Source organism: Lepidochelys kempii, chromosome 2 (genome assembly GCF_965140265.1).
Source record: "Lepidochelys kempii isolate rLepKem1 chromosome 2, rLepKem1.hap2, whole genome shotgun sequence".
Classification (NCBI taxonomy): domain Eukaryota; kingdom Metazoa; phylum Chordata; order Testudines; family Cheloniidae; genus Lepidochelys; species Lepidochelys kempii.
The window spans coordinates 164,935,614-165,007,702 of record NC_133257.1 but is presented as its reverse complement, the minus strand read 5'-3'; positions in this window follow the sequence as shown (position 1 = coordinate 165,007,702).

Here is a 72,089-nt window from a genome sequence, read left to right as displayed (position 1 = left end):
TGCATTTCAGATATAATTATGCCTGCTTAAGGAGTGGGGTGGATGGGACACAAGTCTCTGTGGCATCAGAGTTATGGATATGCTTGCTGGAAACTAACCCGGATAAACATCACATTGCCTGCACTTTGGACGTTTGGTCTCCTGCTTTTTGTCTGTGTGACAATTACCAGGGGAGGGAGTGAAGGGACAGCCCTCTAATACCACATGTGTTTATAGTTAGCAATAACTCAACCATTAGGAATTTTTTTAGTTCACAAGCGGTTGGTTACCTGGAGTCTAGCTAATTTCTAGGGTTTTAGAGACACTATGCTCAGGGAGAGGTGGGATCTGTGGCTGCTAGCAGGAAGAGATGGTTAAAGGTTTTTTCTTTGTCATGACTTTTTCAAGGATTCATAAGCTTCCTTCTTGCAGCCTATCTTTGCAGGATGCAATTCTTTGTTCTCTCTCTAATCAATTTGATGATGCTTTCATGATTGTGACTCCTGCTTCCATGGCACTTGTGGCACAGATGGCCGAGTCCCCACTCACAAGACGTCCTAAGGTTTTATAGGCAGTTCCAAAAGACTAAAAAATCTCCTAAAAACTCCAAATACTCAGACCAAGCTCCTGCGTTCAGCCGATCAGCAGAAACACCTCATTGCCAGAGGGGAAGGAGACAGAAAATGAATGGGATGTGGGTGATAGGAAGGTCTCAGAGACCTTCAAGATGCCCATGAGCAGCAATTACATTCATCCTCATTATCTCAGTATCATTTACTGAGGGTGAGAATATGCATCTTAAGCATCCTGAGGGTTAAAACACATAACATGTTTTTGAGTCCAAATAAGGTTTACTACACCACAACTCTACAATATCATGCCCAAAACTGAGCTCAACAAATGCAAACAATACTCCCCAAAGGACTATTCTTTCTTTTAGCTCATCTGCTCCTGCTCTTGGATATTCCAAATCTAGCACAGTAGTTTACACCCTAGTGGGGAGTATATTTGATGTGTGGCTTCTCTGGGATCCAACACTGCTTCTAGTGAGTAGTAGCATGTCTAAATGTGCAAGAATTGGATTATATGTTTATTTTCTTTGAAAAGAACTGTATTTTGAATCCCTGAACATCCAAGGTCACCCCTACGCCAGCTGTTTGAAATTTACTTATAAAAAGAATACCTGACTATTGGAGTAGCACTCCTACCCGATTATACTACTTTCAGACACCGCATCTGGACACCACTGCTGAATATTTGTAAAGGGTAGAGGAAGGATGGTCTAGTGGACAGAGCACCAGACTGGGTGCAACTCAGGAGGCCTGCATACACCATCCAATTCAGTCCCAGACTTCCTGCGTAACAGACCCTTAGGCTCTGTCTGCACAGCAATCCGAGGGGTGCTTGCAGCTTGGGTAGGCTCGCTAGATTTAATAGCGGCCGACACGTCTGAAAACAGCCATGAAGACGCTGCAGCACAGACCCTGATGTGGGTTAGCAATATAAGTATTTACCCAGGGCTCTGGGTAGGATTGTACAGCCTGTGCTGCCGAGCCTTCACTGTCATTTGTGAGTCATGCTAGAGCTAGCTACATCAGATCCAGTGCAGGCGTGGCTATGGGAGCTGCACCGCAGATATAGCCTTGATCTAGCCTGCGTCTCACTGATCTTTGAAAACTCATGGCGATCGGGGGAGGTCCCGGACGACTGGAAAAAGGCTAATGTTGTGCCCACCTTTAAAAAAGGGAAGGAGGAGGATCCTGAGAACTACAGGCCAGTCAGCCTCACCTCAGTCCCTGGAAAAATCATGGAGCAGGTCCTCAAGGAATCAACTCTGAAGCACTTCGAGGAGAGGAAAGTGATCAGGAACAGTCAGCGTGGATTCACCACGGGCAAGTCATGCCTGACTAATCTAATTGCCTTCTATGACGAGATAACTGGCTCTGTGGATGAGGGGAAAGCAGTGGACGTGTTGTTCCTTGGCTTTAGCAAAGCTTTTGACACGGTCTCCCACAGTATGCTTGCTAGCAAGTTAAAGAAGTATGGGCTGGATGAATGGACGATAAGGTGGATAGAAAGCTGGCTAGATTGTTGGGCTCAAGGGGTAGTGATCAATGGATCTATGTCTAGTTGGCAGCCTATATCAAGCGGAACGCCCCCAGGGTCGATCCTGGGGCCGGTATTGTTCAATATCTTCATTTGTTATACCAATAAAATAAAAACCAGCAGGACCTTATTAAAGGGGAAAAGGCAAAATGTCACATTTATTGTGAATACAGAAAGAATCGTAGTAAGCAGTTAGTTATCACTATAACATTCCATTCAATTACATATTTATTAACACATTCATTCATACACACACACATACAGAGGTTCTGCAAGGTTGTTATCATAGTTACCAGCCTTAGAGTTGCTCATGCCAAGCCACTGGCCAGGTGGCCTGGACATGAGGAGGGAGCAGGACCTTGTCAGATGCTCATCTGATGCTTCTGGAAGTTGGTTTGCAGAATCAGACCCCAAAGTTCTCACTTTCTAGAGTCGATTTTTATAGGAATTTCTTCCTATGGCAGTCTATGGGAATTGCTTCATCATGCTGTTGCTGAATCCATCAGCAGATGGCAATTCCTGACAGCTCCGTGCTGCCAGATGTTATCTTGTTCTTTGGTTCTCCCATTCTTGAGGCTGTTGGGTGTATTCCAGTCTGCCCTCCGGGGGTCCTCTGGTTATTTCCACTTGACGCCTTCTTCAGCCGATGGACACTGCATTCTTAGGCTGGCACCTCCCTGATCATTCAGTTATTATCCACACCAAGCATCCATCCACATACATCCTCTATCTCTATTTTAATCACAATTGTTAACAAAGCGAGATGAATACAACAAAAGGGCGGGGAGTCTCTGGGTGCTGTTTCTGTTGTTACAGAGTATTGCTTTGAGAACAGACTCTCTCTTAGAATGTACTAACACAATTAGCAGCTTGCAAGTTTCACACATAGAGGGAGAGAAACAGTACCAAAAACCAAGAGACCTCCTGGAATTTAAACTATGGGGAATCAAACTCATTTGTGATTTTAATACAGGACTTCTTTAATATGACCCAACACATTAATGATCTGGAGGATGGCAGGGACTGCACCCTCAGCAAGTTTGCAGATGACATTAAACTGGAAGGAGTGGTAGATACACTGGAGGGGAGGGATAGGATACAGAGGGACCTAGACAAATTAGAGGATTGGGCCAAAAGAAATCTGATGAAGTTCAACAAGGAGAAGTGCAGAGTCCTGCACTTAGGACAGAAGAATCCTATACACCTCTACAGACTAGGGACTGAATGGCTAAGCAGCAGTTCTGCAGAAAAGGACCTAGGGGTTACAGTGGACGAGAAGCTGGATCTGAGTCAACAGTGTGCCCTTGTTGCCAAGAAGGCTAACGGCATTTTGGGCTTTACAAGTAGGAGCATTGCCAGCAGATTGAGGGACGTGATCGTTCCCCTCTATCCAACATTGGTGAGGCCTCATCTGGAGTACTGTGTCCAGTTTTGGGCCCCACACTACAAGAAGGATGTGGAAAAACTGGAAGGCGTCCAGTGAATGGCAACAAAAATGATTAGGGGACTAGAACACATGACTTATGAGGAGAGGCTGAGGGAACTGGGATTATTTAGTCTGCAGAAGAGAAGAATGAGGGGGGATTTATTTGATAGCTGAATTCAACTATCTGAAAGGGGGTTCCAGAGGGAATGGATTTAGACTGTTATCAGTGGTAGCAGATGACAGAACAAGGAGTAATGGTCTCAAGTTGCAGTGGGGGAGGTTTAGGTTGGATGTTAGGGAAAACTTTTTCACTAGGAGGATGGTGAAGCACTGGAACGTGTTACCTAGGGAGGTGGTGGAATCTCCTTCCTTTGAGGTTTTTAAGGTCAGGCTTGACAAAGCCCTGGCTGGGATGATGTAGTTGGGGATTGGTCCTGCTTTGAGCAGGGCATTGGACGAGATGACCTCCTGAGGTCTCTTCCAACCCTGATATTCTATGATTCCCCATCTGTATAATGGGGATTATACTTCCCTATATCACAGAGGAGTTGCAAATATAAAATCCATTCATTGCAAGACTCTCAGATACTATGGTAATGCATCCCATGTACTTAGGTACATAGTATCTAAACCTGAAGACCTGACTAAGATGAAATTCCCAATAACAATATATGTGAGTTTCAGCTGAGTGAGCTCCACAGAATTTGGCCCAGAGACTGTTTTGTTGTTTAGCAGCATAAATTGATACAAACATATATTGGTTAGTAGATTGTTATAGCATGTACCAAACTCATCCTCTATGACAGTTGAAATTTTCTGTTTTGTGTAAATCATAAGCAGCTTTGAAAGTGATCAATGTTTATTTACCAGAATATATCTAGAGTGTTGCAAGAAGCAGTCAGTAGAAGTATATTTCTTATCCTCCTTCAAGTTTGAGATTCACATAGACAGTGATGAATTGTTTTCATGCTTGTCACAGACTTCATTGAAAGAGTTAAACTGGCCTTTTCCTGTGAGTACCATGAAGTCTTGAGTAAGGGTCTGGGTCTGTCACAGAGGTCACCGAAGTCATGGATTCTGTGGCTTCTGCAGTGGCCAGTGCGGCTGGTTCTGGGGCTCCCCGAGCAGATCAGGCAGCCCCTGGGCCTGTTGTGCCAGCCACTGCTGGGACAGTTTGGGTGTGGGAGGGGGCTCAGGGCCAGGGGTTGGGGTGTGGGACAGTGCTTACCTGTGGGCGAGCTCCCCAGAAGCATCCAGCATGAACCTGCAGCTCACAGGTAGAGGGGCCAAGCTGCTCTGCACGCTGTCCCATCTGGAGGCACTGCCCCTGCGGCTCCCATTAGCTGCAGTTCCTGCCATTGGAAGCTGCAGAGCACAAACTCATGGCGGGAGCAGGGCATGGAGCCCCCCCTGGCCTTCCCTCCCCCTAGGAGCTGCAGGAATATGCCAGCCACTTCTGGGAGGCTGCGCAGAGCTCGGTAGGGAGCCTGCCAGCCCTGCCAACCCTCCCTCACACAGCACCAGCAGAGATCCCAGGCTGCGTGCCACTGCCCGGTTTACACCCCACCCCCCCAGCACCAGTGGAGGTCCCTGGCCGAGTGGTTCTCCCCCCCCACAGCACTGGAGGTGCCCCCCGACACCCGCTCCAGAGCACCCGCAGCCCTCTGGACCAAATTTTAGTTAGGGCTACATAGTACAAGTCATGGACAGGTCACGTGATGTGAATTTTTGTTAACTGCCCATGACCTGTCCATGATTTTTACTAAAAATACCTGTGACTAAAACACAGAGTTAGTCTTGAGCAATGTGAATTTCAAGCTTTCTGCAAGTTTCTCACTGATTACCTACAGAAAAGCTTGAGGATGAGGATGAGGACTGAGCGATTAGTCTCTCTCAGGTGGTAATGCCAGTGCAGGACACAGGTTGGGATAAGCCATTGCCTGTAGTCAGGTTGGTCTGCTCTTGGGCTCTCTCACACTGAGCCTGCATACCAGACTACTGAGAGCAGCAGTGGGAAAAGTGAAAGAAAACCCACATGCTTAGAAGAAAGAGTTGCTGACTCTCTCAATGAAGGTAAATCTGTGTCGCCTTTCTTTTATATTCTTCTCTTCTTTTCTCCCCCATAACTCTAATTGGTCTGCTCTATAGGCATGTGTCTTGTATCAGAGTCCTCATGGGATTACCCTAACTGAAGGGGTGAGTTTTTTACCCCCAGTATGCCACTGTGGCACCATACATGTGCCATAAAAGCTCTAGAGCCAGCTGGGAGGAAGTCCCCTGTTAAAGGGATGGTAAAAGAGAGACTGCCTTGCACAGTTCACCTTGCAAGCCTGGCACAGTGTCTCTAGCATGAAGCATTATGAGTTTTCTTGGCTGTGCTGCCTCCCAAAGCCCCCCATGCTGCTGGAGCAACCCAGAATCAGCAGGATATAAAGGTGATCCAAAGCTATCTTTGCCTTCCCAGAGGGGATCCCATTCTCCCAAGTTCTTGATGTATTTTCCTGTACTCCACTTCTGAATAGTTTAGTCTCCAGCAGGGCAAGCAGATTCTTCTTCCTATTGAAGAATTTGTTCCTTTAGACAAGCCTAACAGACTTTACAGAAAGATATTGCACACAAAGTATGAAATATTGAGCAGATTGTAAGCGGAAAACACTTCCACCAAATGTCTGCAGTATGAATGTTGATAAGTGCAAAGTAATGCACATTGGAAAACATAATCCAAACTATAGATATAAAATGATGGGATCTAAATTAGCTGTTACCACTCAAGAAAGAGATCTTGGAGTCATTGTGGATAGTTCTCTGAAAACATCTGTTCAACATGCGGCAGCAGTCAAAAAAGCAAACAGAATGTTGGAAATCGTTAAGAAAGGGTTAGATCAGGGGTCAGCAGGGGACGTGCTGGATGCCGCTTCTTACAGCTCTCATTGGCCGGGAACAGCAAACCGTGGCCACTGGGAGCTGTGGGCGGCCGCACCTGCAGACAGTCAACATAAATAAAATGTCTCGCAGCCCGCCAGCGGATTACCCTGATGCCCTTTGTCCCTAAGGTTTCTGACCCCTAGGATAGATAATAAGACAGACAATATCATATTGCCTCTATATAAATCCATGGTATGCCCACATCTTGAATATTGCATGCAGATATGGTCACCCCATCTCAAAAAATATATATATTGGAATTGGAAAAGCTTCAGAAAATGGCAACCAAAATTATTAGGGGTACGGAACAGCTTCAGTATGAGGAGAGATAATAGGATTGGGACTTTTCAGCTTGGAAAAGAGATGATTGAGGGGGGCTATGATTGAGGTCTATAAAATCATGACTGGTGTGGAGAAAGTAAATAAAGTGTTAATTACTCCTTCTCATAACGCAAGAAATAGGGGTCACCAAATGAAATTAATAGGCAGCAGGTTGAAAACAAACAAAAGAAAGTATTTCTTCACACAACGCATAGTCAACCTGTGGAACTCTTTGCCAGAGGATGTTGTGAAGGCCAAGATTATAACAGGGTTCATAAAAGAACTAGATAAGTTCATGGAGGATAGGTCCATCAATGGCTATTAGCCAGGATGGGCAGGGATGGTGTCCCTGGCCTCTGCTTGCCAGAAGCTGGGAATGGGCAACAGGAGATGGATCAACTGATGTTTACCTGTTCTGTTCATTCCCTCTGGGGCACCTGTCAGTGGCCACTGTCAGAAGATGGGGTATTGGCTAGATGGACCTTTGTTCTGAGCCAGTATGGCTATTCTTATGTTCTTATGTTTTCATAGTATTTTTTTGCACTTTGTGCAATATTGCAGTTTATCAGAAACTAAAAGAGAAGTAATGTTTGATCACTACCTAGACACAAGAAGAACAGAACCTGATTTTGTTGTACCATGCTCTGCATGAAATCAGATGACTGTGCAAAGGTTCTTTGGCACAAAACCAATTGCACCAGAAAGAAGAAATGTAGTTTTTTTCAATTATGGAGGAAGAATTTATTGTGCTCGTGTTTCTTTCAGTGCTCTGAATAACCCAGTTCTGATTTCTCATAGAAACCTGAAAACAAATTAAAAAAAAAAATCTTACTTTTCCTGCAGTAAAATTTCCAAAAAAAATTGATGAAGTTGATTTAATTGGAAATTGTTGTGATTTTTGTTTGTAATACACAATGAACCTTTGATTATTGGAAAGTAAATTAACAAGGTAAAAAGTAAGTCTGCCTGTTTCTTTGGCTATGGAACTGAAATGTTTCTCACATCATATGAAGATTGCTATGGATATTGACCATTAAAGTATTTCTTTAGGAACTACATTGTAACATGATATTTGCCATTCTGTTCCATGAAAAATGGTGTCTGCCTTAATGTGCAGGGAAAGTCCGGCCTTACATCTGACAATAATTATATGATCAAAAGCTGTAAATGGATGCACCTCTACCCCAAAATGCTCATACAAATAGTGTGCCTGTAAAGCCACACTTCTGCATGTGCAATTCAAGTATTTGTGAAAACATATTATTTAGATAGCCTCTCAGTTAGCTAATACCCAGATACAAATGCTGATTTACATGTGCAAGCAAGAGGTTTTGCATCTATCTATATATTATATCTATATTTCCTGCACTAATCACCTGCTGCTTTTGAGATTCTATTCAGAAGCACTAATATATTATGTTTATATTAATAAAGCAGTGATATATATTTACAGTAAAGTATGAATAATATTTTTCACAGATATTGAAATTTGATAATTATCATTAAAGGAATTATAATTAATCTCCCTCTTTCCCCCAAATGTTCACTTATGGAAATATTTATTCATTAGTTGAAATTACAGAATTGGACAAAGCTAAAATCCTTGATCCAAACACCCCCAAACTTTGGGAAAATTCAGATCCAGGTCTAGAGATTCATCTAAACTTTGCATCTATGTCTCTATTATGGATCCAAACCAAAACAAAGCCTGGATCTGCATCATCCTGAACTTTGGGAAAGTCTTGATCCAAATCTGGATCTGCATCCAAACATTGTGGCTGAGGCTTATCTCCAGTTCAAATCTTTTAAAAAAAGCCAAAAAACTGCAATTTCTTTTATTATGCCATGCCAACACTGTGGGCTCAATCCAGTTCCAAGTAAGGAAATGACAGAGTTTTGGCATGCAACAGTGGCAAAGAATCACAGAAATAGTCTTTCTTTTACCACTGAACAAGAGACTTTATTCAGATTGAGAAAACAGTATTGTTCATAAAGTTACTTTCTCTTTCTGTGCTTCATTGTGGATCTTTTGCTTAAGACCTTTTCTAGACCCCCCCCCCCCCCCGCCACACACACACACCTCTGGTTCCTGCTACACATGGAAAGAAACAGGACACACATCATCACACCATATACTTCAATGAAAGCAGACCCTACATCCCCACATTTCTCCTCCTCTCTCTTGCTGAACTACTTTGCCTTCCTTGTTTTTTTTAATTCTAATTAAACATACTTCAGTATCTACTAAAGTAATCTTGATGAAGTAGCTGGAGGCAATGTCTTCATTTGCTTCTTGGCAAAAGCTTAGTCACAAACACTATTTTTCATTCTCCAGTCAAATTGAGATCAGACACTTATTTAGGAATGAATAGTGGTTGTCATGCCTGAAAATAACTGCTCTCTTTTAAATGTACAAATCCCACCCTGATATAATTTCATTTGCATGTCCTATTATATTTGCTCTGACATTTTACCATTCTAATTAAGATACAGTAGCTGTAAGTGGTATCAGTTTTACTCTTTTTTTCTCTTGATGGCCCTACCACCAGAGACAGAGGTTTTGTTATGCTCTGCGCTGCAGATATTTATTGACACGTTACTATACTTAGCACTCCTTTTTAATTGTATATTTGCATTGACTTTGCTCAAAAAGTAGTTCCTCATAAAATCTGACACCCTTAAATCTGAGTAGTACCTTATTCTGGGCTAGAATTTCCCAGCCCATACTGAGCCATTTCGGGGAGCAAGGCCGCCCTAACAGCCCTGCTTAGTCCTGCTCAGATTGTGACCCTATCCATAAAGAGAAAAAGGGACTAAACACTTGCTATTCCCTGCTGTGAGGGGGCACAGAAGAACAGGAAGTGGAAGGACCTCTGGCTCCACTCCTCTACTCATCAGTCAGAATAACTGGCAAGGTGAAGATGGGTGTAAGCTGTTCCATAAAAGGAGGTAAGGCAATGTACTTCTATCCCAGAAAAAGAGTGGAGCTGTCTGAGTTGCAATTCATTCTTTGGTAAAGTTGGTCAGAATTTTCTTTTTAAGAATGGTTCTTTGATCAACCTTTGATCAAAGGAAATTTGGAATTTTTTGTTCTCATTTGATCTTGGAACAGAAAAAAAAACAAAAACAAAAACAAAGTAGCTGATTTTCCTGCAACATTGAAAATCCAGTTACAGTTCAGCTCTATGCTCAAGTCCACACCCTTGACAATCTAGCCTTCTATGAGTAGTTCCACTGCAATCAATGGGACTACTTGAAAAGTAAGGTACAATTCACCATTAGTGAGAGAAGCAGGGGCTAACCTAAAATAAACTATTATTTCTTTCTGTTCTTCTTAAATATTAGAGAATGTTAATACCCTCTAATTAAAATACAGCTAATTAAAATACAAGGGTTTTTTCAGACATAAGATTGAAGGATAATAATTAGAGATAAGCCTGCTTTGTTGTCATTTTGAAGTATAAGCTGACTCCAAAATCACAAATATGTACACAAACAGCAGAACTACAGCCGGATTTAAATTTGTTTCAGATAAGCATCCAAAACAGTAATCCAACCTACCCCATCCACATGGGTCTCCAGCTAATTCCTATTCTTGACTTGTGACCCAATAGGCTGATACACTGAATCATAGAGTACGAATGTGTGCAGTGGTTTAGATAAAAATAAGAGCCAGTTTCTTCCCACAACTTGAAACGTCCCCAAAGTTCATGTATTTAATATACAGAAAAATTCAGTCAGCTTTTAGATTTTTGATTTGTGTCATGATTATCTGAAATCGCAGTCTGTCTTAAACCGAAAGTGTTTTATTAAAGGAAACAGCTACAAACTACAGCAGGAAACAAACAGGCTTCCATAGCAGCTTAGTTTACTTTCTTTATGGAAACATCCCCTTGGCCCCATTGAAATTTTTCACTACACACAGGCATCTAATGGCTAACTGTTACTTGTAGATGTGAATACTACAGCCATGCGTAAGATGGAAGTTCCATTTCATGAAGGATTGTGAGATTTCAAAATTGGGCTTCATTCCAGTAAGCAATGCAACTAACGTTCATCACACGTGATTCCCTTTTCTGTCTTGTCCTTTCCCCAGGGAGAGAATTGTGTGTACCATGGAGTGTTTTGTTTTGGTAGGGCTTTTGTTTTTATATAAATATGTACATGCTGCTATGTCTTTATATTAGAAGGCAAGTTGAAAAAGCATGCCTTGTGCTTGCAGTGGAACATGAGTCCTTAGTTCCTGAGGAAATTTGATCCATATTCTCAGACTGGCCTCTAAGAAAGCTCTATCTCCTGCACAGATGAGTTTTATATATATGTATATATACTCGCTGTATAAAGTTCCAGTGTGCCTAAAAATTGGAATTCTCAAGAACGATCCTTATTTTAGAGCTTTAGGTGATCATTGAGATAGCCTGGCCCCAGGCCATTGTAGCCCTTGAAGATAATGACTAAGGCCTTGAACTTGATATTCTATGGTAGAGCAAGGGTGACTGGTCTGATATGCTTGCAGTAGTCCATGTTTCCAAGTAGATGTGCTGCAGTCTGTTTCCAAAGGGCTGGTGGCTTCATGCTTAGCTATGGCATTGCTGGAGACCGGACAGGAGGTGACAAAGGCATGTAAAGCCAAGGCAAGTTCATCCTCTGGGAGTATAGGATGCAGTCTTTTAAACAATTGGAGATAATAGCATTCTTTACAGATGGTGCTCAGTGAAAGCTTAAGGCCTCATTATCATAGTATCTGAGAGCCCTTCAATCAATTAATGGATTTTATCATTGCAACTCCATTGCATCAATGAGGAATCCAGGAACACTGCTATTTTCCCATCACTATTCTTTGGGTGCATTCCTCTACAAAGGACTTAAACCATTTTAGTTCGTTCCCCTGGTCCATTACAACTTTTCTCAGGGAGTAAAGCAGTATCTCATGGTCGATCATATCAACTGTTGTAGAAAGGACTAAAAGGATGAAAACGGATGTTTGGACATTGTACAGATCATGTAAGGACTAAATACTTTTCAGATTTTGTAAGGTCCAATCACTTTGGAGATCACGTAAGGACAAATAATTTATGGCGTCACCTTACCTACATTTCAACTTTAGCAGTTCAGGGTGTTCCCACGTATCTCAATTAGCCCAAACACTCCATCTCCAGCACATGCTTGTCATACCCTTGTTTACCATTTAACCTTGCACTCAAATCAAGCTACATGCAAATTTACTCATGCATTATCTATGCCTACAGAATTCACTGTTCACTGTTGTCTGTTATAGAACTAAGAATTTCAGTTTCACCCAAAAGAAAATCATTCCTGAAGCCAAGTACTGAATCACACTTGGGATGGAGCTATTCCAGGAGTCATTTTTATTATTCATTATACCAGAGTGCTTTTTTATTGCTGCAATTCAGAAGGAAATGGGTAGAACAGTTGGGGGCAGTGGCAATGTAAAGAACTTGGTCACATTATCACTGCCCCTTTAAGAGCTTTGGGATATGTAAATGCTAAGTGAAAGGATTATGCTATCCTTTGCTCAAACTGATTAGAATTTTTCCCCATTGGTATATAGTTCGGTTTATTTCAATGGTGCTATATACGAGTAATGCACCATTCAGTGTGAGTAAGAGTGCCATAATCTGGCCCTAAAGAGGTAGCACAAGTTCCTAGGCCCTGATTCAGCAAAGCATGTTGAACCTAAAACATGATTTTAAGCCCCTTTGAAGTAAATGATGGTTATGCCTGTGCTTCAGTGCCTTCCACATTAGTAGAATACCATACCATCATATATTTTACTCATGCTGAATAGTGCCTTACTCAACAAGCAGTGCCATTGAAATTGGTGAAGCTGTTTGTGGAATAAGGTACCACTCAGTGTTACTAAGGATATCAGAATCGGTCCCTCTGAATTTTGCAACATCTCTTCTGCCCTATTTTAGAAGATAATATGGATAACTTTACTGATAAAAGTATCCTCCCTGAAGTGCTTGGGGTGCTGAACAGCAATCATAAAACAAATTCTTATTAAATAAAAAGAACACCCCAACCTCGACAAAATTACCAACAAGTAGGTCAGCAAAAAAACAAGAACAAAACAGCAGAAGTGGCACCAATTAAAAAAAAAAAACATTGGTGCGGGGGGCAGGGGAGTGGAATGCTTTCAAGCACTTTTTAAAACTGTGAAGGGATTAAATAAACCAATTTCAGGAAGGAGCAAGTTCTACACTTCCAAACAGCCACATTGGCAGCTTGCTTTCCTGTTGACTTCAGGTGTGATTGTGGAACCCCTATGCACTGGATATGTGAGTGTAAAAAGGTGGAGCTCAAGAATGAAGTCTCAGATATACCCAGGGCCAATCCCATTTAGACTTTATAAACTATTAAAGCTAATCTAAACTGAATCAAACACTTAATGGGCAGTGTCATAAATATAAAGGGAAGGGTAAACCCCTTTAAAATCCCTCCTGGCCAGAGGAAAAATCCTCTTACCTGTAAAGGGTTAAGAAGCTAAAGGTAACCTCGCTGGCACCTGACCAAAATGACCAATGAGGAGACAAGATACTTTCAAAAGCTGGGAGGAGGGAGAAAAACAAAGGGTCTGTGTCTGTCTGTATGCTGCTTTTGCCTGGGACAGAACAGGAATGGGTCTTAGAATTTAGTAAGTAATCTAGCTAGGTATGTGTTAGATTATGATGTCTTTAAATGGCTGAGAAAATACCTGTGCTGAATAGAATGACTATTTCCTGTCTGTGTGTCTTTTTTTGTAACTTAAGGTTTTGCCTAGAGGGATTCTCTATGTTTTGAATCTAATTACACTGTAAGGCATTTACCATCCTGATTTTACAGAGATGATTTTTTTTTTACTTCTATTAAAAGTCTTCTTGTAAGGAAACTGAATGCTTTTTCATTGTTCTAAGATCCAAGGGTTTGGGTTTGTGGTCACCTATGCAAATTGGTGAGAATTTTTACCAAACCTTCCCCAGGAAGTGGGGTGCAAGGGTTGGGAGGATTCTGGGGGGAAAGACATGTCCAAACTCCGTTTTTTCAGGAACCCCGATACAGTTTGGTGGTGGCATTGGAAATCCAAGGGCAAAGGGTAAAATTGATTTGTACCCTGGGGAAGTTTTAACCTAAGCTGGTAAGAATAAGCTTAGGAGGTTTTCATGCAGGTCCCCACATCTGTACCCTAGAGTTCAGAGTGGGGAAGGAACCCTGACAGGCAGCTAGCATAAAGTATGCAAAGCGTGCTGAATTTGATCATCATAGCTCGAACCCATGAGCCAGCATGCAGCTGCATTCTGAGAAAACTGCAAGAGGTGGATTAGCCCCATTGATAACCCAGCTCGAGGAAAAATGTTCCCTCTCCATTCCTTGCCCCTACAGGAGGCAACTTTGTATTTAAAATGCTAGTGTTCCAATTTAATATGAAATTCCATTTATTGACATGAATGACCAGAGACTGTCAGGAGAGAGACTGACTTGATGCAAAGATTGTGTTGTAACTTCTGATGCTGGGTAGTTTCATTCCGACTTGTGGCTTGAGTCACCTCTTTAGATTTTACTTTCCTACTGAGACCATTTTCAGCTTAGAACGGGTAGCATTTTATCCTCTTTTCGGTCATCCCAGGTCCAATGGAATAATGCCACTATCTGGAAATTGTCACATCATTCTAAATGTCAGATTCAAGCTTTTTATTTAAAATGTATTATTGTTGTTAACCTTGTTTTATCCTGTTTATCTATGGAGATAGGATGCTAGAGCCAAATATAAACTAGAAATATTTATTTTCAAATGCATCCCTGTGGGGCTTTTAACATCTTTTAAACAGAAGTTTTCTAGGCTCTTGTAGACACATATTGGAAATGAGCTGTGAAACTGCAGGAAACAAATGAAAGGGAAATAAATGACAGCAGCTTTCTTAACCATACAGTATTACATCCCTGTTTGTTGTTATAAGGCAGAACTGTATGTCTGGTTTAACTTACATAAAAGATAGTTTGGGTATATAGTAGAAATGGGGTCTGACATCAAAAGTCACCTTGATTTTAGAGAAAAATACATACAAGGCCTGTAGCATTGAACATACTGACCAGGAATAAGAAATTCATATTGAAAATACCTTTTTCTTTTAGAGCTGGTCAGGAAACATGATTTGTTCCCCCAGAAATTTTTGATGAAAATGTTTCAGAGTAACAGCCGTGTTAGTCTGTATTTGCAAAATGAAAAGGAGTACTTGTGGCACCTTAGAGACTAACCAATTTATTTGAGCATAAGCTTTGATGAAGTGAGCTGTAGCTCATGAAAGCTTATGTTCAAATAAATTGGTTAATCTCTAAGGTGCCACAAGTACTCCTTTTCTTTTTGATGAAAAGGAACAGTTATTGTTTTTATCTATGTTTTTCTTCAAATGTTTTAAAGTTTTTGTTAAGAAAATGAAAGCTACCAACTCAAATTGGTTTTGCTTTGCTGTGGCTGAAAAAGAATTGAAAACTTTTTGCCATAAACCAGCACTGAAATTTTTCAAACACCTTTTGGTTTGCAACAGCCAAAAATTGAACTTGTTTTGGTTTTCAGTGACTGTATATGAACTGGTTGCATCTGAACAGCATAGCTTAGTCCAGCGATGTGTCTTCTTGTGAAATAACTTTCTTCCTCAGTGTTTATTCTAGTCAGTAGCCAATTCCCATCCCGGAGTTTTGTTTTCAAGTAATTCTCCCGCTCTGCCAGAGCCAATTTCTGGAATGACTCAGGAGATGTTTCAATAAGAATTTAGGGCCGGATTTTTCTGTCCCCTCTGCAGGCATACAAGGGAGGACCAGGCAATAAGGAGGCTTCACCTTCTTTGGACCTCACATGTATAGGGATCAAGCACAGTTTCAATCTGTACACTGCCCCCACTGCCTGTGAAATTAGCCACAACAAAAAGGGCTTGAAGGAGGCAGGGCTATGCCATGTCTCCCCAAAAGTGCTCTGGAAAGTATTGTTCATCTTATCCATATTTTACTCCTATGCTGTTAGGGAGGCAATTTATAATGGTAGTAGTTGCCGTTGGCTGGTCCTCTGCCCCGAGCTATGCTGTGGCTGACAGCATCTTTTCTCTCCAGCTCCCTCCTCCCTTTTCAAGGCCAGCTGCAGTCTTACCCCGAGAAATTCTAACGATAGGCTCAGAAGTTTAGGAGAAAATTATAACCCATGGCGATGATTCTTTGTTCACTTACACCCATGTTACATTGGTGTAACTACACTGACTACAATGGAATCACCCCCTCATACACACCCATGTAAATGAAAGCGGACAAAAGAGACAGTGACATTAGCTATTACTCATACCAAAACATTTTTATGGCTGAGTTAATGCTTTTTATTCATGTCCCCCATTTTGGCTGCCACAGCCTCCTCCTCTCTGGCCTCTACAATATCTAGATCAGTGATGGGCAACCTGCGGCTCATCAGGGTAATCTGCTGGCAGGCCGCCAGACCGTTTGTTTACATTTGCATGGCTGCCCACATCTCCTAGTGGCTACAGTTCACCGTTCCCGGCCAATGGGAGCTGCGGGAAGTGGCACAGACCGCAGGGATATGCTGGCCACCGCTTCCCACAGCTCCCATTGGCTAAGAACAACAAACCACGGCCACTGGGAGCTGCAAATGGCCATGCAAATGTAAACAAACTGTCTGGTGGCCCGCCAGCGGATTAACCTGACAGGCAGCAGGTTGCTCACCATTAATCTATATCACCCCCTTCCTTCTGTCCATCCAAAATGCAGCCATTAAAATTATTTTCTTTGCCTGTCAATCAAATTGTGCCCCCGCTCTCTTGTAGCTCTCCTTTAGCTCCCTCTTGGCCACCACGTCACATTTAAAATTCAGGGCTTCCCTCAAGACATAACATATCTCCCCATTCTACACCTCTGATTTCATCTATTGTGCCATCCTTCCTTCCTCTCATCCTACAGTCTCCTCTGCTTTGCCAATGATGCCAGCTTTGATGCCCTATTATCTCTTTCTCCCACTCCTATCTCTGTGCATTTGTCCTACCCAACCCTTCACATGCAACCCCTCCTCCATACAAACCAGTTTGCCATGACACTACCCTCCCTTATTCATGTTCTTCCTAAAAATTCACCTTTTCTCACAAACAGTGAGCCAAACAAATGCACACCCCGGTTATTGCTGCCTTTGAGTTTCTCAGTATATGGACCCCAACTTCTCTATCAGTGTTTCCTATTAAAAGCTCTTCAGGAGAGTGATGTTCCTCATTCTGTGTCCAGTATAGTGCTGAGCTCATAGCAAACAATTAATAATGTGCTCGATTGCAGCTCATTCATGTCTGCATCTACTCTGGCACCAATTGGTGAGGGTATAGGAGGGATAGAACTCCAGTTCTGCAGCTTCCCAGCTCTCTTGAGGCACTGCTCAGTTTCAAAGAAATATAAAGGGACAAGGTAGCAATCCCCTCAGAACACAGGGAACGTAATTGTCCTTGGGTCTTACACAGACCTTGGAAGGATGGTGGGAAAGACATCTTATTTCCCCACCTTAAACCCACATAAAGGCCAAGTGAAATCTAGCCTAAGAATAATAATTAAAGGGCCTTTACCATAATATCTGGGTGGCCAATGCAAAGCCAAAAGCAAGGATCATTTGGAAGCTGTTTTACTTTCTCTTTTCAATAAATACAATACATTGATGAGTAGATGAAAGGATAATTTTTTAAAAGTTGTCAGTTAAATGAATTATAAGTTCTCAATCATTCAAATTTGAATCATGCGAGGAAGAGGTGAGATGAAGGAGGGAGAGGAAAGACTGATGGGAGAGAGGATAGATGGTTCAGAGTTAGGGCACTAGCCTAGAACTTGGAAGACCTAAGCTCAGTTCCTTGCTCCATATGTCAATTTGGGCAAGTCACTTAGCACCACTGTGCCTCAGTTCCCTATCTGTAAAATGGGACTATAGTACTTCCATATCTTACAGGAGTGTTGTGAGGCAAAATACATTAACAACTGTGAGGCAGTGATGGGAGGTATGTAAGTATGTTAAATAAACTGTCCTTATTCACACGAGTAAATGATTACAAGGTCATGTCATATAACATGCAGTGATACCAGATATTGCAACAGACTGTCATATAGGGAAAGTCTAAAAAAATAAAATTGGAATTTTAATAGATTCATAGATTCCAAGGCTAGAAGGAACAACTGTGATTATCTAGTCTGGCTTCCTGTACAGCACAGGCCATAGAACTTCCCCCAAACTAATTCCTATAACGTTTAAAAAAAAACATGCAATCTTGATTTAAAAAATTATCAGTGATAAAGAATTCACTAGAACACTTGGTAAGTTGCTCCAATGGTCAATTACTCTCACCATTTAAAATGTACACCTTATTTCCAGTCTTTGAGTCATGTTATATCTTTCTCTGTTAGATTGAAGAGCCCATTATTAGGTATTTTTTCCCCAGGTACCTATTTACAAACTAAGCAAGTCACCCCTTAACATTATTTTTGTTAAGATAAATAGATTGAGCTCCTTGAGTCTAACACTCTAAAGTATGTTTTCTGATCCTTTAATCATTCTCTTGGCTCTTCTGAGCCCTCCTAATTTACCAATATCCTTCTTGAACTGTGCGCACCAGAACTGGACACAATATTCCACCAGTGTGGAATATTCCCTTGTTTAGGCATCCCAGGATTACAAGCTCTTTTGGCCACAGTGTCACAGTGGAAGCCTAAGGGACTTAGGTGCCCAAATCCCACTAGAATCAAATGGCAGTTGGGCATCTAACTCTCTTTATTTCCTTTGAAAATTCCAATGTGAGATGAAGTTAAAAAATTCTCAAATTATTTAAAGCCTCTTCTGCTAAATAATATCACTAAATAAGGAACTGAAAAATATTATCACTGTGTCTCCTTAAATTACCTCATTTTGAAATGAACTACGTTCTCTTGCAAGTAATTTGACTCAGTTCTAGTTTGCCTATATCATAAAAGGAATAAATAAAGATACTTGCTAGCTATGATGTCTGATATTTTACATCACCTAAAACTTGCCTTAGAAAATTATTCAGGGAGATTAACGTTAAATACCTATTCAACCGTATGTCCAAATAAATTTCACATGATCAAGGTAATTAATTCACATCCAACAATAGCCTTAAATGAATTCAGAAATGCTTCAGATAAAACTGGTAAAAAGGCCAGAAAATGTGTTAGTAATACAGAATTATTATTGTAGACATCACATCAAAATGTAGGACAAAGTACACATACTTTCATTTTCACACAGTGTCAGTTACAGAGCACGGAAGTGACTTGAATTTGAATAACTTTTCAGGAGGGTAACTTAAGAATCCATCTCTTTACAAAACAAAAAGAAAAACAGAATCAGTTATTGTACCATAAGTTTTTATTATATGTCTACTTGTCCTGAATTAGTAGCTGAATTACAGTACCCTATATAGGAAAATATTTTTAATTTTGTAGTGCTTCAAGTTCTTATTGACAGGTTTCACTTTCCATGGTACTGGAGGTTCTTAATTTGTTTTGGTATTCATAGTATTATAGTATCAACTCTGTTTTGATTCCATTCTGGTTTCATTTCATTTCTCCATACATTCTCAGACCCCTGAGGATAGTGGGTATTCTGTATAAATAATGCAGATTATTGGGGAAGAGAGCAATTGTGTGGTAACAAGTAACCTTTTACCCTCAAAGTGTTAGGGATTGATACTAACAATTAACAGAACCCAGCAGAGGCAAAACAGTGGAAAGAGCAAATCAAGCAGCTGCTGAGTATGCTGAGGGCAGGGCCTACAGTCTTTTGATCCAAGAAGCTAGAATAACAATATTCCATAGGATGTTTGTGGATCTGCGACTTATGTCAGCATCGTCAGTGTTCCTGGATGTATTAGTTTGGTCCCTCTGTATCCCATGCTCACCAGCACCAGAGTTGTTCAGTCACTAATACCTCTGGTTGCACACCAACATATTTCTTCCAGAACATTCTGGGCACATACACTCTGACTGTGGTTACTGAAGAAAACAAATTGCACCTTAAGAGAGGGTAATAGACAATTTTGATGCAAAACATATGCACATTATGAAAGAAAGCACACTGGTTTCCTTTATCAGCATGGCCTAGATTGAGGTTTGCTTTTGGCCCAGGCTGGCCACACTGACTGTGCTTGGTTCTTCACTGTGTTTTGCAGAACTTCAAAGTCCTGCCACTATTTAACACACTTTCAGGGTATTATTAGAGGGCTTACCTGTAATTACTTTTATGGATCACTAGATGCTACTTTAAATGCACCTAGTTTAAATATGCGAGTTCACTTAAGGATCAGGGTTCTAACCTCCTACCAGCTTCAGGTACTGACTCACCAATTTTGGTCTTTAGTACCCCTCTAGATTTTGGAACATCCTTGGTGTAGCTAGAAGCCTGCTGAGAACACTTCCTGATGATTCTGTGCTGAGCAGTGGTGCATGTAGAAATCATTTCTTGCTGGTACTGCACTTATGGGAGGTACACAGGGGGGGCACGTAACCTCCCCATGTGACTCATCCCCACCCCACCTTGGGGCCCCCACACTCTTCCCATCTCCTCAGACACCCCCCTTTATATATACAAATATCAACATGTTTAACTACTCACTTTCCCCCAAAATATGTAGTATTTCAGTCTATTAATATGGAGTAGGGGAATGGGTGAGGAGCCATTTCAGCAAATGTATGACTTATTAAAAGACAAATTTTAAGTAGAACTGTATCCTAAACTGCATTTATGGTATTGTACCCAAACATTGCATTCAATGGGAGATTCAACTTCCTTTATAGGAACAGACACCTGAAACTCTTACCAGCTCACAAAAGTGGTCCATAGTCATGAAAATAGTCCCATTGTCTTCAGTGTGATTGATCAAATGATTAAATGTTTACAGGATAAGATTCCAAGTTTGTAAATTGTTCTGGATGAAACTCACAATGCCTGAGCTATCAGATCAGAAGGAGCTTCATTTGAATAAACGTGGGCAGATGTGGGATAAGTCTTAGCTCCATTGCTAAGATGAGGAACATATTTTCAGCAAAGTTCTTGGCAGGCTTCTTGAAGCAGATGGATGGTTTAAGGCTGTCAGTGTCCAGCATTATAATCTTCACTTATAGTTCTCTGACCCACAAAGTTGGAAAATGAGGCATTTGTTTTCTTTGTTTTGCTGCTCCAGTTCCGGTTAACAAAGTGCATGTTAGACTAGTTTGGCTGCAAAGAAGAATTCTAGATACACTGGGCCCAACACCTTATTCCTATCAGGCTGCAGAACTGATCTGACATCAGAATCCAAACATCCTCTTGTCAGTGCAAGCGGAGGCATTCCTCTAATGATTTGGACTTGATGCGATGCAGTATGGATGTCATGGATAATTCAGACCAATGGGGAGAAATAGAATTCAAAACACTGTTTAAACACCTTCTGTCCCATCCCATTCCCCCCCCCCCAACACACACCTCTCCCCTCTTGAGGGCTCCTGACCAATGTAACAGCACAATTCATATGCTAACAAACTTAAACAAAGCCTTTGTTTAAGTTTAAAGAAAAGGAGTACTTGTGGCACTGTAGAGACTAACCAATTTATTTGAGCATGAGCTTTCGTGAGCTACAGCTCACAAGCTGTAGCTCACGAAAGCTCATGCTCAAATAAATTGGTTAGTCTCTAAGGTGCCACAAGTAATCCTTTTCTTTTTGCGAATACAGACTAACATGGCTGGTACTCTGAAACCTTTGTTTAAGTTTGTTAGCATATGTATTGTGCTGTTAAAGCCATATAAAGAATGAATGTTCTCCCTAGACCTGTTCTGATCCTTTAAGGAACAGAGTGCAGCCTCCCACCCACCCCCCCAGAGGGGGGGGCTAGCCCCATGTCTTCCCGGTACCCCGTACCTACTAACAATCTCTTGCCAGTACTGCATATTGTAGGGTACCACCCTACTTGCACCAATGATGTTGAGTAACCAAGCATTGCTAAACCTCTCTACACACTACTCAGTGTTGTGCAGGACTTAGCCATCTCTGGAGATGGTGTGAGGAAAGTGCAGCCATTCACAAAAGTTTTTTTTTTAATATATATACACATTTTTCAAATTGCCAAAATAATTCCAATTCAGTTTATACTTTGGGAAAGGTCTGTGTCCGATTTTATTTTTCTTAAACTGGTTCTCCAATCCTCATCCTACATGTTTAAAATAGCATCTGACTAAGGGTGTGAACCCAACAGATGCTGAGCATCAAAGCGCATGAGAGAATGCTCCCTACTTTGCAGGTTTAGCTCCAATGTTTTTTGTATGATATATGGCAACAGCTTCAGAACATTAGAAATTGATAAAGCATATTTTAAGCTCTTCTTTTCTGTATATAAACAGATTTCTGTGATAAGCTATGTCAGCCCCATGCACTAAAAAGAAACTGTAATAAAAGCTATGATCGTGATGACATTCCATGTTGAGGCCTAACGAAGGAGGCAGCAATGCCTCGCACAAACTAAAATTGTAAGGTCTTTGAGTCAGGCACTGTCTTTTTGTTCTGTGTATACTGAGCCTCACATTCCTGATTGTGGCCTCTAAGCACTGCTGGAATACATATAATATATTATGATAGATAACAGGAATAATGATCAAGTTAATCACAGAGCTTTGGAATATACATATGGTCTAAAAATGATGCCACTTCAAGGAAAACTTTAAAAAAAATAAAAGACTATTTTTATGTCAATCTTTGGTGCTTCTTGATTGCCACCTCTGCCTGGGATCAGCATTTGAAATTGATTCTTGTCTTCTGGACATATGCTAGGTGAGCAGTAACTACTAGTTCTTTGTTTGTCCATCAGAGTCCAATGAGAAGGTGGGGTTGACCAAATCCTCCTTGCTTTGTGTTGAATCTATGCTGACCCAATCAGACTGCAATTATGGGCGAATTGTGGAACCTTGCTGTGCAGCTGCTAGCTGGAATCAGTGCTTCGTTTTAGTTCTTGTTACAGGTTATATTTTCAGTTTTGAACACAGGGGATGAGCTACACAGCTCTCACTGAGTATAACAGTTGTTTATCCAATTCTTGATGCATTGTGTAGAACACTTACTCCCAAGAGTCTAACTTAATCATACAAAAGGAAGGAAATTCAAAGATAAAATGAAAAATCCTTCTTAGTTTACCCAGTGCTGCCTTGTAATTTCAAGCGCCTTTTGTGTTCTGAAATACCTGCACCTGTTAGAATTAGTTAAGGACATGCTATTAGCCTTATTTCTGTGCTTGTGAACAGTTAAATCAGACAACTAAGGATAACTCAATTGTATGTACTGACAGGCAAACATCTGTGCAATTTACAATTTCCCATTGTTTAATTTTCAATTACTTGTTTTGTGTGTGTGACTGTAGGCTTTGTATGTACAATTTAAGCATGCATTCTAGAAGATGTAGGATAAATTTTGCCTTTTTGAGTGCGAGTCAGATTAGGGATGTAGAGTGGCTAGAAGGGGCATGGAAAAGTAGCAGCCAACTAGATATATCAGTGGAGGATATTTCAGGGTGGCTCAGGGAACATACTTTGGAGGACATTGAATCTGGCTGTTCCCTGCCTTTCATCTCACTCATTTACAAGGCAACTTGCACCATTGTATCAAATCCTTCTTTCAAAAGAAGTATGGCATGTCCCTCCATAGCACCTACAGCCAACAGCAGCATACTTCTAAGCCAGATGATCCCTGGGGCTGCAAAGTGCTGATGAGAGTTTTAGCCAGGCCCCTAGCTAAACAATTTCTGAATGGCTAGGTCAGTCTCTTGCCTTTTGTGGAGCAGAAAAGAAGTCTGCCTGCACCCCCTTTTGCCTTTCCCACACCCATATGAGACAGTCTGAATGTTACCCTTAGCTCTTAGTGTTATTTGAACATTGCTACAGAACAGAAGATTCAGCCTTTTAGCTGATCGAACAAATATCCAATTTTCTGAAAAAGCAAGCATGTCAAACAAATCTCTCTGATACAAGCGCAAACCCCCTAAGCCAATCAGCAGAAATCAGAAAGCATCCAAGGACCACCTGCCATAGAAAGAGCTTGAGGGTTGGGTACTTCAGTGTCAGAGTCCGATCCCTCTTAGAATCATTAACAAAATTCCCATTGGTTTAGATGGGGGTAGGAGTGGGCCCTGTTAAAGCGAAACACCGGTGTAGGATCTGATCCTGCAAGATGCAGAACATCTCCTATGGGTTGCTGAGTACCATCAACTCCCATGGACTTCAGTGGGAACTGAGGGAGTTCTCCATATCACAGGAGATACTGAGCACTGTGATTGGAGGAGGTCTTCTCATAGCTAATTTAAAATTATCAGGAACCAGAAATACCAGATGTGACCTTGTCATAAGATCACATCTTAGTATCAACAAACCAAACAAGAACTGCTGTTGGTTTATTTCTGATCGGTGTTTTCTTCAGACACAGGCCTTCTTACAGAAAATACTGTATTCACAGAAGGATTGCATCTGACAGCGGGACAATAGGCAATGGATTTTATTTATTTATTTTTAAATGTATGGCTCAAGTCGACAGCTTTGCCCACTGGTGTTTAGGTAGCAAGAATTTCATTTAATATCTTGGATCCTCTCTATAATGTGCCCTCTGTAGAATACATCATTCTATGAGGAACAAGTTTTCTCAACTTTTATAGCGTCTCATTAGAAGCTGATAAGATTTGTTCAGCTAATGGAATCTTTACTTTTCTGTTATGTTATCTCTGACATACAGGCTGAAGGTTTTATCTTTATCTGAGCTATAATTCTGAGAGCAGAATCACCTTACCCAAACTAAGGTAACAGTAGAATCACTTGGAAACAATCAAACTGGAGGCTTTTCTTTGTTTTCATGACTATTATTGTTATTTCCTATACTGTCCATTTGAATGATTCATAAGGGAGTTTTCTGGGGTGCACTGTAAAGCATCCTTTTTTTCAAGATTATTCTCAAATTCTGTGACTGCTATAGAGATACACAGCAATACATTACTTGTTATGTAGCAATCACAGCTGAGTTTGTTTACAAGTGTCTTTTAGCTCTTGCTTTTTGCATGCTGTGGAGAGAGTTTATTTATGGGAAGTTAAAATCAAACTGCTTTACATGGATTTAATCAAATTAACCCTCCTTCTGTACTCAAAGTGGTTCTCAGTCAAGTATTCTATGACACTGGTAAAGATTAAACAAGCTGTAATAAATATGTACAGGTGAAATACCCAAGTGTTTTTAGGCAGAAAATTGGGTTGTGGACTAAATGATTTTTTTCAGAAAAAATAAAATAAATAATAATAATAAGTCAGAAAAAACTTTTCACAGAACTTTTCACAGTTCACATCCATAAGTCACTATGGTCAAAATTAAACTTTTCACTAATCAAACCTTCGTACATTTTGAGGTGCTATAGTTTTTTCCAAACCTTTGTAAGGGAGGCCATGGTTGCGTGAGCCATTTCGAGTCATTGTCTTATTTCTATGGAATGGGCCCCTTGGTTGGATATGTATGAGCCCAGATAATCAAATTTATCAACCACCTCTACAAATTAACCTTTAATTGTGATATCCCCTGATATTTCATTTTTGTTAATTGTGTCAGCATGCATGCATTTAATTTTTACCACATCTTTTTTTAAACAGATTCCAAAAATGTTTTGTATTGCATCAGTTATCATAGTAAAAGCATCGTGTCATCGGTGTGGAAGTCCTAGCTCCTTCCACTTTGTCAAAACCTTTCAGGGCTTGTATGCAGAATTTATTATGAAACATGCTGAGTTGGTGACAGAATGCATCTATTTCACATCCTGCACAGTGGATAACCACTCGCTGTTGTCTGCTGCTGTTTCCACCATTGACGGTAGAGACTTGAATGAGTTCAATGGGGTGTTTTGTAATCCCTAGGTCTACCAGAATCTGCCAAAGACGTCATGTCAGATGGTGTCTAATGCTTTTGAGTAGTCAATGAAACACATGATCAATGGGTGATTATACTCCCTGCATTTTTCAATAATGTGACAGATGTTTGCAATTTAATCTTGTGCCTTGTCCTCTCTGAAACCAGCTTGTTATGCATCTAGCATTCACTTAATGTGATCCTGAATAAGTGTAAAGGGGATTTTTGCTTATGTCCAATATCAGGGAGATGGTATGATTGTTAATAAACTCTGTTATGTCTCCTTTCTTTGGTAAGGTCTCCTTTCTTTAGTAAGGGCAGAAAGATTCCCTTTCTCCAGGTCATCCAGCCAATTTCTAGTTACCCATACATCGTTACAAATTTTCCATGTGAGATCAATACTGTGGTTACCAACTGCTTTTAACAATTCTACTGGTATGCTATCTACCTTTGGTGCTTTCTTGACTTCATTTTCATAATAGCACATACCACTTCCTCTTGTAGGACTAATGGCTCCAACTCTGTACTCTCCTGTGTATCATTCTGTATTGTAAGTGGTTCTAATGAGTCACACAGTACAGTAATCTCTCAACCGGCATTTGATATCATCACCTTCAGTGAGGATTCTGCAATCATGATCTTTTATTATGTTCGATTACATAGAAAACTTTTTGGTAAGAAGTCTGACCACTATCAACATACCTTTTGTATTATGGTATTTGTAATTCTCAAATTCTGCATACTCTGCCCTTATGTATTCACTTTTATCTTGTCTAGTCTGCCTCTAGATCAGTCTGCTCAATTCCTTGTATTCTCTATGTTCTTTGATCTCCAGGATTTTTTTTTTTCATTCTGCATCTTTTTCTTTTTGCCAATTCAAACACCTTCTCAGATACCATGGTGCAGTCTGTTGCTGGCTGTTCAGAATATGTGCTTCGGTGGTTTCAAGCATGATCATTTTCATTTTTATTCCAAAATTCATTTGGATTGTTCTCCCCTTTCACCTCTGACAGTGTCTCAAGCACCTTCTGAACAGAAACCTTGTAGTCTTGCTGTCTTGGCGGATTCTGGGGAAGTCCGGTCATAGTGGACATGCCAAACATCTTCTTTTAAAGGTTTAATTTTGTTTGAGGCAAACAGTTGATGGTCAAAAGTCTTTGTCTATTGTTTGTTCAATCTCCAGCCCTGCTGTATCATTACATAGTTGATTTGGTTCTATGGCACCTCTATGTGTATAGATGCCTATGATGTTCGGTGAAACTAGTGTTTGTAATGACCTGGTGATTAGAGCTGCAGAATTCAACTGAACACCTTCCTTTTTCATTTTGTAAGTCGAGACCATTGTTTCCCATTACTTCTTTATGAGATCTTATGTTTCCCACTTTAGCATTCAGTTGCCCAGTTACAAGCATGATACCTTTGCTTGGTATTCTAATGAGTGTCTCTGCAAGCTATTCATAGAACTCAATCACGATGTCATCAGCTGCTATCACAAAAGCATAGTCCTGTATGATTGTCATTTTGATTGGCTTCTCTCAAAGGCAAATTGTAATGATGTTATTGCTGATTGGGTTGTAGCCAAGTACACACTTTTATGTCTTCTTGGACAGGATAAACGGAACTCCATTTTCTCTGATCCTGAGTAGTACACATTGCATAGCCATCAGAAGTGACCTTACCATTTCATCACAGCTCTGAGATCCCACATATATCTATTTTGTGTCTTTCCAATACTTTGGTCACAATGGCACACTTCCCTTAATACATACCCCTAACAGCCCATATTCCTACTCTGATGACTGGTTTATGAAGGTCCGGGTCACTTTTTTCCTTGGCGCAAACAGCAGGCACCAGAACTAGAAGTATTAGAACAGCCTTAACATGGAGTCACAGACAGTCTATTCTGCCACCCAGATAGCTTGCCTTTGTGATAGGTGGTACCTTACACCAACATTCAAAACAATATTCAGATTACTTCCAGTCCTAAGGGGCCGGTTACTTACCACAGGTCAGTTGCACTTTAGCGCTTACACCAAAGAGAATGCTTATGAATCCTGTAAGAAACAAACTAAAGATGTATTAACTAAAAAAAAAAGTAGCAAGAGTTACTTACAAGGTTAAAGTAGGTAAAAAGCATGTGAGTTACAGTCTTAGGTTCCAAAAGGTGATAGAAACTGCTGGAATATGCAAGCTCAATACATCTTTTAGGGATAACTCAGGCTAAACAACTGTGGATCCATTGCTTATGCTTAGAAATCTTGCTCTTCCAAATCCAAGTAGCATAGAAATATAGTTTCTTATTGTTAGGGATTTTTATCTCCTTTCCCCTTGAATTCAAGCTGATGGGGTGAGTTCACATGCAGGGCTCATCTTCATGGGGAGAAGGGAGGAGAAATACAATTATGAAAGTTTTTGTTCTGTGATGTCCTCAGATTACATTGTTTTAAAATGTTTTGGTTTGAAGTCTGTATTTGAAAACAGATTGTGCCACTTAGGCTGAACAACCCTAATCTGCATGTAATAAACAAAGCAAATGTTCTTGAAGAATTTAGGCATTTTCCCAATCCTCTCAAGTATTAGATATTTCTAATCCAGAGCATCTCAGACACAGTACATCTGAAAACACCAGTACACCAGTCAGCAAAGGCTAATGTATTCTGTAGAACTAAAAATAAAAATCCTCTGACATATCACAGTTGGAAATGAATTTGTGCTTACTGTTGCATTGACTCCATCTTCTCTGAGACAGCTAAAATAAATCTTATTACAGTGGCAATTCCATTGGCAATTTAGATTAATATTTGCATTTATTACAAACTAGCAATTGGGAATCACTGGCATTTTGGGGAGTGTGAATGCTATTATTTAGGTAACCTATACATTTATGAAATTAAGGCAGATGATAGTATAATCTTTTGTAATTAGCAATTGATCTTTTGAAGCAAGTGAAATATTAATAGGCTTCCCCTTGTATTACAGCAATAACTGGACAAATCCTGTGCCAGGAACATAAAAGCCCCTAGGCATTATTCAGGGATAATTTCTATTATACACACTGAAAAGCAAAACCAAACAATTTGTGAGTCACTGTTTATCTGAGTACCAGAAAACAACATTCATCACTAGCTTGTGAATTCAAGCACTTCAAATTGTTTCCCATTACTCCTGTAGAAATCATCCCAATATATTAGGAAAAAAGTGAACAATCACACGTAAAAGATGCCTTTTGGCAGGAGCAAAAGAACCCACTGCCTGATCTTTTACTTGTCATTTGTAAGGTATAGGACTCCATCAAATTCAAAATTTATATTCCAGTTCAGAAGCAGAGCAGCACGGAGATTCTCCTAGTGATCGCAAAAGGAGGGTGAGAAGAATGGCAGAAGTAGTCCTAAACACCGACCTGACCGAGACTCAGTTGGTGTGTCTACACTGCAATTAAGAACCTGTGGCTGGCCCACACCAACTGACTCAAGCTTGCGGGGCTTGGGCTAAGGGACTGTTTAACTGTCATATAAACCACCTCACAGGGTCCTAGAGCCCGGGCTCCAGCCTGATGCCAAACAGCTACACCACAATTGAACAGCCACTTAGCCCCAGATCCATGAGCCTGAGGCAGCGGGCATGGGCCAGTTGCAGATTTTTAATTGCAGTGTAGATTTACACAGTGAAGCTAGCACACGCCTCTCCCTCTCCTTCTGTCACCACCTCCAAAACTGGCTGCTTATGGGTAGCTTGTGTTCTAGATACTTCAGCAGCACGTGTACCACTCTTGAGATCTGGTCATACATGTCACATTCCTGTTTCAAAACGTGAGTGGGTTGGAAGGCAGACTCCATTACAGAGAAACTCTAGCAGCATCATGACAATGTGTATCCCACGTTTGCTGTTATTCTCTCTCTTTTGCTTTTAAAGTTTGTTTTGGTAAAAAAAAAAAAGATGACCCAATATTGCAAGATTCTGAGCACCTCCTAGAAGGTGCTGAGTACGCTCCACTCCCATTGCCTTCACTGGGAGTAAAAAGTTCTCATCTGTACCAAGAGTCATTCAGCACCTTGTAGGATGGCACCATTTCTCTAAGTGAGACATTTGTGGCACAAATCTGGAAATTCATTCCTAGAAATCTCCGCAATTCCTGTTTATTCTGAGGTTGTGGGATATTTACGATAGCCTCCACTTTAGTGTCATCCTTTTTTGCTTAATATATTTAATAAATATTTTACCTCTAGCGTATTTATGTGACATTTTCTTATATTACATTTCAAGCACTCAATGTTCTCAAACTAATGGTATGTTAATATAGGGTTAGATGGGCCCAGGAGGTTCCTTCCAGTCCTATGTTTTTGTGGAAGGTTCAGTCGACAATCAAGACATCATCAGTTTAAGTAATAACACTATCTTGTTTCTTCAACAGCTCAGCTTCTATAGTGCAGACAAGTCTGGTGCACTAGATATATGAAAAGGCAGGGCTGACAAGAGGTAGAGGATGTAGAGGGTACACTTGTACTGGACCCCAGAGCTCCAAGGGGTCCCCAAAATGTTTGTAACATGTGTTTTAAATAAAGTGAAATGGGAGGGGATTGGGTCACAGCTACCATGATGTACCAGGGTTCCACAGTTCTCTAGACAGGTTCACAGAAAGATAACTTAAGGGGGGGGGGGAACATTCTGTCCAAGAGCCAGGCAAATGGACTATATTTCAAACATTTTAACCAGCCATATTCACTAAAATCCTTTGAAAGCTCCAAAAGTAGAGAAGAAGTTAGTTCCAATCACTTTGCAACTTATTTCTCCCACAGCTAGCAGCTGAATGTGCTCTGCTGTTATGATTTTTATGTTTCTTTGGATATAGCCATGTTCTCAGAGAGTTGTTTGGTGATTTTAACTTGTTAGTAGAGCTGGCCAGGAAACTGTCTTCCCATCCCATGAGAAAATTTGAGATTTAAAAAAAAAATTCCCAACCCAATTTATGACAAAAATTTAAATCTCTTTTTTTCATTAAACAAATAAATAAAAATGAAAAATCAGATCATGTCAATAAAATGTTCTGTTTAATAGAATCATCGATATGTTGAGATGGTCATCAAGTCCAGCCCCAGCACTGAGGCAGGATCAAGTAACCCTAGACCATCACTGACAAGGGTTTGTCTAATCAGTTCCTGAAAAATTGTAATGATGGGAATTCCACAACCTCTCTTGCAAGCCTATTTCAGAGCTTAATCACCCTTTTAATTAGAATTTTTTTTAATAATATCTAAACTAAATCTCCTTCGCATTTCTTGTCCTTCCATCAGCAGACATGGTGAACAATTGATCACTGTCCTCTTTATAAAAACTGTTAACATATTTGAAGACAGTTATCAGCTTCACCCGGTCTTGTTTCAAGACCAAACATGCCCTTTAAAAAAAATAAACAAACTTTTCATAAGTTTTCTAAAACTTTTATCATTTCTGTTGCTCCCCTCTAGACTCTCCCCAGTTTATTGACATTTTTCCTGAAATGTGGCACCCAGAACTGGACAAAATACTGTAGCTGAGGTCTCACCTATGCCAAGTAGAGTGGGACTGTTACCTCCTGTGTCTTACATATGACACTCCTCTTAGTACATCCCTGATGATATTAGCCTTTTTCACAATTGCATCACATTGTTGGATCATATTCAGTTTGTGGTCCACTATAACCACCAGATAATTTTCAGCAATCTTACCACCGCATTTTGTAGATGCACGTTTGATTTTTCCTGTAATACTTTGCACTTGTCTTTATTTAATTTCATCTTGTTTATTTCAGACCAATTCTCCGGTTTCTCAAGGTCTTTTTGAATTCTAATTCTGTCCTCCAAAATGCCTGTAACTCCTCCCATCTGCAAGTTTTATAAGCATGCTCTCCATTCCATTATCCAAGTCATTAATGAAAGTATTAAATATTGGATCTGGGACTAACCCCTGTGGGACCCCCACTAGATATGGCCTCCCAGTTTAACACTGAACCATTGATAAACTATTCTGAGTCTTTCAACCAGTTTTGCACCCACCATATATAATTTAATCTAGACCACAATTCCCTAGTTTCATTATGAGAATGCCATGTATGACTGTTTCAAAAGCCTTACTAAAAATCAAGACATATCATTAAGGCTATGATTTAGTCATGGAAGTCACAGAATCCGTGACTTCTAGTGACCTTCGTGACTTCAGCCTGTAGTGCTTGGGAGCTGCAGAGTCCCCTGCCACTTGTGGGAGCTGTGGGGTTCCCCTGCAGTCTTTGAAAGCCCCCAGAGCTCCAAGCCACTGTGGGGGAAACTCTGAGCTTCCGGCTGCCGTGGGAACCCCCGAGCAGCAGAGGAACCCCAAAGCTATGGGCAGTAGGGAAACCCACAAGGTTCCAACCACCGCAGGCAGTGGGGCCCCACCAGGGCTGTGGGTGGTGGGGATATTTCTCAGCTCCCAGCCACCACAGGTAGTGGGGGTACCCCGCAGCTATGGACAGCAGGGGAACCCCTGAGCTCCCAGCTGCTTTGGACCCCCAGATCTGCAGGCAGTGGGGGCAAACCACAGTTCCTGGCACCCCACAGGGGGACTCCCCAGATGCTGCAGGTGGCGGAGGACCCTGCAGCTCACAGCCCTGGGCTGTGGGGGACCCTGGAGCTCCAACATCCAACCTGTTGGGGCCCCCCAGAGCTCCTAGCCACTGCACAGCTTCCCTGCTACAGGCAGTGTGAGGGCCCACAGATCCCCATTTTGTCAAGGATATTTTTAGTAAAAGTCACCAACAGGTCAGGGCTTCCATGATTTTTTCTTTATTGCCCATGACCTGTCCGTGACTTTTACTAAAAATATCTATGACAAAATCTTAGCCTAACATATCATACCTACTGCTTCCCCCTTATTCACTGGGCCAGTGGGAATTAGGTTGGTCTGGCATGATTTGTTCTTGACAAATCCATGCAGGCTATTCTGTATAACACTATCATACTCTAGGTGTTTACAAACTATAATAATTAGTTCCAGTATCTTTCCAGGCATCAAAGTTAGGCTGACTGGTCTGTAATTTGATTCCCCGCCCCCCCTTCTCCCCACACACTTTGTTCTCCCTTCTAAGGACAGGTACTACATTTGCCTTTCTGGGACCTCACCCAAAGTCCACGAGCTCTCAAAAGAGAATTGCTGACAGTTCCGAGAATGCTTTAGCTAATTCCCTGACTGCCCTAAGATGAATTTAATCAGACATTGCCAACTTGAATATAATCTTATTTATCTAAATATTTTAATTGTTCTCTCTCTATTTTGGCTTGTGTTCCTTCCCCCTTGTTGTTAATATTAATTGTGTTGAATATCTGGTCACCATTAATCATTTTAGTGATGACTGAAGCAAAATAGGCATTAAATACCTAAGCCTTCTTGATGTCGTCAGTTAGTAGCTCTCCTTCCCTGCTAAGCAGGGTATCTACACTTTCCTTCATCTTTCTCCTCATGTATTTAAAGAGCCCCTTCTTCTTGCCTTTTATGTCCCTTGCTAGGTGTAACTCATTTTGTTCCTTTACCTTTCTGATGTTGTATTTATATCCTTGTGCTATTCTTTAGTACTTCTCCCTCAGCAATTGGTCCATATTTCCACTTTGTGTAGGATTCATTTTTGATTTTCAGGTCATTAAAGAACTTCTGAAGGAGCCACATTGGCATTTTCCGATAAAAAAGAAACATTTAATAAAAAAAAAAATCCTGACCATCTTATGTTATTATTACCTTATCTTATTATTACCATTGGATGTGCCCTCATTTAATTCACTGACTTTTTTTTTTTTTTAAACTTTAAAATTCAGCACGATGTGATTAAATTTGCTAAGCAAGAAACTACCATTCCCTTCAACCCCCATTCCCACTGATCTAAAATGTTCCAGGATGGACAGAAGGGTTCACCCCTCTCACCCAGCCAATAAAGAGACAAGGGACGCAAAATCTACGCAAGGTATTTTGAGTAGCATACACACCAAATATATCTTATGTTCTCTCTGGTTTATCAGGGTTTCTATGTGATTAGCTAAAGCAGCAGATGTATGCTGAGCTCCAGAAGTTAGTAAAAGTTAATCCTGGATCTTTTATCAATTGCTACTTCAAACATGTCAAATACTACAAACTATGCTGCACTTTATTGAAGGTTCTGTTTGGTCTACATACTCACAAGTTTTACTTTTTAGCTCTTTTACCTCATCTTTTGTTTCACCCTGCTAATAAACACAAGTTATGTGTTTCAAGTATTAGGATCTTTCTTATTTAGTGTTCAGTAAATTAATATAAAACCACATTCAGATGACATCTGTCGATATTATTCTCAAAAGGTACGTAAGCCTCCGACATGCATTCCTGCCATGTGCAGGAATAATGTGGCTATATGTTCTAATTTACCAGGAATATCCTGTTTTGAGGGGATAATCTTGAGTTCCTGGTTGTATTAACTAAAACCAGAATAATCCCTGGTTTTAACTCAGCCATAGGATATATTGTCAAGGGGCTCTTGCTGTTTATACACTGAGCCACAGAGAGCACCAGCCAACAATAGCACAGCTCTGGAGCCGAAAAAGTAGCATCTCCACAGGTTTCCATTGCCTTCTTCTCAGCAGTGTAAGGAGCATTGCTTGCTCCCTGTCTGCTACATTCTGGTTCTTCCAGACATCAGTGGGCCAGAATGGGATCTAGAGCAGTGACTCTCACCTAGCCACTCCCAGTGGCTCTCTCTTCCTCCCACTTACCTCCCAACCCAGCAACTTCATGCTACTAAATGTCTCCATCTCTTTATTTCTAAAATGAATCCAGAGGGTATACTGACCAATTTCTCATCAACTCAGAGGACTCTCACATATGAGCTTTCATGATGTTCTGTTCTGCCACTTCTCCTGTTCACCACCAGAGCTGGTATATTTATAGATTTATATTTCCATATCTTTCAACCTGGCTGGTGTGGTTGAGTCACTTACCTATTGTCTAAGAGTGGGGTGTAGATGAAGGCTAGATCCTTGAGGTTCAAGTCAGATAAGAAAAAAGGGAAGAGGACAGGGAAAGATAAGCGACCTGAATACGCAGATGAGATTATACCAGCACCCCCCACATGAGAGTTAATACTCACCATTTATTACACAGTCCTGCCATATAGGATCTTGGGGAAACCTGTCTACTGCTGCATATTCAGGAAGCAACAGTTGCCAAAAATAAATACTTTACATTAACTGAGCTTGGCAAAATGGTTGCCGCCTCCTCCTTCAGATGCAGAATTCACCACAGTCAGCTGTACCTGTCACCCTAAATTTGCATTCCTGAAATGTGTTCTACATGAGTCTCCACTTTAAGACCTTTCAGAAAGAGCAGCTCTGTATAATTGCCCACCTATTAAGCAGTGTCCCATAAGCAGTATCCACCTGTAATGTGCAATATGCTTTGGCATCTAGTTGATTTCTGAATGAAGTTTAAAATGTTGATTTTAACCTATAAATCCTAAATTAATACTATCTCCACCTGTGATTCCACAACAGTTGTGATCAGCTGGGGACCCTGAACTTGTAGTATCTTGATTTAAGCAACAGGAACTCTTGGCTCAGGAATTCTTTTCCAACCTTGCTCTGCTAGAATCCAAATCTTATGACTTTCAGAATACATCAGTACTATGGGAGATGACAGTGTTTAATCGGACTTTGGAGCTGATAGTCGGAAGAGTCCTTTGTTGGCACTTAACCAGTTTGTACTTGCTTTTATTTAATTACTGTTCTTAGATTGTACATGTGCTTAGAGTGTTCACCAGTGCATTGTAAATGTCCAGCTGCATAAGTAAATATAAACTGGTCTCCTAGCTTGTGAAAGATAAGATCATTGCCATCTAGACTTTCTGCTTGTCTTAGTAGCTTGTTTGTGGTTTTGGCTAATGGTTCTACAGGTCACTATCAGAATTGCCGCACATATCTTTTCATGAAAAGATGTTTATTACTGTCATCATTATTGGGAAAATAATCCACCAGTACATAACACAAGATATATGTTCACTAATTTACCATCTTGTAGTGCTCTTGCTCAATGTCCACTTATGTTCAAATTAGAGAAAAATCTTAGTGGGGTAGCAGCACAATAATTCTTCATGAAACTTTATTTGCTGTCTAGCTCTCTCTCTCTCTCTCCGGGCATGGAGTGTTTTCTAACCCCATAGATTATTATAATAATTAATAACATAATACCACCATTCCAATACTGTTTTACACTGTGGATCTCAAAACACTTTAGAAACATAGATAAATAACAGCCTCATTTTTGGAGTCAGAGATGCAAAAAGATTAATATTAAATAAACTTGCTCCTATTTTCTATAACAAGGAAGAAATCAGTTGTGGACTCTCAACATTGATACTCTTTTCTTTCACAATATTGTTGTTTCTTTTCCTTCTAAATCCCTTTACTCCATTACATCTACTGGTAGACCAGTGGGATTAACACACATTGAAATGCATTAGCCAAAAGGAGTACTTGATGCAATGGACTACCATGCTACTTGGGCACAGCTAAGGAACTTAAATGAGTTTATTTTGTAATCATGAGAACTTCTCTGGTACTGCAGAAATTCCATAAACACAATCCTGGGACACCCAAGGTCTCCCATGAATATGTTTATAAAATGATGAAAAAGGTGAATCTTTGCTGAAGAGCTATAGAGTCCCAGCACTCTTAATGTTATTCTGGTGTGAATGACAACATATGAAATATTTCTGAAAAGGACTTCTAAGACATCCATAGGACTGCAATTGCACTGTTTAGGTTTAACATATTCCTTACTGTAGCACTGAACTATAATGGTCTTCCTCATACAGGAAATAGATGTAGGAAGTACATTTCAATATACCGCTACATGCTGGAAATGTTCCTTTAGTTTGTATGATTCAGTAGATTACTTCCATTTGGATTTAAGGATTACTGCTTCAAATTCTAGCGACATCAGATTCTGCACAGACTGAAAAGGTGCTTAGAAGTTTTAAATCATTACATCTCATCTGGCATATTGACTGCAAGTACAGATATGCTGGAAAGAAACTCACAAAGTATTGTCTTGCTAAGAGTTTCCAGGGAGATGGTAAAAGCACAGCTAGGAAGAGTGGAACATGGTAGCTTCTAAGTTACCAAGGGTAGGCTTTGCCTACTTACTGAAGAAGTCAACTTCAACATCTTTCCCTTAAGCATCACCAAAAAGCAAACAGGCATTCTCAAAACAGCTAAAAATAAAATACAGGAAAAGAGATATATACAATGATAAATGTCAAGTGTTTTCAGTTCCAAATATGCATAGCCCTATGAGTTCCATCATTGTGCTCTACAATGCCAGTCTTCGCAATTAAATTCTAGAATTCTCGCTCTCACCCTAACTAGTCCAAGTGGGGAAAATGTCTCCAAGAAATAAATCCAGCACTTACGATGTATAGCAGTTTGTCACAGGGTAGTTAGTCCCTATGGATAGACTAAACCCAGTGCCCCTAGACCACAGCAGGTGAGCCCAATCCAGCCAATTAAAGAGGGAGGGGCTACACCTGGGCCTATAAAGGGCTGCTAGTGGAGGAACTGAGGCAGGCTGCAGTCTGGGAGGCATAGTTATATCTGAGCAGAATTAGCCCCTGTTGTGGAAGAAGGGGCCACAGACTCCGGGATGCAGCCCTGGAGCTGTTGCTCCCAGAAGGGAGCAGAGCTGACTGAAACTGAGAAGCTGCTAGGAGTAAAAGTGCAAGAGATCCCTGGGAGAGGTGGCCCTAAAGCCAAGGAGTTAGTTAAGACTGTTTTACTGTTTGGGTGCTAACCTGTGTTATAGAAATAAAACTCCTCCCAGTACACTGGGTGTGGCAATGCACTTTTTGAATTTGGGGAGAAACCCAGCCTGGTGGCACAGTTCTTTAGAGCAAAACAGGTGTCTTAGAGAATAAAAACTAAAAACATGGCAGATTAGGATATCCTTATGCATGGGGGAATGAGTGCCTTATTTGTGGTACTGTTCCATTTAAATAATTGTGACATTTGTCCAGCATAGCTCCCCTATCCTTGGCCCATACCTGCTAATGTTCCATCTTTCCCTGTGGTCTCATTCATAGCTGGAGAGAGGCATTCAGCTGCTTCTGACACTATGTTGTACAAGCAGAGGTAAGTGATAACCTGTAATTCTGCAGAGCTAGAGAATGACCTCCTACCCAGATGTACCACCGTTTATTAAGTCCATCATTCAACATCCTCTCTAGGAATTGGAAAACCAAGAACTGAACCCAACTTCACTTCACAGATAGTATCCCTACCTCTGCTCTGACTGGTTCACATGTAGCTTCTCTCCAGCTACAGTGCATGTTCTCTTCTAGGTCTTGGCCCTACTGTGTTCCCTCAGTTGGGCCCTCCGTCCTTCTTCCTTCCTAGCTGAGTGCATCTTTTAGTACCTTCTTTCTCTGCCCCACTTTCTTACTGTCCAGTCAGATATAGCTTTTGTCTCCCCACATCATTCCTTGATTTTTTTTTAGGTCATAACTAGACTACTGGGTAAGTGGAAGAGGAAGAAGTTCTCCCCTGTCCAGGCTGGCCCTGGTGGAAGTAATGTATAAAGAGATCTCTTACTTTGTGGATGATCAGGGGTCTTCAATATATTAACATGGGTCATGAGATGTAATGATCTTCATGTCTTGGAAACATTTGAGCTCAAGCAGAGAAAATCCATTGTAGTGGACCAGATTCTTCTCTCACTTATATTGGTTTTATACTGGTGTAAGTTAAAGCAGAATCAGGCCCATTATGACACATTTAAGACTAAAAATAAGATGCTAGCTGAAATACAGTTTAAGAAATAGCCAATATTTTTACAGTGAAATCAGTTAATATAATGAACCTGCAGCAAGTAAAATCAAGGTTGTACTGCAGAACATTTCTTGAAAAGAGAGGGGGAGGTTTTAGCAGGTCACTGTGAAACTTACATCTGACAGCTTAGAGCAAAGATATGTTAGGAGCACACCTAATACTTTGTAAGTAAAAAATGAGTGGTGATTTCAAGCTCCCTTTTATCAGAAACCTAGAACATTTGCTCAACTTACTGGCTGAAATCATGTCTAGCACACTTGCACTTTCCCCCACAACACTGAGATAGAGAGTATGCTATTAACCGTAACATTGGCTGCTGTGGGTATGGAAAATCCTTCTTGACATTATGCAGCTCCCCTCCCCCCAAACAAAAATGTTTAAGTTGACATTTGCTGTTGATGACCAGCTCTCTCAATGAATCTTTTTTCTGGGTGAGAGAAAAGGAAACACAAGCCTTCAATATTGTGATTTGTAGAAAACTTAATGTGACAAGGCTTGTTTATTTTACCATATCCGTTTTTCCTGACTGTACAATCAAATACAGCCTCCAATCAGACTGGTTTTTGAAGTTGGGTGATAGCCTTCAATGTCACTGCACTGGTTATATATTTTTGCAATGTGATTTTTTTAAGCTCCTCCAAAAAGGACAGTTTTATTATGGAATACCAGAAAACTGTATGAGTACTGTATCTTTGCGTGTATGCTGCATAATACATAGCAGCATTCAAGTTTTAAGCTTCACTAGTCAACACTATTGAAATACAGTTATTTCTTAAATTAGAAAAGGGGTTGTAGTATGTGGGATCTACTTGAAAGATTCACATCCAAGTGGCATCTGATTTTTGACCCTTCATAGCAGAGTTAAGTTCCACTTCCGCATGTTCAGAAGCGGGACTTGGTTCAAATTAGTCTATATAAATAATATCACTAATAAAATATTTGGCATATGCAATCTGATCAAGCCAAGCCACAGTGTTCTTAACAATGATGTTCAAGGCACAAAGACCTCCAGGAAGTGGAGTCATTTTGCAGGCCTCAACAATGACTTCCTGTTGTCCACACTGACATAGTGGACTGTCTCTAAAATGCCACAGAATTAGTGCTGCAGCAGATTATGATGTCCAGTAATAAACCAGTTCAGTAGGCTTCATTGCCTTTGTGGTAAATCAAACCCAGTAGATGTTGAGTGGGATCCAAAACAAAATAATTTGTCACAAACCTCGCCGCATATCCTCTACTGAATTTCTTCACCCAGTAAACTTTTCCACAGTGAGCAACATGAGGGCAGTCAAGCATGTGGTGGAGTAAACAAGTCTTTAATAATAAATGTGGCATATCACGTAATTTTGTTATGAGCTTTGCTAAGCTTTCCTCTCTGCAGACAGTGGGCAGAGCAATATTGCAGAGAACAGGAAACCACAGTAGAGGAGTAGATTTAAGTGTGCCTCAGCTAAGATACATACAATAACAGAGAAATTTAAATAGAAGCCTAAAGCCATTATATATTTTCCCCCAAAATTCCAGGGGTTTTTTTTTAGACAAGACTGTGATTAAGTGTTGTTTCCAAAGAAACTCATTCCATATCCATGAGGACTAGCAGTGAAAGGAACATGTACTTAATACAGTAGCAATCACCTGGATCAGTGTTTCCCAATGTGTGGGGTGTGTCCCTCCAGGGTGACCATGGTGGGCAGGAACGTGAAAGGCTAGCTGGGAAGGGGACAACGAAATACATTTCAGTTGTTCTCCAAAATCCTTCCTTTTTTAAAGTGAGTCTCTATCTCTTATATTTGCAAACACCTTTGAAGTGTAGAAATATTTGCTGCAGAAATATTTGCCTGAGTTTGCAGACAGCCCAAATCAATAGCTCAATGGGTGCTAATTCAGATGCCAGTGGTTATACTTTAAATGTCAACATTCTTAAATATTTCATTGCTCAAAGCATGTAAGAAAGGATCATATGATGAAGATCAACAACCAGTGCATACCAAAGCATGTGTGGGAGAGAAGGACTCAAAGAATTAGTTGGGGGCAGTGACATGGAAGTATCAATTAAAATACAAAGGCTTTCAACAGCACATTGTGAGGTTGCAGTGGGTGGCTGATTAGGTTCATATTACTGAAAAAGGCCTCAGCTTTCAAAAGTTTAGGAAACACTGACCTAGAGAGCATCTCTCAGTGACTGGCAGACTGGTAAGAGGTTAATTTCTTGTACTACCATAGCCATGCTCGTGCTTTTAGCAAACTAGCTCTTCTCAGGCTAACATGTGTATGTCCACCCAAGATAAGAATTATACCTCCCAGCTTCTGTGCAGAAATACCTTTGCCTAGCAACACAACTGGAGCCCTTCTATATAACATATCATTAAAGATACAAAAAAATCTTAGGAGGTAGCTAATGATTTTGTATGTTTTGTTGTTGTTGATGTGTATGGAATGAAAATTTACATCTTGCGTTTCTATTTTACATTGATAGAACATTAAATATTTAAAAATAAGGGCCTGAATTTCCTCTCACACAGATGGAGGGAAATCAGAGGTCTAGGGAATTCTGTTCTTCTCTGACCTTTTTGTACTTGTCCTGCAAATCTCAGTTCTCTAATTTTACTCTTCACCTATATATAAGTGAGCTACAGCTCACGAAAGCTTATGCTCTAATAAATTTGTTAGTCTAAGGTGCCACAAGTACTCCTTTTCTTTTTACGGATACAGACTAACACGGCTACTACTCTGAAACCTGACACTAATATTTTGTCGTAGTTTTTTCCCCGATTCTGTTTTAAATTAGGACTTGCATTTTTCAGTATTGGTTCTGAAACTCTAAATAAGATTAGGTTGTTTAAATGTATGAAGCTAAAGCAGTTGTGAAAAGTACACTGCCACTTTTATTCCTCCCACTAGATATAATTTTCTTTGTCTGCATAGGTCAAAATTTTAGGTACAGACTATGCTTGCAGATAAGCCTTTTCTCACATATATAAAGAACAGCCTTAATTTAATAGATGCTAGAGGGGGTTTAGGCACTTTATAGGGTTTGACAGTTCCATAGTTACAGGCAGCTTTGCTTGCCAAGAGCAAAGCAACAAGGGCTCTTTCAGGTTCTAATTAAATGTGTGAGATGCATTGCTCAGTCTCAACCTCATAGCATACTGAGTCTTGAAAAATGCCGCAACCACTAACAGTCAACTGTCCTAGGTGCAAGTGCAGAATGCCCATGGCACACCCTCTCTCTTACTATGTGAAAGTCTGCAAAACACGGAGTCAAATCTTAAAATAAATAGAACACTGACAAATTATTTGGGATGCAAAAAAACAAAGGAAGTTCAACTTGTTCTGTGATTTTGTGGATGTGAAAAGCTGGCAGTAGTTGTTGAACACGAATAAAGTCTGCATTTACATGGTTGTACCACTGACCTCTGGTGAATTTCATAGTGTGAAGTCATTTACAAGAAACATTACATAAAAGTTCAGTGTTAAGACAATATCATTCAGTAAAATTATTCAACCAATTTAGCTCAGCTAAAGAAATGTAGAGGAAATGAGATAGAACCAAAATTCATCCAGTAGCTAACACTATCTCAAGTCTAATTGTCCATTGCTATTCAAGATTTTTTTTTTAACATCAGCACTATGAAACTAACTAAGAACAATTTTGCTAACTCTTATGCTCAGAGAAGTTGCATTAGCAATAAATGCAGGACTTTTCGGGACAAATGTTTTTTCCACATGTGGAGAGATTGCAGAGTAGAACCCAGAATTTGGAGTAAAACCACCACTTATCAAATAATCCTGATTTGGATAAGTGTGACATGCCTTTTATCAGCAGCAGATTGTTTCCCCAATATGAAAATATCACATCAGGGTCTAATGAAAATACAGCTAGCAGTTAGAGAAATCAGATATTTAATTGAATCAGTTTATTAGATGCACTCTGATCCAATGAGCTCTTAACATTTTTAGATATTTCATTTAGAATCAGAACAATCCATCAAAATTAATGTATTGATTTAACATCCAAATAACAAAGACAAAGGCCCTCATGAAGCTACTTAATCACAACTTTAAGCATTTTGGGTCCGGATCAAAGCCTATTGAAGTCAATGGCTGTCTTCCTATTTACTTCAATGGACTTTAAAGTGGACCCTGTGGGACTACTCATGTGTCCAAATTTATGAACATTCTTAAGAACATTTCTGAAGAAAGGCCTCAATTAACAAAATAATAAGAAAAATATAGCGAATTATACACCCATTTGTCCAGACAAGTATTAACAATGCTTTGAGCTAGTCCAGAACACTTAAAATACACTACAGTTGAAGGATTTTATGAACAAAAAGTAAGAAGACAAAACTGTTTAGTTAATATAAAGTGAAATAGTTCAGAAAAGTCAAGTGTACTCTTTGAAATCTGGAAGTATAGAATCTATTTTAGCTTTGTCCTCTGGTCTACCTAGAGTAGAACATCATCATTATACTTTTCTGCTTCAGGATTCTGGTCAGATATGAAAAATTATTTTCACATAATCATAAGAAAAATAATCTGCCTGGAACCACCTTAAGTTTCACTAGGACAAACCAGAGCAATAAGTGGATACTCAAGTTCCTTATCTGACATCTTGTATTTGAGGGCAGAACATATGACACAGACATGCATATTACTTATGTGCTTGACAATCTTCTCATTGTTTCACTGAAGGTCTCTGTTTAAAGCTAAGAATTAGCTGATGGTCACTGAGAGATGTTTACACAGGAAATAATTTATATAAAATGTAGAATATTGGGTTTCAAAATTGTTGAAGTGAAACGGTCACCTGTGGTGAGGCAGGGTCTGGGGGTATCTAAGACAACACTGGGAACAATCAGCATCCATTGAGATGGTCTATGTTTACTGTCCAGACCAGATGCAAGCTAGAGAATTTACAAAAAACATAAGAACTTCAAGAAAAAAATCTCACCATAGGGGTCCCCTATTCAAAGAGACCATAGTCTGCAAGTCTATAAGTGAAGAGGAATGGGCACAAGATTTAATCCAACACAGAGGAGAAACTCTGCCATCATGGGTGTCTCATGAAAGGTGGATACCAGCTCTTTAAACTAGACCAACACTGCAAGGACTGACCTTTGGGTGAGAGAAAGATTAGACAGAAATTTAACTTAATAATAAGCTGAGGCTACAGTTTACATTTCAAGTTTTTCTTTTTACCTGTCACTTTATGTTTCCAAATCTTATACTTACTTGTATTTGAATCTTTATTTCAAACTCTGTTAAATAAACTTCAGTTTGGTTTTACTACAAATCTGCCTAAGAGTCTTATGCTAAGGAGAGCGTTGAACTGAGGTAAAGCCACTGAACTGGGGTGCAGTGTTCTACGGAGGCAGCAAGTCAGTGTACATTGTGAGTATACAGAAGATGAGGGACTAGGCATCTAAGTGTAACAGTGGGGTGTGTGAATTGGTAGCCTACAGAGAGAAAGAGGGGACAGATTACTACAACATCCAGAGTGGAGGACTTGCCTTACCTGCAGCCAGTAGTTGGGAAAGATTTCTGCTTATAGACACAGATAAGGCTTTTTCCCCCCACTATAAGCAAGTGGTAGTCATTCATCCTGGACACCTCTGGTAACCCCGAAAAGTGTCCCAGAGCCCCACTGACTTCTAGGATCCTCAGCAATATGGGACTTATTGTGGGACAGCAACCATATTCTATAGTGTCAACATTTTTCCCCTTCTGATTCTATGTAGCTTTAGTAACATATTGAAAAATTAAATTAAATCTCCTCAATTGGACAGGCAACCTTTGTGATTCAGATTCCAAGCCCTGACAGCACCATTGTGATCATCTAGTCTGCCCTCCTGTGGGACACATTCCCTAGAACATCACCAAAGTTCCTAGAGCATCTCTTTTAGATGAAACATCCTTTCGTCATTTAAAAGTTGCAGTGATCCAGAATCCACTGTGACCCTTGGTAATTGTTCCAGTGGTTAATTACTCTGAATGTTAAAAATGTAAACCTTATGTTCAGTTTGAATTTGTCTAGCTTCAACTTCCAGCCATTGGATAATATTATACCTTTCTCAGATATATTGAAGAGCCTATTTATTATTAAATATATGTTCCCCATGTAGGTATTTATAGATTAATCAAATCACTCCTTAAGTTTCTCTTTGTTAAGATAAAGAGATTGAGCTCTTTGAGTCAATGTGAAGCAAATTTCCTAATCATTTCATTATTCTCATGGCTCTTCTCTGAACCATCTCCAATTTACCAACATTATTGAATTATTATTATTATTGAATTGTAGACACCAGAACTGGACACAGTATTCCAGCAGTGGTTGCATCAGCAAAATAACCTCTCTACTCTGACTTGTGATTCCCCTGTTATGCATCCCAGGATCACATTACTTCTTTAGGCAACAGTGGAAGCTCACATTCAGCTGATTATCCACCACAACCACCAAATCTTTTTCAGACTCACATACTTACAGGACAGAGTCCACCATCCTATAAGTATGGCTTATATTCTTTGAGCCTAGATGTATACTGTGATGCTGGCAGAACAGGTTTAGGCTTTAGACCTCAGCCAAACACTGAAATGCATTGCTGGAAACAAGTCTGTTTCACTTGTGTGTTAGTATGACTAAATTGTGTATTAGACTTTAACAATGTGGTTAGCGTTTAGAATTTATGAAATGCTTGTAAGGTGCTGCATGTACTAATGTCACTTATTTCTTTATCAGATGCTATAAGGTAATATTTAAGTTTTTGTTTTGTAACTGTAAAAAAATGTTTGCTCTGAAACTATGAATCCAGTCAGAAGGGATTTCTCCTGCGCATAAAGAAGGTCTATCAAAAGTAAATGGGCCATTGTGAGGCATCACAATACAAAAACTTTGTTATTTTCCCCCTTACTTCCATAAAGATGCTACATGCAAAAGAGCTCATCCCATCAGCCTGAATTCTGGAAGAAGGAAACAAAAATAGTGGACAAGAATTTTTTACTTCTCTTTTGCTATTTGGACTCTCAGGACCAGAGCTATAAAACAGAAAGATCACCAGGGTCAACCTGGGTTAGCCCTAACAGACATTCAGAGTTGACAGATTACTACAACTCTGTCACCCTTGGAAACCATAGACTGTAATGTATTTGTTTATATATGGTTTCCTTCTTTAAACTTGTAATAACCTCTTTTCTTTCCTTTCCTCCTTAGTTAATAAAACCTCAGATAGTTTGGTATAGGTCTGGCTACAAGTTTTGTCTTTGGTGTCAGATCTAATGTACACACTGGGGTAAATGTCTGGTCTCTTTGGACTGGGGTCAACCTGACTATTTTGAGATCTTTGATGTACAGCAACCTCTGTCACTAAGTCCATCTTGCCTGGGGGGCAAGATAGACTAGAATGCCCAAGGGGACTGTCTGTGACTCCATGGTAAGACCATTATTGTCTTTAGCGAGTTCACACTTCTTGTTGGGTTGGTGAAATCTAATTCTAGAATGCACCAGCAGTTTGGGGTCTCTGCCCTGCCTCTTGACAGTCTGCCTTGAGATTGTCGCTCATGGTCATGAGCCACTCTAGACAGCATGACATACTTTTTTGTTTAGCCATATGAAAACATGTGGTTTGCTTGCTCCCAGTTTACCAAGTGATCCTGATCATACGAATCAGTGACCTGTTCTCTTCATTATCAACCACTCCCACAGTTTGTCTCTTTTGCAAACTTTCAGTGATCCCATATTTTTCACACTATCCTTTCCAGGCGTTAATCTAAATGTTTACATAATGAAGAATTTAAAAGTCAACTAAAGGTACTATTCCCAAAAGTAATGGAGGAGTAGCACTAATTCCCCAGAGAGATAAATCTTCTGTAAACCTATTATTCTGATGTAAGAAGCTCTACAGTATTTTTCAAAAACCTCTAACTTGTTGTAGAATATTCTGTTATCCTTCACTAGTATAGCTAAGAGAATATTAGAACTATCAAGGGTTATTTGCAATTCATTAGCTTTATCACCTTCAAAAATAAGTTGTTTTAAAGATCAAAGAGAGATTAGAAATCCCAAACACTGAATAAAATTAAAATTTAACACTACATTGGAAGATTAGGGAATAAACTGATTTTAGGACAGCCTGTGTATCTTATGAACATCTGAAAAAGTAGCCGCGGATAAAAGGGAATTGTGATAATGATTAGGTTACGAGGGAAAGATGAGATTTTCTCAATCATTTGACTGCACAAACTGGGGCCTTCAGAGAATACCATAAAACTCAATACAATCATGACAGTTGTAAGCACAGCAGACCAGGCCATTTAATCATCAAGTCTCCTTTTCTACCTCCAGCTGTGTCAAACACCAAATGCAACATGCCTAGACAACAATGTAAGTCTTATGGCAAGGCACTTTCTTCGCTTCACCAGGCTCAGCGTTTCTCTGGTGGGGAGGAGAGTGGAGTGGGGGGCTGGAGTAAATCAGTCCCCCTCTGTAGAATTTATGCCTCACTCAGGTTTAAATTCTTCGGTATTTACAAGGTGTGCCCCGGAGTAATTTTCATCCAAAACAAAGAAACAAGTTCAGAACACAAAAAGGGAATACCTCTCCCGAGCCCCTCTGTAGGGTATTGTATCATTACACTGAGCTCTGGATGCCAGTCCTTTGCCCAAACTGTCTGTTAGCTTCCCTACCAGGGAAGCAACCAAACTATCTACCCAGGCAAAGCCTCTTCTCACTGTTGAACCTTCTCTCCCATCTCTCCTCTCCCGCTCTCTCACCAGAAGAGGTGTTTTTAAAGATCACATGCAGCCTTTATTGGACTCGGGTGTTCCTAGTCGACCTCTTTTCAGCCCAGGGGGAAAAAGGCCTGCCCATCTTCTGGAACCCAACAGGACCACTTTCTTACAGCTCTCCACCTGACTTGGTCACAGTCTGTAAATGGAGAGAAAACTCCATCTTAACCCCACTGTACCAGTCAGTTTATGTCCTGAAGGATTATATTTGCTTACTGTCATTGCATGCTCTTACTGACTACCTAAAAAACACACACATTGGGATATTATTGTATCTGTTCATGAAATACTCAAATAAGTCTTCCATGTCATAGGTACCAATCAATTTAGGAAGGTCTCTCCTTTGTCACAACATCAAAGCACAGGCTCATTATACTATTTTGCACTGACATTTATGTGCAATTAAAAATATAGTAGTACCTTTACAGTGAAGGAAAAGCAACGAGGAGCTGGGTGGCACCTTAAAGACTAAGATTTATTTGGGCATAAGCTTTTGCGCATAAACCTCACTTCTTCAGATGCATGAATCTGAAGTGGGATTTTTACCCACGAAAGCTTATGCCCAAATAAATCTGTTAGTCTTTAAGCTGCCACTGGACTCCTTGTTGTTTTTGTGGATACAGACTAACATGGCTACCTCTGACACTTTACACCGGAGGGAAGAAAACAGAGCTTTTCAGAATCTTCTGAATTAAATTTCAGAATTTAGACAACTCAGCCAAGCACCTTTTACTTCAACAGACCTGAAATAAACCCATTAAAACTCAGAGGACCTCAGATTTAGAGGGTCCCTGACCACAAAGCCATTATACAATTAAAAATGAGGAAAAATACTTACAGCCAAAATGTTTTTACATATGAATGAAAAGATGTTCAAGGCCATGGGTTATAACCATCTCTCTCTACAGCACTGCTAATTAAGGAAATTTCCTGCAAGTTATTTGGAGTGTTCATGCAGCCATGCCACATTATTTCTTTGCTCACTTAGCTTTTTAGACTTCATAAACCCTTATCTTTAACATCCAAAATGGGATCTCTCATGCTTTTAAAGTAGGATACATTTTCTTTTTTGTTTCTATTCTCTTTCATAGATTTACATTATTACATCCAACTAGGCTGCAGTTACTTTGTACAATGGGGTCAGCTACTTAAAGTGCATGGTCTAGTGCCCCCCTTGTAGACATGTGTTACGGTTATTAAAAATACACATTTTTGTGACACCAACAACTCATTTCCTTCAATAAATGTATTTCCCTTTCCGTTGAAGGAGATATCAACTATTGATAACTACATGTTCATTTGGTACAGAGAAAATGCATTTCCCTGTTCCTTCTATACAGTTTCAAGGTCAAAGAAAAAGTCATATCATTCAACCTAATTTCTTCCAAAAATGGATTTCTGATTCTGAAAATAGTATTGATGTTCTGGAGTCATCCTGAGGGCTGTAAATTCTCCCCAGTCTGTTACAATAGTATATACTGTGCAGCATCCATGGTATATTCTTGCAGCAGTTTGAAGAATATATATTTATTATATTTTATTTAGTTACTTTTCATTTCAGATAGTTTGTATTTACTTTTCACACATTGCAGTCATTATTATATAACCTTTAACAAATACAAATTTTGAAATGTTACAAAGGGGAGTCCCAAAATTGATTTTTAAACGGACACTGTCAAGACAAAGACCTTGCTCCAATCCCAAAAGAACTATTTATCTATGTCTACTCTACATGTGCACCTTCTATACAGAGCTTTGCCTTAAAACAATCTTGCCCTTACTTTTTTGCACTACATTTGATTTACTGAAAATCGACTCTTTAGGTTCTTGGAAGTAAATCCACATTCCAGTATCTCAAATGAACCATGGACCAATCCATGGAAAAGAGGAGTCCTCTCCATGAGTCCACCATGCTCTCTGTAATCACCAATCTTCATGGGTTGTCAGCAAGAATAGAAACCGAGATCTTTAGCCCCAGAGGCACAGGATAGTTCCATTTGCACTGTGAGTATTGAACTTTAGTCCTTTATCATCAAAAGAATTGGTCACTGCCACTTAAGTAAAAGTAGTAACTCCATTAGAAGGTAGCAGTAGTAAGCTCCTCCTACTCTTTATGTCAACCAACCATTAGAGGGTGACCTGACAAAGCAGTTAGTGTTATATAGGGAAATTACTTTAATTTGGTGCTAACTAGAGGATTGAAGAATTATCAAGAGCAGTCAAGTGGCATTTCCCCCTATCCTTTCACATCTAGTGCACCTTTGAGCAGGCCTTCATGTACTTCTATGTGGCAATTTTCCCTCCACACCCTGTGAAGAATTGTACTTCTGCTGTTGCCTTCTGCCTTAACCCTTGTCACTGTGTTTGCATACATTACCGGAGAATGTTTTCAATTTTAAACTGTGAAAAACAATTCATTATTATTAATCTTGGATTATGCATAACTTTACTCTTTTTAAACAAATCCTACATTTTCCAGCTTGAACTCCTTGAAAATAACCCTTTAGTGAATGTTTAAGTAACATGAAGACCTGGGACTAATGGGTAGGATACACGAGGGTCTACCCATCAGGTTGCTGCAGGACTCCTCACTAGCCCTTCAAGAGCTTATAGCCTCCATAATTCAAGGAAGCATTTGAATGGAGAGTGAGGAAAAGGCCACCTGCAATAGAGTATATTTTGCATGTAAGTGTATGTGTTTTATAATCACTGCACTTCACACTGTATATCTGCAGAGTGTTCAAAACTTTGAGGCTGCAAACAGTATTGGGCAAAGTTTTTTTGGGTATTTTTTTAGTAGACCATCATCTCTAGTAGACCACTTGCCACAGGGATTAAGCAGGACCACTTACCAGTGGTTCTTCCCTAGAAGGTGTTGAGTGCCTACTGTGAAATGTTGTGGACTCTGATGATTTGGGGAAATCTGTCTGTAAAATTTATTACTTGTGTGAAACTATGAACTCTCTGTATGTATCTTTACCAGTCAGCAGAATCCTTTTTGGAAATGGTGTTCTTTCCCTTCTTTGAGACCCTGTTACCTTCATGTTGGACTAGAATTCCAAAGGCTGGTGGCAAATGGATAAAACACTTGTCAAGATTCCTTCCCCACTCTGAACTCTAGGGTACAGATGTGGGGACCTGCATGAAAACCTCCTAAGCTTATTTTTTACCAGTTTAGGTTAAAACTTCCTCAAGGTACAAACTATTTTCCTTTTTCCCTTGTACTTTATTGCTGCCACCACCAAGCGTCTAACAGATATATAACCAGGAAACAGCCCGCTTGGAAACGTCTTTCCCCCCAAACTCCTACACCCCCTTTCCTGGGGAAGGCTTGATAAAAATCCTCACCAATTTGCCTAGGTGAACACAGACCCAAACCCTTGGATCTTAAGAACAATGAAAAAGCAATCAGGTTCTTAAAAGAAGAATTTTAATAGAAGTAAAAGAATCATCTCTGTAAAATCAGGATGGTAAATATTTTACAGGGTAATTAGATTCAAAACAGAGAATCCCTCTAGGCAAAACCTTAAGTTACAAAAAGGCACAAAAACAGGAATATCCATTCCCTCCAGCACAGCTATTTTATCAGCCATTTAAACAAAACAGAATTAATGCATATCTAGCTAGATTACTTATTAAGTTCTAAGACAATTCCTGTTCTGTCCCTGGCAAAAGCATCACACAGAGAGAGAGGCTTTGTTTCCCCCTCCCCCCCCACTTTTGAAAGTATCTGGTCTCCTTATTGGTCATTTTGGTCAGGTGCCAGTGAGGTTATCCTAGCTTCTTAACCCTTTATAGGTGAAAGGGTTTTTCCTCTGGCCAGGAGGGATTTTAAAGGTGTTCACCCTTCCCTTTATATTTATGACACCACTGAAATGTGATTGCTCTAGACAAAATGTTGACTGGCAACCATGATCACTGTGTATGAAAGGCGAGATCACCTAGCAATGAAGTCATCTAGTAAGGATCTGAGGTCACCTGTTGAGGCTGACCAGGGAGTCATATGATAGAGGAGACTGGAAGGTTATAAATGGCAGGAGCTGATCTATTTGCTCACTCTTGAGCCATTTTTCACCAATTTAGAATGAGTGACACTGGTGCAGGAGCCAGATGAGGCAATGGGAGGGGGGCCCTTCCTACCTGAATACAGATGATCCTCCAAGGACTCCTAAGGGAAGGATGATCTAGGGTCAAGGAAAATGCTTGTAGGGTTTATTATTTTTGTAAAGATCTGTGCATTTCTCATGTGATTAAATAAAGAGCAACATAGGGTGCTGTGCAAAGTGTCATTGGCTACAACTACCACGTGTCTCCTGGGAGAGTTAAGCTGTAACCCAGAAATCTCATACCTTTCGTGGTATTATCAGAGAAAGTGTATTTAAGCTATTGGGGAATCTTGGTGTTAGCAATGGACCTGACGATCTATTCAGAAGGGCTCTAGGGCTTCATTTCCATGAAGATGGAACAGACTGACAGTGGTGCCCACATGATGTGCCAGAAAGGCTAAGAGAGGAAACAGTGCTGCAGTCTGCACATACCCAACCACCCACAAAAATATAATTTAAGTGACTCTGTGAATGCTGGAGATGAAGGGCATATTCTGATGCATGTTCTCTATTTACTAGAATTCGTAAATACTACAAAAAGTTTATAAAGCCAAGAAAAAATAGGTACACTTTGACAGTTTCTACCACTTTGAAACTTTGTACTAATTTTACCACTGTTATATGTATAGATCATATCCCGCATATATACCCCATTTCAAGGGACATCACTAATTTGAGTCTCAAAGTTACCTATGTTCCTTGCAACTTTGGTATCCTTTCACATTCAGTGCTGAAAATTATTTACATCAGAAATAAAAGAGTCATAAAACTGAGGTGAGAGAATGAGTTATGTACATTACATTAATGATTCTTAAAATGTTTTAAGCTTCCTGTGTTTATATTCCTCATTTTGGATCTTTGTCACACATTTTGCTCCACATTTGGGCCTTGGCAGGTAGAGAGGATGGAGAAAATATTTCTCAAAGCAATACAAACTTTCAAAGCTGTGGAAACAATGTAAGTAGCCACCCTTCTGTGTAGTTCCCAGTAGATGATTGTACATGATGGGTATCTTGTTAGTGGAAACAGAAAATATCAATATCAAATATTCCAAAACCTAATTATAAAGTGACATTCATTAAGAAAGTTAAATACTAAGCTTTCATGAATGTGGGGTTATAGTTCTGATATTTATTTTTACTCAACTTTAAAAATATATAATTACATTTACTGATATAATTATTTCAGATTTGTTGAATGTATTTGATTAGCAATGAACTGTATAATCCCCAATTTTTCTGATTTTAAAATGGGGATTTAATTGTATTATTTAAATCATCATAACAACAGCAACAATAGCAAGAAAAATAAGCAGCAGAAATGAAAATTAAAGATGCTTGAGGAACTACTCAGTACCTACCATAACTGATCTTTAGCCCACCAGGAAGTGAGCTACTTCTGGAAGAGCAAAGTAAAATTTGCAGCGTAATCTTCTTTCCAATGAAGAAAGTGGCAAAATTTCCATTGTTCTGAGGTTCTTGGATGGTAGGTAAAGAAAACCATAAGTCCCCCCCCATTCCCCGAAAAGACTGCACTTTTGCATCATGCTTGGTCTATAGAGCCCACACCCTATCATTTCTATTTAATGGGATAATAGAGTTTAGGCCACAATTCTGCATACACTTAACACAGACATAACAGCACTCAAGTGAAAAGCCCACTTAAGCTGTGGCAGAGCTCCAACCTTGTCCCTGGGGGTCCCACACCTCCAGGTGGTTTATGCTAGCTTCAGAGGCTCGCTGCAAGCCTCCACGTAGCCCTTCTCTCTCTAGGACCATGGATACAGTCTACTGAGCCCTTTTCATCATAAGCCAGCAATGAAGGTTGAGGAGAGAATTCCCAGTCTCTGTTGCTTCTATGGCCTCATGCCAAAACAATTTAGCCTCCAGTCCTGACATGGGCCTGTTTTCCTCTCCCAGGAGGTGTTTCTGTAACGGCAGGTTGGACGGGGGAAAGAATAACCCAGGCCAACCCTCTACTCCAGGTTCCAGCCCAGGAATCCTAATGGTAACATCTGTTGGCAACCAACCTTTTATTACCAGAATTGCTACATTTCCCTGGGCCACTTCCCCACATCTCTCCTGCTCCTCCCTTCTTCACTCTTACCTTAGGGCTCCCTTACCAATGACTTGAGGTTGTCTTCCTTAACCAGGCCTTCAGCCACACTTCCTCTCCTCTGGCTCCTCTCTATCTGACTGGAATGAGCCCTTTTATAGCATCAGAGGGGCCTTAGAGTAGGTGGTCACATTAGCTTAATGGCCTCACCTGACTTTTTGCAGGTTAATTGGAGTCAGATGTTCTCATTAGCCTGGAGCAGCCCCTGCTCTGGTCAGTCAGGGAAGAGAAACCTATTCATCCAGTGGCCAGTAGACCGGTCTTTGGCTCCTCTGCTGAAACCGACTGGCCTGGAGGGAGGAGGGAGACTTCTGCTGCTGGGCCTTGGGCCCTTGCTGCTGCCGCCACTGCCCCTGCTCCAGCTGCTCCCCTGGCCGAACCAGATGCCATCCACCCACCCCCTTTCTCCGCTACCTGGTTGCTGGCTAGCTGCTGGACTCCCCCATCCACCCTTGGGTGCTGCTGTTACTGTTCCAACTACAGCCCCTTTGGGGGGGGGGGCTGCTGGCCTGCTCCCCGGGTGGGGGGGGTGAGGGACCCCTACCCCAGCCATTGCTGCTACCGCTGCTGTGGATACCACCACCACCACCATCAACAACACCTGTGAGAGGGGTCCTCTCTGCCTGCCTGGCCACCGGGCTGCTGCCTGGAGCTGCTGCTGCCGCCTGAGAGCTGCTGGACCCCAAAGGAGGAGGGGACGAGGCCATCTGCTGCTGGGGGAAAGCACAAGGACTCTGTAAACCACTGTGGAGGGGCTTGAAGGCTGAGTAACTTTTGGACTGTGCTCTTGTGGTGGGGGTTTTGACTGTGTTTGTGGGGACACAGGGGATGTGGCGTAGAGCCTGCCCCCTAGTCCATCAGTGTCTCCCCCCACCACTGTCGGCGCTGCCCCCTCCACCACCCCCAGTGGACACTTACATCTGCCTCAAGCTCCTGCTTCTGGGACTCAGCTACTCGCTGGGCCTGCTGCCCCCTTTTACCACCTTTTGGGCCTGCAGCAGCAGCCAGCCCACACTGACTCTTTTGCAAGCGCCCGTGGGCGCACGTGCCCCCCGCCCTATCCTGGACGACCCCTTTAGCAAGCCCCCAGCTTTGTCCCTGGCTCCCTGCCCCATTTTTCCCCTTGCAGCCTTTTTGCCCTCCCCTTTACCCCAGCACCTCGCTGGCTTCAGTTTGTTTGCCTCCCCACCCTTCTCCCTCTGCAGCCTTTGCTTGTTTGCTCCACCCTTGCCTCTGAAGTCAGCCCCTAGGTTCCCTGTCCTGCCTCCAGCCTGGTTCTCCCCCCTCCCCATGTGATACCCCTGCCCTGATTGGCCCCTTATTCAGTGCGCCCATGCCCCCTCCCATGCGCTTGTGCCCTTCCCCTGTTTGAGTTTGCCCCGATCTCACTGCACTCCCTGAATGTTGTTATGACCCCCCTCCCCAGTGCAGCTAGAGGAGCCGGATTCCTATCCTGAGTTGGTGACTTCCCCCCACCAGCCCTTGATAGCCCCCCTGTCCAGCCCATCCCTTTTGACACCCTCCTCCCCTGCCTGCAGCCTAGCGGGGAGGAGTGGTTGACCTGCCTCCCCTTTCCCCTCCTCTTTCTGGTGTCCTTCCCTCCCTCCCTGCTCAGTATGGCTGGGGATATGACAGGTGGGGCTCCTCCAGCAGCCCTAGATACCCCTTCCCCGCCTGCCCCTCCGTCACCTCCCCAAGCCTCTACCTCAGCCGCTGCTGCCAAACCACCTGTCACCGCCCCCGCCGGGGCCCCTGCAGCGCTAGGCACTGGGGTGACCTCCATTGCTGCCACATCCCTCCCCCCCTTAGATTCTCAGGGAGCCCCACCAGCCCGCGGGAAGGGCCAGGGTAGGAAGAAGGGGAAGGGCCCTGCCAAAAAGTCCAGGCCCTCCATGGCAGGGACTGCCCTCACTGCCGTGGCCCCGCCAGTGGCCGCGACCTCCCACCCCGCTGCTCCTTCCACCAGCTCTGTGGGTGTCCCTCCCCCGGCCCCCAGGGCGTACGCCCAGGTGGCGGCAGCCCCCCCGCCTACTGTTACGTCACCTCTCCCACCCGCCACCTCCGCTACCAGCTATTGCGGCCGGGGCCCCTTTCCCACCATGACCAGGAAGCACGGCGTCCGTTGCCTCCTGGTACCTGCCTCGCCCCACGTGGAGACGTACGTGCGGGCGTTGGCGAGGGCGGTGGGGCCCACAGCCATTGTGGCGGCCTCCAAAATGTACGGGAAGGTGGTCTTCTTCCTGGCATCGGAGGCCGCCGCCCAGGAGGTGGTGGAGAAGGGCCTGGCGGTGGGGGGCGTGTTCGTCCCCCTGGAGCCACTGGACGACCTGGGCGTCTGCCTGGTCCTGACTTCCGTCCCTCCCTTCCTTCCCAATGCCACCCTGTTACCTGTCCTCTCTACCCTGGGGAAGCCCATCTCTGTTTTGAGCCCTCTCTCCTTGAGCTGCAAGGACCCCGCCCTCCATCACGTCCTCTCGTTCCGCCGGCAAGTGCAGCTGCAACTGCTGCCGGTGGCGCGTGACGGAGAGGCACTTGAGGGGTCCTTTTTGATCCCCTACCAGGGGACCCATTACCGGGTGCATTATTCCACGGGGGAGGCCCGGTGCTACCTCTGCCGGGCGATGGGGCACGTCCGGAGGGACTGCCCCTTGGCCCAGCAAGGAGAGGCATCTGGGACCCCCAAGCCCCGGCAGGGTGCTGGCCCGGCGCCCAAAGCCGCCCCTCCTCCCATTCAGTCCATCATTGCTCCCGCTCAGGCCCAAGGGGCGCTCCCCGCAGCACGCCCAGACGAGCAGGAGAGCCCCGCCTTTGCTGTCTGCAATTCGGCGGGGGCCCTAGAGGAGGGTGCGTCAGGGATACCGCTAAGTGTGGGAGAGGGCCCACCCCAGGGGGACTTTCCCTCCCTTTTTCCACCCCACCATTGCCTCCCACAGTCCCTGACCCATTGTCCCTGCCCCCTAACCCGACCCCGGTTATCCAGCCCCCCGATGATGCTATGGAGGGCTGGGCCCTAGTCCAGGGGAAGCAGGGCAAATGGAAGGCTCGAGCTCCACCTCTTTCTACCGATGTGGAAGCCCCCCGGAAGACCAGAAGGGGGGGCGCCGATGCCGAGCCCTCTGCCTTGCCCACGGATGCATACCATCCCCTGATGCCGGCTGGGGAAAACGTGGCAGCACAGGAGGGCAGTGCTGTTCCTCCCTTGGAGTCCCTTCCCTCCAAGGACCCCGATGTAGCCCCACTTGCCCCATTACCATCCGGAGCCCCCGTGAGCCTCGGGGCGAGTGTAACTTCGGGCACTAGCGGGGAGACCTCCGGGGTAGCGGACGGAGAGCTCCCCTCCATTTATGAGGAGATCGAGGCCCTGGGTCTGACCCCAGTTACCCAGGGGGAGGACGACCCGCTGCTAGCAAGCCTCGATCTGAGCGACCTCACCCCGGCTCCGCCTGTCCCATGTCCCCTTCCCCTAACCACAACCTTTGCTTCCACCTCCGAGGGTTCCCAGGGCTCCTCCATCCGCCCGGCCGTGGGTGGCACCCTGCTGTTAGCCACCAAGTCCACCGAGGCGACCGCTGGTGCGCTGCGACTGGGACCCAAGCCCCACGGGTTGCCCCTCGAGGGCATGGGGCAACTGACCTCCTCCCTGGGCGGGGACCCCACCGACGGTGCTGTGACTACTATGCCAGCCATGGTACCAGAGCCCAGCATCATGGAGGCCCCCCTGCCCCACCCCCACCTCCCAGAGCCTGATCAAGAGGGGCATTTTCCAATGGCTTGGCTCCTGGGGCCCAGGATCCTACCTTTGCCCCTCTCCCTGGCTCTGCACCCAACCTTTGCCTTGCCCTTACTCTGGATCCCTGCCCTGCCCCTTATGTCAACCCTGCCCCTGTCTCCCCCACCTCCTGTGCTATCATTGCCACCCCTGGGGCCCATCATCTCCTCGCTCCTAGAGGATAGCCCACAGGGAGCGGCTTCTGTATTCCCCAGTCCTGACTCACTAGGGGCTGCTACCTTCCCTCGGCCGCCCCCAATCAAGCCAGGGTTTGAGGGGGGCTGCGTGGCGCCAGCCCATCGGGGGCCACGTCGGGGGTCTGCCCCTTGCCTGCCCGTTTCGGTGGGCCACGGGGGCTGTGTCACTAGTCCCTCCAGAGGACAGCTGGGAGCTAGTGGCCCCGGCCCCCCATATGCTGCGGGAGGAGCTGTGGGAGTTCCTTGAGGATGTCCAGGGCTCCTGTAATAAGGTGCAGCTCGCCCTGCAGCGATGGGGGGATTTCCATCTCATTCTCCGGGCCGTGAGGGCCCTTATGGGGGAGGGTAAAAGGATCGGGAAGCAGGCTGCCATGACTTACCGGCAGGTCCGCCTCTTCCGTGACTCCCTAATTACCTACGGGGTAGGTCACGGATTGTTGCGCGGCCCGTTGGGAACCACGAGCATCCCTGCCGGCGAGGATCCCCCCCCAGCCCTCCTCATGGCACCTCTTACCATCATCACGTTAAACACCCGGGGCTGTAGGATGGGTCTCCGCAGGTGCCAGGTGCTCTCCTTCCTTCGGGAGAGGGGGTAGTCCGTGATTTTCCTCCAGGAGACCCATACGGATCTGGCCACCGAAGCTAGCTGGTGGCTGGAATGGGGGGGGGGGGCAGGGTCTACTTTAGCCATCTCACAGTTCGTATGGCTGGAGTGGCGACCCTGTTCTCCCCCGACCTACGGCCCAAGGTACTGGCGGTCGCCGAGGCTGTGCCGGGCCGCCTGCTGCACCTCCAGGTCTGTTTGGAGGGGCTCACGGTCAATCTTGTCAACGTCTATGCCCCGACATCGGGCCCAGAGCGGCTATGTTTCTTTCAGCAGGCGTCTGCCTTCCTCGGCGCTTTGGATCCTCATGAGTGCCTGGTCCTGGGCAGGGACTTTAATACAACCCTCGAGGAGCGGGACTGCTCGGGGACCGAGCAGTGCCCGGCTGCCGCGGGCGTCCTCCGGGAGATAGTCGACCATCACTCCCTGGCGCGACCACCACCCAGACGATGTCTTGACGTTCACCTTTGTCCGGGTGGAGGCCCGTCGGTCGCGCTACTCCCGGTTGGACCGCATCTATTTATCACGTTTCCATCTTTAACAGGCCCACTCCTCCAGCATCCGGCCAGCCCCATTCTCCGATCATCACCTGGCCACTGTGACAGTCTCTCTCTGTGCAGAGAGGCCGGGGCTGGCCTATTGGCATTTTAATAACAGCTTGTTGGAGGACGTGGGCTTCGTGGCGTCCTTCCAGGAGCTCTGGTTGGCCTGGTGAGGGCAGCGGCATGCCTTTCCCTCGGCACAGCGGTGGTGGGACCTAGGGAAGGTGCGCGCCTGGCTCTTCTGCCGTGACGACACCTGGGCCGTCAGCCGACAGAGGGATGCAGCGATAGGGCAGTTGGAAAGGGAGGTCTTAGAGCTGGAGAGGTGTCTGGCCACCAGCCCCGAGGATCCATCCCTCTGCGGGGCGTGCCGGGAGAAGCGGGAGGAGCTCCGGGCCCTCGAGGACCATCGGGCCCGGGGCGCCTTTGTTTGATCCTGCATCCACCTCCTTCGGGAGATGGATCGTGGCTCCCACTTCTTCTAAGCCCTGGAGAAAAAGAGGGGGGCCAAGAAGCACGTCACCTGCCTCCTCGCAGAGGAAGGCACCCCCCTCACGGATCCGGTGGTGATGTGCGGGAGAGCCAGGGCCTTCTACGCAGGCCTTTTCTCCCCGGATCCGACCGATCCTAACGCTTGCAGAGTGCTCTGGGACAAACGCCCAATGGTCAGCGTGGGCGACCGAGAACGTCTAGAGCTGCCTCTCACTCTGGCCGAGTTCTCGGAAGCCCTCCGCCGCATGCCTACCAATAAATCTCCGGGCATGGACGGGCTGACCGTGGAGTTCTACCGCGCATTCTGGGACGTCCTCGGCCCAGACTTAGTTACCGTCTGGGCCGAGTCTTTGCAGAGCGGGGTCCTCCCTCTTTCGTGCAGGCGAGCCATGCTCGCCTTATTGCCAAAGAAGGGGGACCTCCGTGATTTACGAAACTGGCGTCCCGTCTTGCTCCTCAGCGCGGACTACAAGGTCGTACTGAAAGCCATCTTGCTGCAGCTAGGGTCCGTGCTGGCGGATGTGATCCATCCAAACCAGACCTACACCGTCCCGGGCCGCACCATCTTCGACAACCTATATCTGATCCGGGACCTTTTGGAACTCGGGTGTAGGGATGGTCTGTCTTTTGCCCTCCCTGTCCCTGGATCAGGAGAAGGCGTTCAACGGGGTGGATCACGGGTATCTACTGCAAAAAGAAAAGGAGGACTTGTGGCACCTTAGAGACTAACCAATTTATTAGAGCATAAGCTTTCGTGAGCTACAGCTCACTTCCTCAGATGCATATCGTGGAAACTGCAGCAGGCTTTATATATACACAGAGAATATGAAACAATACCTATTCCCACCCCACTGTCCTGCTGGTAATAGCTTATCTAAAGTGATTTCCAGCACAAATCCAGGTTTTCTCACCCTCCACCCCCCCACACAAATTCACTCTCCTGCTGGTGATAGCCCATCCAAAGTGACAACTCTTTACACAATGTGCATGACAATCAAGCTGGGCTATTTCCTGCATAAATCCAGGTTCTCACATCCTCCCCACCCCCATACACACACAAACTCACTCTCCTGCTGGTAATAGCTCATCCAAACTGACCACTCTTCAAGTTAAAATCCAAGTTAAACCAGAACATCTGGGGGGGGGGGGGTAGGAAAAAACAAGAGGAAAGGTAGCCTGTTTCCTCTTGTTTTTTCCTACCCCCCCCCCCCCCAGATGTTCTGGTTTAACTTGGATTTTAACTTGAAGAGTGGTCAGTTTGGATGAGCTATTACCAGCAGGAGAGTGAGTTTGTGTGTGTATGGGGGTGGGGGGGATGTGAGAACCTGGATTTATGCAGGAAATAGCCCAGCTTGATTGTCATGCACATTGTGTAAAGAGTTGTCACTTTGGATGGGCTATCACCAGCAGGAGAGTGAATTTGTGTGGGGGGGTGGAGGGTGAGAAAACCTGGATTTGTGCTGGAAATCACTTTAGATAAGCTATTACCAGCAGGACAGTGGGGTGGGAATAGGTATTGTTTCATATTCTCTGTGTATATATAAAGCCTGCTGCAGTTTCCACGATATGCATCTGAGGAAGTGAGCTGTAGCTCACGAAAGCTTATGCCCTAATAAATTGGTTAGTCTCTAAGGTGCCACAAGTCCTCCTTTTCTTTTTGCGAATACAGACTAACACGGCTGTTACTCTGAAACCTGGGTATCTACTGGGCACTCTACGAGCATTTGGCTTGGGACCCCAGTTTGTGGGTTTTCTCCAGGTGCTGTACGCCTCTGCAGAGTGTCTGGTCAGGCTCAACTGGACCCTGACCGAACCGGTCAGCTTCGGGCGAGGAGTACGGCAGGGGTGCCCCCTCTCGGGCTAGCTGTACACTCTGGCGATTGAGCCCTTCGTCTGTCTCCTCCGCAGGAGGTTGATGGGGTTGGCGCTACGGGAGCCGGAGCTGTGGCTGGTCCTGTCGGCATATGCCGACGATGTACTCCTCGTGGTCCAGGATCCGGGCGACTTGGCGTGGGTGGAGGCTTGCCAGGCTGTGTACTCAGCAGCCTCCTCCGCCCGGGACAACTGGGTCAAGAGCTCTGGCTTGGTGGTAGGGGACTGGTGGCAGGTGAGCTCCCTCCCACCCGTGCTTCAAGCCATCCCGTGGAGCGCGGGTCCGCTGCTCTATCTCGGCGTTTAGCTTTCTGCCACGCATCCGTCTCCGCCAGAGAACTGGCACGGTTTAGAGGGCAGGGTGGTAGAGCGGCTGCGGAGATGGACAGGACTATTCCTGTGTCTGTCCTTTCGAGGGTGGGCACTGGTGCTCAATCAACTAGTCCTGTCCATGCTCTGGTACCGGCTCAACACCCTGGTTCCGGCCCCGGATTTCCTGGCCAACCTCCGGAAATTGATTCTGGAGTTCTTCTGGTCAGGACTGCACTGGGTCTCTGCAGGGGTTCTCCATCTACCCCTGGAGGAGGGAGGGCAGGGCCTGAAGTGTCTCCACACTCAGGTCCATGTCTTCCACCTCCAGGCCCTGCAGAGGCTCTTTTATAGTGCTCGTAGTTCAGCGTGGAGCATATTGGCGCACGCCTTCCTGCGCCGCTTCCAAGGGCTCCGATACGACCGGCAGCTCTTTTATCTTTGTCCGAGGGGTCTTCCGCGAGACCTCTCCAGGCTGCTGGTCTTCTACCAGGACCTCCTCCGGACCTGGAAACAGTTTGCAGTGACCAGGTCCGTGGTGGCCACCCTGGGGGAAGATCTCCTCGCGGAGCCCCTGCTGCTCAACCCCCAGCTCCGTGTACAGGTGGCAGAGTCCCCCTCGGTGCACCAGAGGTTCATCCTGGCAGAAGTCACCAGAGTCGTAGACCTCCTGGACTACGACCGGGGAGACTGGCTGGATCCCCTGATGCTCGCTCAGCACATGGGGCTCCCCAGACCTCGTACTGCCCTGCATGTACTTCAGGAGGTAAGGGCTGCTTTGCCGCCCGCTGCTCGGGTTTACCTTGACCGGGTCCTGCGAGAGGGCATGCCCTGCCCACCCTGCACCCCAGGCCCTCCAGACCTTTTCATCGGGCCCCTGCCCCGTGGATCTGACCGACCCCATGCCCCTTCACTGTGAGCCGGCTGCGCGAGCTGCAGCCGGTCCGGTTCCAGACAGTGCCAAAACAACATCTCTACACGCTCGTGCTCCACACGCTTCATGTCCTCACCCTCGCGTTCTGCCCTGACACAAAGTGGCGGGACCTCCTGCCACCTCTAGAGGGTGAGGAGCCCCGGTGGGCCAGCCTCTATTCCACCTTAGTCCCAAGGCCCACCGGGGATATCAGTTGGCGGCTCCTTAGCGGGGCCATGAGCACGGGCATGTCCTTGGCGCGGTTCATCCCAATTGCAGACAGCTGCCCCTTTTGCGGCGTGAGGAAAACCCTGGTGCACGTCTATCTGGAGTGTGCCAGGTTGCAGCCCCTATTCTGGCTCCTCACAAATATTTTGTTAAGGTTTTGGTTGCACTTTTCTCCTCACCTCCTTATCTATGCACTCCTTGTCCATGGCCCCACTAAGTCGCGGGACCTCCTGGTCAACCTCCTCCTGGCCCTGGCTAAAGTGGCCATCTATAAAACCAGGGTGAGGAGGTTGGCCAATGGAGTCTCCTGCGACTGCGGGGCCTATTTCCGATCCTCTGTCCGTTCACGCCTCCGGGCAGAGTTCCTCTGGGCGGCGTCCACTGACTCCCTTGATGCCTTTGAGGAGCGGTGGGCGCTGTCCGGGGTTCTCTGCTCGGTGTCCCCGTCTGGTTCCCTTCGTTTGACCCTTTGACCACACTCCCGTCCCTGTTGTTCATTAGTTGTCCCCCGTAATTATTTGGTTTCCCAGGTTGGTTCCTTAGGCTGGGGGGGGGATCCTTTAGCAGTGGGCGAGCTTTGCCCGCCCACTTCCTGGATCCCAATAAGGCTCCTCTGCTGTACCCGGTGGACCAGCCTCTATTCCACCTTAGTCCCGAGGCCCGCCGGGGATATCAGTTGGTGGCTCCTTCCCGGGGCCGTGAGCATGGGCATGTACTTGGCGCGGTTCACCCCAATCCCGGACCCCTGCCCCTTTTGCGGTGTGAGGGATACCTTAGGCTGGGGGCAGATCCTTTAGCACTTCCTGGATCCCAGTAAGGCTACTCTGCTAGACCCAGGCCAGTTGGGTACATCACAAAGCCAAATGGTGCATTGATTACAATGAGACTATTTGGATGAGTACAGTTATATAGGTGCCTAGGTATTTGCAAGCACAAGGGGCATAGTCTGTTTTGCTGGGAAATACAAAAAAGTTTCAATGTAGACTAAATTTGACATTTCTGTCAAGTGTCTTGTTTACCATAATAGTATTTGTAAAGCAAAATCAAGGCATGGCATTTTACATGCCTCTAAACCCGCATTAAATATTGACAGATATTGGGTGCAGATTTTAATTTACTTTATAATGTGTGATCTTTTCTTTGTCCTGCTAGTTTTATTTTTCCTGCTTTCTCTCAAAGTTCACATTTTCAGCATGTTATAATAGTTTTCACCTGAAAGGTCATAGCATTTTATTCAATCAGGATACTTTCCTTGTCTAATCTTCTATAGAAAGTAAGGGGGAAAAATCTTTTACTATTTTAACTACTTCCTTTATTAATCAGAAATATAATTTGCACTTAAATTATTTGGGTACTAAGGATATGAAGAAAAACAATAATCTAATGAAGTTGAAATAATCACACTGATTGTTGCAGCTGAGCATTTTCATCAAGCATTTATTATCTCCTCTTCCTTTAGTCTGCTCTTGGTAAACATGTTAAATATATTAATCAGTCCGCGCCTGGGTTTCATAAAAATTGCCTCATTAAATGTTCTATTAATAGATGTAATAATACCTCTACAAAGAGCCACAAGTAAAAAAGCTTCTGACAAGTTGAACACCTTGTTTTACTAAAGGTTAAACAATGTTTGGTTTGTAAATGCATAAAGTGGAAAAATATATACTGAGTGCCATTTGGTCAACAATTTTCTACTGCATGCAGGAATTCACTTTTCTCCTTATAAGCCACACAATATTGTAACATGATTTTTGCGACAGAGTAGCTATTACCCAGTAATTCCATATTGTCCTGCTGCTAGTTTCTATTGATGGTAGGTTACTAAGTGCTTCATCATTTTCTACCAGCATATGAGTGGAAATCTAGAATTCAGCAGCCCTAGCCATATTTATATAAAGAGACTCACTTCCCTGTTAGTTCACTACAGCAGTTTGTGTGTTAAATGTGTTGTGTTTGGTCTTTGTTCTCTAGCTGAATAAAGACATTGGTTCAATGTCATAAAGACATTGGTTCTCTAGCTGAATAAAGACAAGGTTCAGCTGTTGTGACCTGCACTGGATGTGCCATGTTTGTCTTTCTTCCACAGGACAGAAGCGACTTTGTCTGTACAAAGTGCAAGCTGGTCTCCATATTGGAAGAGAAGATTGAAGGTCTGGAGCAACAGATAACAACCCTGCGTTGCATACGGGAAACTGAGGATTTCCTGGACGAAACTCAGGATAGGCTTCTAGGGGCACAAAGCTCTACAGATATAGAGCAGGTTGCACAGAGGAGCCAAGAGACCAGTGAAGAAGCTTGGCAACATGTGACCTCCAGAAGAGGTAAGCGGAATGTCCGGGTTCCAGTAACACAGACACAGGTAACTAACCGCTTTCATGTTCTCTCCACAGGTATCGTTGCGGAGAGTGGACCAGATGATATGTCTGGGGCGAGAAAGCAGAAGGAGACTCCGCTGGTTGGAAGGCATGAGATGCGCTGTCCTGAGGTTGGGGGTTCCACGACCACCACCCCCAAGAGGAGAAGGCGGGTGGTGGTGGTCGGGGACTCTCTCCTCCGGGGGACTGAGTCATCTATCTGCTGCCCTGACCGGGAAAACCGAGAAGTCTGCTGCTTGCCAGGGGCTAAGATTCGTGATGTGACGGAGAGACTGCCGAGACTCATCAAGCCCTTGGATCGCTACCCCTTCCTGCTTCTCCACGTGGGCACCAATGATACTGCCAAGAATGACCTTGAGCGGATCACTGCGGACTATGTGGCTCTAGGAAGAAGAATAAAGGAGTTGGAGGCGCAAGTGGTGTTCTCGTCCATCCTCCCCGTGGAAGGAAAAGGCCTAGGTAGGGAGCGTCGAATCGTGGAAGTCAACGAATGGCTACGCAGATGGTGTCGGAGAGAAGGCTTTGGTTTCTTTGACCATGGGATGGTGTTCCATGAAGGAGGAGTGCTGGGTAGAGACGGGCTCCATCTTACGAAGAGAGGGAAGAGCATCTTTGCCAGCAGGCTGGCTAACCTAGTGAGGAGGGCTTTAAACTAGGTTCACCGGGGGAAGGAGACCAAAGCCCTGAGGTAAGTGGGAAAGCGGGATACCGGGAGGAAGCACAGGCAGGAATGTCTGTGAGGGGAGGGCTCCTGCCTCATACTGGCAATGAGGGGCGATCAACAGGTTATCTCAAGTGCTTATATACAAATGCACAAAGCCTTGGAAACAAGCAGGGAGAACTGGAGGTCCTGGTGATGTCAAGGAACTATGACGTGATCGGAATAACAGAGACTTGGTGGGATAACTCATATGACTGGAGTACTGTCATGGATGGTTATAAACTGTTCAGGAAGGACAGGCAGGGCAGAAAAGGTGGGGGAGTAGCACTGTATGTAAGGGAGCAGTATGACTGCTCAGAGCTCCGGTACGAAACTGCAGAAAAACCTGAGTGTCTCTGGATTAAGTTTAGAAGTGTGTGCAACAAGAGTGATGTAGTGGTGGGAGTCTGCTATAGACCACCGGACCAGGGGGATGAGGTGGATGAGGCTTTCTTCCGGCAGCTCACGGAAGCTACTAGATCGCATGCCCTGATTCTCATGGGTGACTTTAATTTTCCTGATATCTGCTGGGAGAGCAATACAGCGGTGCATAGACAATCCAGGAAGTTTTTGGAAAGCGTAGGGGACAATTTCCTGGCGCAAGTGCTAGAGGAGCCAACTAGGGGGGGTGCTTTTCTTGACCTGCTGCTCACAAACCGGGTAGAATTAGTGGGGGAAGCAAAAGTGGATGGGAATCTGGGAGGCAGTGACCATGAGTTGGTTGAGTTCAGGATCCTGACGCAGGGAACAAAGGTAAGCAGCAGGATACGGACCCTGGACTTCAGGAAAGCAGACTTCGACTCCCTCAGGGAACGGATGGCCAGGATCCCCTGGGGGACTAACTTGAAGGGGAAAGGAGTCCAGGAGAGCTGGCTGTATTTCAAGGAATCCCTGTTGAGGTTACAGGGACAAACCATCCCGATGAGTCGAAAGAATAGTAAATATGGCAGGCGACCAACTTGGCTTAATGGTGAAATCCTAGCGGGTCTTAAACATAAAAAAGAAGCTTACAAGAAGTGGAAGGTTGGACATATGACCAGGGAAGAGTATAAAAATATTGCTCGGGCATGTAGGAATGTTATCAGGAGGGCCAAATCGCACCTGGAGCTGCAGCTAGCCAGAGATGTCAAGAGTAACAAGAAGGGTTTCTTCAGGTATGTTGGCAACAAGAAGAAAGCCAAGGAATGTGTGGGCCCCTTACTGAATGAGGGAGGCAACCTAGTGACAGAGGATGTGGAAAAAGCTAATGTACTCAATGCTTTTTTTGCCTCTGTTTTCACTAACAAGGTCAGCTCCCAGACTGCTGCGCTGGGCATCACAAAATGCGGAAGAGATGGCCAGCCCTCTGTGGCGATAGAGGCGGTTAGGGACTATTTAGAAAAGCTGGACGTGCACAAGTCCCTGGGGCCGGACGAGTTGCATCCGAGAGTGCTGAAGGAATTGGCGGCTGTGATTGCAGAGCCACTGGCCATTATCTTTGAAAACTCGTGGCGAACCGGGGAAGTCCCGGATGACTGGAAAAAGGCTAATGTAGTGCCAATCTTTAAAAAAGGGAAGAAGGAAGATCCTGGGAACTACAGGCCAGTCAGCCTCACCTCAGTCCCTGGAAAAATCATGGAGCAGGTCCTCAAAGAATCAATCCTGAAGCACTTGCATGAGAGGAAAGTGATCAGGAACAGCCAGCATGGATTCACCAAGGGAAGGTCATGCCTGACTAATCTAATCGCCTTTTATGATGAGATTACTGGTTCTGTGGATGAAGGGAAAGCAGTGGATGTATTGTTTCTTGACTTTAGCAAAGCTTTTGACACGGTCTCCCATAGTATTCTTGTCAGCAAGTTAAGGAAGTATGGGCTGGATGAATGCACTATAAGGTGGGTAGAAAGCTGGCTAGATTGTCGGGCTCAACGGGTAGTGATCAATGGCTCCATGTCTAGTTGGCAGCCGGTATCAAGTGGAGTGCCCCAAGGGTCGGTCCTGGGGCCGGTTTTATTCAATATCTTCATAAATGATCTGGAAGATGGTGTGGATTGCACTCTCAGCAAATTTGCGGATGATACTAAACTGGGAGGAGTGGTAGATACGCTGGAGGGGAGGGATAGGATACAGAAGGACCTAGACCAATTGGAAGATTGGGCCAAAAGGAATCTGATGAGGTTCAATAAGGATAAGTGCAGGGTCCTGCACTTAGGACGGAAGAACCCAATGCACAGCTACAGACTAGGGACAGAATGGCTAGGCAACAGTTCTGCAGAAAAGGACCTAGGGGTGACAGTGGACGAGAAGCTGGATATGAGTCAGCAGTGTGCCCTTGTTGCCAAGAAGGCCAATGGCATTTTGGGATGTATAAGTAGGGGCATAGCGAGCAGATCGAGGGACGTGATCGTTCCCCTCTATTCGACATTGGTGAGGCCTCATCTGGAGTACTGTGTCCAGTTTTGGGCCCCACACTTCAAGAAGGATGTGGATAAATTGGAGAGAGTCCAGCGAAGGGCAACAAAAATGATTAGGGGACTGGAACACATGAGTTATGAGGAGAGGCTGAGGGAGCTGGGATTGTTTAGCCTGCAGAAGAGAAGAATGAGGGGGGATTTGATAGCTGCTTTCAACTACCTGAAAGGGGGTTCCAAAGAGGATGGCTCTAGACTGTTCTCAATGGTAGCAGATGACAGAACGAGGAGTAATGGTCTCAAGTTGCAGTGGGGGAGGTTTAGATTGGATATTAGGAAAAACTTTTTCACTAAGAGGGTGGTGAAACACTGGAATGCATTACCTAGGGAGGTGGTAGAATCTCCTTCCTTAGAGGTTTTTAAGGTCAGGCTTGACAAAGCCCTGGCTGGGATGATTTAACTGGGAATTGGTCCTGCTTTGAGCAGGGGGTTGGACTAGATGACTTTCTGGGGTCCCTTCCAACCCTGATATTCTATGATTCTATGATTGTGCGGACCTGCAGAGACATTCCATTTGGGTGTGCAGAGGCGGTGCATCCATTACTACATCACTCTATGGGCTGCAACTAGCTACTATTTGCATGGATGAACAGCTATCCTGATTGGCAGATAAGGACCTGTCTCAGCTTCTACTTTGACTCTATCCCATGTAATCAGTCACTGGCTTTTCTTTCCCTCCAGTGTTCCCCCCCGTGTGGGCTCTTAATTTAATCATGTTTCTGGAACGTTTGTGCCTCAGGGTCTGGCAAGATAGGTGTTTAGGGGGATCCTGCATAGTGGCTGGCCCTTTGGGGATCTGTCTCCCAACCCCCGGACTGTACATATGCAAAAAACCTGCTTCCCTTTTTGGGGTTACCCTGTGTTTCCCCCTCCCAGTACAGAGTCCTTCCCTGCCCTCTACAGGGCTATGATCTGTGCTCTCTGGGTTAAGTGTGTTTACCCTTTGACCAGGGGCACCCTTTCCCAGAACAGCTTTCTGTGTCCCACCAGTGTGGGGGAAAACACTCCCTTCTCTGTCAGTTGGGTCATTTGTGTTCTCAAGCTACAACCTGGCAATTTCCTGGTTTTAACTCCTTTGCTGGCACAGGTGATGGAGCTGCATCTTGATGTAAAGAGACACAGTTACTCTTTTTTTTGGAAAGTACTTGTGGCACCTTAGAGACCAAATTTATTTGAGCATATGTTTTCATGAGCTACAGCTCACTTCATCCAATGCATAGAATGGATTACACACACACACACACACACACACACACACAGATAAGTTGGAAGTTGCCATACAAACTGCGTGAGGCTAATTAGCGTCTCACAGTTTGTAAGGCAACTTCCAACTTATCTGTATCTAATTAGTGGTGGTGGTTTTACTTCAAGTTCTGGGTTCTACTCTGTAATCTCTCCACATGTCCCTTGGTCCACGCCACTACCAGCAGCTCCCATTGGACTGGAGCAGTGAACCGCGGCCACTGGGAGCTGCAATTGGCCAAACCTGCGGATGTGGCAGGTAAACAAACCTACCTGGCCCGCCAGGGGCTTTCCCTGCACAAGCAGTGGAACAAGTTTGGGAACCATTGGTCTAAAGCATCTTCAATAGACATTCCATTGAATAAATTTCGAGCTTTATCAGTTAATTTCACAATCAGGGTAGGAACTCTCTTATCAGGAATTTTATGTATTTCACACAGCCTTTTGAAGGTAGTCAGATCTTCAGCAATATCGTCTTCCTCACTGTATGAAGGACATAAATCTTCCCATTTGTGGATTTTTGGATTGATGGGAGTCGTTGGGTTTGGGGGCTTCTGGTTCTGCTTCTCTAGCTTCTGGTGTTCTCTTTTTCCTTCCATAGCCCTTCTGCGTGCAGCCTCCTCTTTTGAGCCTCATTTCTGCCTGCCACATTTGAAACTCATGGTTCTTTGCATTCTGTCGCTTCTAGTCTGGCCAGCTCTAGTTTTGTAGCTTCATCATTGGTAGTCATTTTTCTGCTTTCTTGTGCTTATTTCCCTCACACAAAAAACTAAACCAACCAACCTGTGACCTCCTCCTTAAAAATCACAAATATCAGTGCTTAAAGTGTGAACTCCACTTGGAGTAACAAGCTATACATACATCATGCTAGCTGTTTCACTGTGACGTTCCCCTGGTGTTATCTGGACTGGTGATCTGCTAGGCCACTCCAATCCTCAACTCTGGGAGCCAGCCTTAGCCTGATTTGCTGTGATAATCCCTACTCCTGGGTTGTTCCCACACAGCCTCTAGCATGTAAGCTGCTCCCAGCTACGTGAGTGAGCACTTTTGGCCAACCGCTGCTTGGATTGTGCAACCAAATGACACTAGCCGATATCTCCAGTCCCAGACACAACCCTAGGAACCTCCATCTTGCAGTGTCCAGTTATGCCCACTGCAAGCTTATATGAGTTATCGATTTCTTTGTTAAATTGATATGTACCGGGCTTGTTATCCCAAGGGGAGTCTCTGACATGCTCCAAACCAAAACATACTGCTTTAGGTAGAACAAACAAACAAATTTTATTAACTACACAAGAGATTTTAAGTGATTATAAGTCAAAGCACATCAAGTCTGTTTTGGTCAAATCAAACAACCTCAACACACATTCTAAGCTGATCTTAACACTTTCAGGGCCCTTACAAACTTAGATGCTTCTCACCACAGGCTGGCTGGTTGCCCTTCAGCCAGGCTCTCCCATCTGATCAGCTCTTCAGTCACTTGGTGGTTGTGTCTGTAGATGGAGGTGGGAGAGAGAGCATGGCAAATGTCTTTCCCTTTTATCATGTTGTTTCTTCCCTCTTGGCTTTGCCTCTCCCCTTCAGAGTCAGGTAAGCATTACCTCATCGTAGTCCCAAACTGACCAAGGGAAGGGGGGTGGGGTGACTAATTTGAGAGTCCAACAGACCTGTTCTTGTTGCCTAGGTCAGTGTCCTTTGTTCCTGTGAGGCTGAGCTGGATTTGTCCCATACATGCCCTGATCAGGTGTGAACTGCCCCTCTGTTCCTGGAGAGTTTTGCCTGGGCTTGTTTCAAGTCATGTGGACACATTTTCAGCCTTATAACTATATATATGAAATTACAACCTATAAGATAACATTGCTGTAACAACAATTACTATAACATCACTATAACAACAATGCTTAGTGCATCATGAACCTTCCAAAGACACCCGGCATGACAAACTTTGCATTGGATACCACACAATCATATTATAAGGATGAACATGGGGGTACAGGGTGTTCCTCCAGGGTACAAAGTATTACAATGATATTCTGTATTAATAAAAACTTCACAATATATGCACCTTTATACCTAAAACAACTGGACTCTGGCTTCTTTAAAGGAAGAGTTTGTTATCCACCTCATTTGATTTGCATGGTATAGTATGTGCTTCTCAGAAAAAAGGGAAATAGGAAGGTTTAACCAGGACTTGCAGCTTTCAATTTTCTCATCTCTCCCTGTGCCCACACTGAACACAGCCAGCTTCCTTGAAGCAGCCTTTGGGAGGGCTCTTTCAGTTCCCTCACCTTTGGCCCCATACTCTCCCTCTTGATCATAAGTTCCTTGAAGTTTGAAGTCAGGTCCTTTGTTTCTTGAGGCTCCCATCAGCGCTTGTCCCTAGTAGCAGTTATTAGCTTAATAGTTTTACAGTCTTGGATTTCAGGATCTCTTAAATGGAGTTTGTTAAACAGATAAAATAATAAGATACATGGAGTTAAATAAAGATTCTCCTCAAACAGAGGTATGGAGACAGAGCCAGGGCTCTGCTCAATTTGGGGATTCCTTAGTCACAGTGTCTTAATGACTAGCGCAGTAATTTTGTTCAGTCCCCTCACATTTCTTGGGTGCCTGAAGAGTTATGGGCAGAGTCTATCTGCTGAGGTTCTTGTAGCATGTAGATGAAAAAGCATGATTAGTTCATAGTTTCTTTGGCTCTCTGTATGTGAGTGAGCATGTTATCTGTAGGTCTATGGGTACATCCACACTGCAGCCTGGAGCTTTCCTCCATGATTGGGTAGAGAGAGACATGATAGCTTTGCTTGAGCTAGTGTAGTAAAAATAGCAGTGGTGGTTTGGGCTAGCCGCG